This window comes from Eublepharis macularius, chromosome 1, assembly GCF_028583425.1.
Source record: "Eublepharis macularius isolate TG4126 chromosome 1, MPM_Emac_v1.0, whole genome shotgun sequence".
In the NCBI taxonomy this organism is placed as follows: domain Eukaryota; kingdom Metazoa; phylum Chordata; class Lepidosauria; order Squamata; family Eublepharidae; genus Eublepharis; species Eublepharis macularius.
Window position 1 is genome coordinate 78,427,953 of NC_072790.1, and position 72,089 is coordinate 78,500,041.

Consider the following 72,089-nt stretch of genomic DNA (forward strand, 5'->3'; position numbering starts at 1 on the left):
CCTCACAATGCTATGATGGTCAGAGAGTTGGCTGAGCTATGCTGAAGTTCTGATGTGCCGTATGTGCCTTCTCCGGTGCAGAGGCCATAAAGCACTGCATTGAAAGCACACAATTGCAGTGCTCCATCCCTGACAATGGTCCCCAGGATGGTGAACACAATGTGTCTGTGAACTATAACTGTACTTCCCAGAGGTCCTTTTAATATAAAGAACATAATTCTACATAGATTTCAGTACAGTAATGCACATTTTGCTATTATATTGAACAAAGAACAGTCTAAATAGTTCTATTTTCCCACCCTTCTAGCTTTCTTTCACAAAAAGATGATTAGAAAAGTATTTTTCCTGGAAACAGGAAAAAAAACAGGAAAAGGGAAAATCCGTTGTGTTGTTTCATCAGTTCACTTCCTTTTGAGACATCTGGGCCTGGTGCAAACAAAAATACACATAAACTTTGCTTAGAAAATAGAAGTATGTTGACAGAGCTCCCTTGTAACTGTGAATCTATATCCCTGCCTTGACAGCTACAACCCCACCACCACCACCACAGTTTTAACTTAATAAATAACACATGGAATGTATATACAACTTTTGATGATTGTTTGAAAGTCTTGATAGGTGTTTGTCATATAAGCCAAGTCCACTGTGTCCTTCTTAACCAACACCTCGACACATAATAAGGCCAGAGTTGGGATAGGAATTCCAAACAGGCCAAGGATATTCAGTCTTGAATAGTTTGGTTTATCACAAAGGCAGGTGTCAACTAGCAATTCTGGACTGAAATAAAATCTTCATTCTGTTCATACTCTGATTTTTTTTAATGTAAATTTAAAGAAAGGAAAATAACTTTTCTGTTGAAAGCAAACCATGTATATAGACTGTCAGCTTCGTTTAACAAGAGTTCTCAAGCGAAGTCTACCCCTTTCCTAACAAATTATGAACTGCTGCAGTAATGAGATAAATGTCAAGTTTGGATTAATAATTTAGGACATTGTTTGTGTGGGAGAGAGTAAAAAGATGCCATACAAATTTGGCTGACCCACTTTCTGAGTTTGGTGGGTTATTCATCTTGAGGAGCATCCATACATTATAACACAAGCACTCCTTCCTTCATTAAAGTTGTTTAATCAGAGAATGACAACGTCTTTTATGATCCCTCTGTTGTACACACATTTTCCCTTTCCCTACAAATAGTGGCATTACATTTTGATAATCTTTTGGCAACCATATAATGGCCTAATTGAGGATGATTTAATGTGACCCCATGAAGAAATGAAGAAACCGTAGCAACTCCCCACCTACAGCAAGCTGGCAGGTCAGCTTAGCTTACAGTTTTTCCCTAGAATGCCAACTTTCTATGAACTATCAAAAAAAATTGTTTTCTTTTAGTATGGATAGACTTTCACTTGTCATATGAAGTGGTACATTCTGGAGAGTATTGAACTATGATATTTTTGCAGGTTTGAATCAACTCTGTTATTCTTGGTGATATCTAAATGCTGGTCTGGAAGGGTTGCCAGTTCTGAGTTGGGAAATTCCTGGAGATATGGAGGTGTACCCTAGAGAGGGCAGGGTTTGGGGACGGGAGGGAACACAGAAGGATATAATGCCATAAAGTTCACCTTCCAAAGCAACCATTTTCTCCAGGGCAACTTATCTCTGCAACCCTCTAATCTGGAGATTACTTTTACTCCTGGGAGATCTCCAGCCCCACCCTGTAGTATGCCATGGTGATTAGACTGACAGACTAGGACTTGGGACAACCAGGTTCAAATCCCTACTATGCCCTACTATGCCATAGAGGCTCACCAGGTGACCTTGGAACCATCACACAGTCTCTCAAACTAGCCTACTTCATAGTAGGGTTCTTAGGAGCCTGCTGGTGACAGGCAAACTCCCGGGGATTTGTCACTTTCCTGCCGACCCGCCAGTGGTTGGCAGGACGTGGCAAACTGCCGGAAGTTGCTCACCACTGGCAGGCACTTCAGGAATGTGTGCCACACGGACTCTCAACACCCACTTCCTGAAGTGGCATTATCTTGACGGCCACGGGAGCATTCCTACACTTCATTTGGGGCTGATTTGGGCTCAAAATGGGCCAAATCAGCCCCACATGGAGCGCTCCCATGGCCAGCATGATGATGTCACTTCTGGAAGTGACATCATCATGCAGGCACCAGAGCATGCACAAAGTAGATCTTGCCACCAGCACGAGGTAAGTGCTAGCCTCCCCCCTCCTGGCAGGAAGGTATAGGGACTGGGCAACCTACTTCATAATAGGACTGCCAGATTCCTCAGTGGGGGCAGAGGATCCCCTGCTCCCACCCTCCATCCCTCGCTGCCATTCACTTGGCCAGCAGGGGGGAAAGTGGGAGAACAGGCTTCCCAGGTGCACTCCCGGGGCAGCACAACGACGTCACTCCCAGGAGTGACTTCATTGTGCCACCCCAGCAGCTCTCTCATGCTTTGCACCAAGCTGATTTTGGCCCCAAACAGGCTGAATTGGGTCCGTTTGGGGCCTAAATTGGCACGTTGCAAAGCGCGGGAGCACTCCCAGGCCCTGTGCAATGACACTTCCCAAAAGTGATGCCATCATGCTGCTGCAGTAGCACACATGCGCAAGGAGTAGAAAAAAGGTAAGAGCCGGGTCCCCCCTCCTGCTTGGAGGGTAAGGGGACCTGGCAACCCTACTTCATAGAATTGTTGAAAAGAAAAAGTAAAGGATTAGAGAACAGTGAGATAAGCTGGTTTGGGTCCCAATGAGCCAGAAAAGTGAGATATAAGTTTTTTTAAAAAGCTTTGTATTTGTTATTAATCAGAAAGATCTCCAATAGGCCTGTGTCCAGTACTTTCTGAATAAGGGTCACTTCAAACATTATATTTTCTCTGAACAGGAAGCAGAGTTTAAAGTGTTGGAAACATGTAATCTTTGAGGTGGCCTAAATCTGAAAATATTCAAATATTTCCATTTTAATCAGTACTGATGGATATCTCAGAAATGGAGATATGCTATTCTTGTGTATTTTTTAAGAGACACAGCATGATACCAGATCTTATCCTGTGGCCAGTTTTGTCAGTTAGGAAGACAGTAAAGAGACTTGGTATTTTATATCTGAAAAGCCCTGTCACTCTTCTCTCAGGCCTAGTTTTTAGTTCCCAGTATTCTACATCAGCTTGAAGGGTTCCAAGGCCTTTACCATGTCAAAACCACATGAATAATAGCAGCTAATTGGGCTTGAAAGTGTATGTCAGCAAAGAGATAAGAGTGAGGTCAGCAGAGCGCTGCCATATAAACAAAACTGTGTGTTTTTGCACTGACTCTTTACCTAGTGTACCATCTAAACATAATCTCCAATATTGTTAACATAGGGAGTACTTTGCTTTTCCTATGTTCTCAGCCATTTAAGGGAGCTGTGTGTTCCATTGGATCAATTATTAGGTTTTTTATGTCTGCAAAAGGTCTAGAGATGTAATTACGCCAACTCTACTCTGTCCCCACTATATCTCAACACAGCAGGTCTGGCCACCTGGATCCATGCCATGGTAACATCAGGACTTGACGGCTATAATGCACTAACCCTCTAAGTTAAGTTGCACCCTAACCCTCTAAGTTAACTCAGAGTCTCCATTTGGTGCAGAACACTGCAGCTCAGTTATTAAGATCTAAGAGGAGCATGAATATCAATCACATTTTTCAGTCACTCCATTGGTTACCTATCAGCTATTGGCTCTTCATGGCCTTTGTCCATCTTATCTTAACTACAGGACCACCTCTCTCCCTATGTTCCACCACGACAGCTTCGCTCATCTGAACAGGGCCTTCTTCAGGAGCCACTTTGTACATGGGCAAAATCAACAGCTGCCAGTACACATGCATTTTCTGTGGTAGCCCCCACCTTATGGAATGGCCTGCCTTAAGAGGTCAGGAAAGCTCCCACTCCTGGCTTTCCACAAACTATGCAAAACTGAATTATTAAAGAGGTTTTTTACTCACAAAGGAGGGCTGTACTGTAATGAAATGGTCTCAAAGAGATGCATTAATAAAGGGATAGAGACTATAGACTTTACTACTATGTGCTGTCTGTTGCTGTAACTATAATCCTACTGGATAGTTTCTATGTTGTTTGATATGTCAGTCTTCAAATTGTTTATGCTCTATTTTAGCATTTCTTCTACACTGTATGGATTCTTGCTAGTTTAAATCTTTGCAGATTACATTGATATATCCTATTACATTTTTTATTGAAATGTCTTCAAAATTGACTGTATAGATTCACAAAAGGACTTGGTTTCTCTTGTATCAGTTAAGATGATCTGTTCCCATAGCCCGATGGATCCAACCGGTTTTCAAATAGCACAGGGGATTTTCCTGTTGATATGGTTGGCGCTCCAGTCAATATCCTTGTTAGACTTCTGGAATGAGGAAACGACCTGGACAATTGATATGATTGCTCCTAGGCACCCTAGGCAGCCCTTTGGCATACTTAGAAGATACAATGAAAAGATAAGGGAGATGTCTAGTGTGACAGGGGACAAATGCTCTGGATGACTCAATAAGGCATAGGCCATAGCTCATTTTAACACCTACTCTATGGCAGTGATGGCAACAAAGAAGGGAGCTCTGACTCTTGAAAGATTACACTCGGAAAATCGTTTTGGTCTCTAAGGTGCCACTGGACTCAAATATTTCTCTTCTACTGCAGATATACACGGCTACATATCTAAAACTCCTCTCAAGTATCCTTAAAAATATAACCTTTACATTCACATTTAGCAGCCAAAAAAAGCTTCAATTTGAATCCAGCTCATCTGATGGAATCGTAACACTTTTGTGACTTCCTAATATCTGTCACCCTTGATCTTTCTTTGACATGGGATCAGGCTTCTGTTCTGATAGCTTTGCATGTATCAACAATAAAAACAAAATTTTATTATTATAAAAACAGTTTTGATTAGATACTCAACTTTGTCCAGCATACAATTTAAGTTAGATATTGGTTTATGATTTGACCAAACAAAATCCACAAACTAAATGGGATGTTATGGGTTGGATCCTATGACACCCTTCTACTAAGCCAATCCCTATGCCTTTTTCTGCTAACACAGCCATCCTAAGAACACTTTCCTAGCTGTAAGTCCCATTGAATAGACCCAAGTAGAAATCTGAATAGACCTGCTTAGGATTGCTCTGTATGTCTCTCTTCAGGTGAGAAAGATCTCCTTCAACAACTTGTTCTGATGGCGAAAGGCTTCCTCTGATGGAGAAAAATCTTTCTTTGTTGTAGGCAATCTTTCTGTGTTGGACAAAGGTTTGTTGAGTGCATCTCCCCCCATCCCATTGCTGCCTCAGAAATAGTATTGTCTCCCTGCCTATTGGGTCTTCTCAAGGGGAGACCCCGACCCTCTCCAACTATTAGCTTTGAAAACATTTGAAAGAAGAAAAGGGAAGACTTCAATCATAGACTGAATTTGAAAGACACTTCAAATAGTAAGCACTATTTAATAAAATGGGACTTACATCTGAGTAGACCTGCTGGGGTGCAGCTTGGTTTGTTTTGCAGCACTATCCAGGCACTGGTCTGTCTCCTCCACCTCCATCAGCACTTGGACAGTCGCTGTGAGGAAAAGTGCCATGGAGGGGTCTATTCAATCAATCAAACTTGATAAAGCCCTAGAAGACTTCAATCAGGCTGCAATTCTAAAGGCACTCTCCTAGGACTAAGCACAAGGAAACAAAAGGCACCAAATTTTATTGAAAATTTTATTGAAAAGTGAACACAAAGCAGGAATGTTTTTGATGCCACCACCACCCCACTTTCCCTTAGCCAACCAGTTTCTCACAAAAGTGCGCACTAGCCAACATTCACTTTCTTTAGAGTCTGGTGTGTGTGTGTATGTGTGTGTGTGTAGTGTAACTGAGTGGGTTGATGGTTGAGAGGGCAGACTCTGTTCAGGGCAAGTTTGGTACTATTGAATGCAAAAACAGCTGCCCCAAAGAGCCTGGAAGCCCTCTTTGAAATGAATGGGACTGAAATACATGTTAACAAAATAAACCCCCAAACAGATTAGATCCAATCCAGCAATGCTCCAGCTTGGCGGGGCGGGGGGAGTAACAGTGCATAGTTGGTTGAGGACCCCCAGATCTGTAATGGAAATGGAAATTTTTTAATGCACACCTCTAGGAATAAATGCTCTCAGTCTTTAAAGTGCTGAAGAATTTTTGTTTTATTTTGTTAAAATACACTAGCATAACTACCCATGTACAATTATTATGGAAGCATTATTTGGTTCTACTTGGTCATTCTGTTAGCAGTCAGTCCCCCTTTTCACGCTGAGAGGGCAGTTTATTAATGGAATATCATAAACCACTTCCTCCTATGCCATAAGTCCAAGGCACTGCCTGGCTCAAGGCAAAGTGCATGCCAACTGGGCAGGAACCTGGAAAACTACCAGAACATGAGTCAGAGGTGGTTGACTGACTTATTGCCCCTCTACACTGGGGAGAGACACAGACAAAACAAGGATTCCTGAGAAAACCCCTTTAATCCCATCAACACCCTGCTATCCTAACCAAAGCTTTTCAGCAAACCTGTTAGCTTTCCCATCTGGTACTTCCCAGGTCATCAAGCAATATTTTCACTTATAGTCTAGGCCAGATAGGAACATCAAACTTCGCCTCACTTACTGTACTATTGCCAGGCAAACTATTAGGCCATTGTTTTTGAGAGCAAGAGATAAAGCTTGCCCCAGGGATCGTTTTAGGCTCCCCAGCTATGTGCTCTCTCTGTGTGTGTTGGGAGCTGCCATACACCCCCAAATTCATTTGAACTTCTCCGTGAAATGCTGGTTGTTTTGCTGCTGACTTTATGGACCTCTGTCTTCAAGACTGATAATTATCACCCTCCATGAAACTGCTTTCTCCCGTTTTCCTCCCTGATTTTCTTAGTTAGCCTTGTATGTGTGGTTTTCTGTGTGTTCGCTCTTTTATTTTCTCTAATAAAAAACATTTCCACTTGAACATCTGCCTGGTTTATTTGAGAATTCTCTTAGGGAATAATCCCTGTAAACATTGGGGGAGATTCCTAATTACCCCCTCTCACTTGCCTCCTTAATGCTAATCTCTCAACTAATTAAGGAGACCTCCTACTTGGGTCACAATTTAGAGGGCTCTGCCCCACTTTGCCATTCTGTGGAGGTATGAGTACAACAGAATGATGAGTTTCCTCTGCAAAAAGGAGACATACATATAACTAAGGTAAACAGCACAGATTATTCAATCAATAAGTAGGAGCTTAAGTTTTTATATCTAGATATAGGCTTCCATCAACCAGCTGAGGAAGGAGGAATATTTCAGGTCATTGCTGGACTTCTAAACTGCACGCAAGCCAAACTCTGTAATATTTCTTGGATACTGTTGTTTATTATGTTCCATAACTGTATGTCTCACACACACTGTTAAATCCCCATAGTGGGCTGCAATTGCAGTTACAAATTGATTGGCTCTTGAGATATTAAAGTAGACTTGGATGTGATTTTTTTTTGCCATTGGTTTTGTGAAAAAGTGATAACATCCCACAGTTGTCATATATTTAATGGCAACACATATCAGTAAAAATTCTTTTTGGTTAGAATTCCAGAAAAGCAAAATATAATTTGTCATAGAAATATAGTAAGAGACTTTGCCTATTGAAATCATAGTGGTCAATGAATTCTTACAGCTTTTTAGCTCCAAACCCATAAAAATTCCCATGGTAAATATATAAATGAATCCCAAATATATTATAAAATTTTCAGTACCAATAAAAGAGAGCAGGAATAGTTGAATTTATGACTAAAACTACAACCCGGAGCAGCCAATTTTTAAAAAATCCAATTTTAAAGATAATATCCAAAGTCTAAACCCAAGGATATAATCTTACTCTCTAAATAACAAGTGTGTTTAATTAACAAAAGGAAAATGCTCCAACAGTATTTGGACACTGGAAATAAGAGCCTGATAGATTTTATATCCTATAAACTTTTGGGTGTCAAGAATGGTGGGATGTATCTCTCCGTGCTACCTGGGTTTTTGGCTATGCTTACCTCAGTTCACTTCCAATTTTCCTGTCTTTTATACTCCATTTATTTTAATAGCCATTGGAACTTTCCAGAATCCTCCTTTTCACTTCTCATAACAAGTTGGATAAAGAAAATCCAGTTGTCTTCTTACTTGCTGGACTTGAATTCAGAACACCATTACAGGCCATGGCTCCTGGAAACCTGATTGAGCAAAAGTGTGATGGTAGGGAATAAATCTCAAGCAAATAATTAATTCCATCCCATTTTGTCTGTTCACCTTCTTTGTTTAAAAATGACCAATATTGAACATCTCTAACCAAATTCCACAGCCACATGAGAATTTTTTAGGATTGCCTGTTCCCCTGGGTCTAAACTGGTTCAGAGGGTGGTAGGGCTGGGAGCAGTAGTGTACTTTACCCTGGCTTGTGCAAGATATGATTTATTAAAAATTACCCTCAAACTCTAAGGTTGGGGCAATGAATTGCATTCCCTGACACAGCCTGTAGCTTCCCAGAATATAATGTCCCAGAATATAATGTCATTATCTGATGCCACAGGGAATACACACATGCTCCATGCACATTCTTCCCCCCAGGTGCCTTCTCCTTCCTGCCTTCTTCCATAGTGCCACTAAGTTTGTGGGCAATTTTTAATGAGTTTCCCCTCAGCTCAACCCATAGCTTTCCTGCTGTGCCAGAAAATAATGTCAATTTCTAGTGCCATGGGGAGTGTGCATATGCTCTGTGCGAGAGCCTTGCCCAAGGTGCCCCCCCACCAGCAGGTGAGTGGAGTAGAGGTGGGGGGGCAGGGGCTGGGGAGAGATGATCCCCTGCCCCCAGCAGGGGATGGCACCCCTAGAAATGTGTTCATCAAATTGTACCATTTCATTGGGATTTACAATTTTCCTTGGTTCCCAAATGCAACAAAGCAGTGACAATATTTTTTTCAGTTCATAAGTTTAGACCAAAAAGTCATCACTTACTCACTGGTTGGTCTGTCCCTGTGTGTGTAATGAAAGCAGCAAGGCTAGACTATCGACATATGAAGTAAGATCTAAAAAATTAACCAAAAGCTACCTTGAACTCTTACAATGAAGTGTAGAATAAAATGTAATTGATAGATTTGATTTGGTTTTATTTGATTTATTTGAGTAAGGGGGGCTTCATAAATCTAGGCAGAAGATATGATTAACTGCATATTTTTATGCAGGCCTGTACAATTTTGGGCCCACTGAGTCCCAGACCGTGTACAGAAACACCAGGTACTTGTTAGGTGAGTACCCATATTTGTCTGCAGTTGAACAGGATTGGAGTCCAGTCAGGGGCGGCGGGCCTATTGAGGCCAGGTAGGTGGTGGCTGCAGGTGCGGGGTGCCGGAGGGAGCGCCGGAGGAGGTGCGGCGCACGGGAGTGCACGCCACAAAGCACCAGCCTCCTATCCCTCCCACCCCGTGCCGTTGCCGCCGCCAGCACAAGCCCCCGGCCAGGCGCAGCCACCACGGGCAGGCATCTGCGGCGGTGCAGGCAACCGAGCGGGAGAGCTCGGAGGCCGCCTGCCGCAGTAATCGGGCCGGCGGCGGCGCGTGCGCTCCCGTGATGACGTCACGTGTGATGTCATCGTGCAGGCTGGTGCGCGCGCGCGAGCGCGCGTGCACACGCAGGGGCGCCTGGCCAGCCGGCCGGCCGGCCGCGAGCGTGGTAAACCCTTGCGCCGCCCCTGAGTCCAGTGGCACCTTAGAGACCAACAAGATTTTCAGAGCGCAAGTTTTTGAGAGTCAGAGCTCCTTTCTTCAGGCACCAGGTATTTGATAAACTTTTTTGTTGCCTGCCTCAGATTAAAAAACGCGGGGGGTGGAGGGGTTGTGAAGCAGCTGGCAGGCTGATAACCCACATTCAGTTTGGTGGGTTGTGTATTTTGGGGTCCACAGATAAAGACTACCATAATGACAAATGGCTCCAAAATAAAATGGCTCTTAATATGAAGAGCAATGAAAACGTGTATATCTCTAAGCCTTATTCTAGAATGAAGGTCATGTGATCTTAGGACAAGTCCACAGACTACCAGTTTCCTAACACTGCTAACTATAAGAGAATTATAAAATCTATCACTACTGCGTAGGTTGTATTTTCTTGGTTTTATTTGCAAGATTAGGTACTTCAGATAGGAGGCAGTATCTCAGCAGTCCAGTGAGGGGCTTCCTGCTTTCCTCTTCCACTGCAGGCCACTGAGCCCCCAATATTTTGTTCCTGGGAGTCAGCAAACTCTCAAGAACAGCGGAGGAAACAGTGAGGGGGTCTCATGTCCTCTTCCAAAGACTAAGAGCCCTTAAGTCTTTGGAACTGCATGGCTGAATATATAAAATCATATTCCTCTGTCATATTTTCAAAGGCGAGAAGTTCTGCTTTTTAATATATATATATATATATATATATATATTGATTGAATCCACATATTATTGGATACTCTGCTACCTGAATAATTCAGGTCCTGGATTTTCTTTGTCCATTCAGGAATTGAATTATCTCATATCTACATCCAGCCTAGAGGTATCTAAATTGCTTCAACCTCCGTTGTATACCGTGTAGAAGATTGGGACCAATAGGAATCATATGAGATGAAGGGGTAACCAATTTGGAAATCCACCCCCCCACACACACACACACCACAAAATCTCCCCTTATAGGATTCTCTAAGCTATTGGAAGCTTGAGTAAGCTGAAGTCTTACCTGTAATGTTTTGCATGTAATTGATTTTATTTCTGCTTGATAATGTGCATTTTTAAAAATTGTTACTATGAATATACCTTTAAGAAGATATAACTATTTTTGAAATCTTCAAGCTTAAGAACTATACAGAAACCAATACTCTTATCAAAACTCTGCAACCATCATACTTACGTACTTATAAATAAATTCTACTTTTGTTTAAGAAAGATCCCCCTTTTAGCTCATCACCACCCCCATGTGCTGACTATTCTGGCACACTAACATCTATAACATCTATAGTACCAGTTAAGCAGAAGAGATCTAAGAAGAAAGCCTTGATGTCAGTGAAAACTTTTTGAGGAAGCCAGGGAGGCAGCAATATAAAGGTCACACAAACAAAAAGAGGAAGGTGATCTTGAGGTAACAGCTTAGGTAAAGTAGAGAACACCTAAGAACTGTGTAAGTAGAAGCTATGTTTAAGAATAGAGATGGGCATGAACCTAAATACGACCCCAAAAAACCCACGAACCAGGCCAGTTTGGGTTTCTCGAACCAGGGTTCATGGAAGCTCCTTTTCACAGAACTTCCACAAACTGCATACTGGTTCATTGGGTCATATTTACAGGGGAAGTTTAAATGGCCATTTTCCCAGGGAAATGGCCATTTAAACTGCCCCTTTAAGGGACTTGCAAGGGCAGGTCCCTTTAAACTATCAGCTGACAGGCGGCAGGGGGGATCCCCCTACTGCCTGCCAGCTGATGGTTTAAAGGGACCTGCCATGGCAGGTTCCTTTAAACTGCCCAAACCCCAGCCCCCCCTACCCCCACCACCCAGCCCCAGCCCCACACTTACCTTCCCCTGCAGCACGGCGTCCTTCCTCTCCTCCCGGGAGGGGCGAGAAGGCCGTTTTCAGCTGCAGCAGCCACTTGAAGGACAGGGAGGCCATTTTTGGCCTCTTCAGCCACCCTATGGGCCCCCAGGGTGGTGGAAGAGGCCAAAAATGGCCTTCCCACCTCTCCCAGGAGTAGAGGAAGGATGCCGCACCATAGGGGAAGGTAAGTGTGGGGCTAGTGCTGGGGCAGATGTTTGGGGGTGGGGGTAGGGGGGCTGGGGTTTGGGCAGTTTAAAGGGCCCTGCCACCAGCAAGTCCTTTTAAACTATCAGCTGGCAGGCGGTGAGGGGGGATCCCCCCCGCCACCTGCCAGCTGATAGTTTAAAGGGACCTGCCACTTGCAAGGCAGGAAAGGGCCCTTTAAACTGTTAAAGGCCCCTTTCCCTGCCGCTGTTAAAGCCAGAAAGGGGCATTTAAACCTCACGAACCATGAACCACAAACTGGTTTGTAACTGGTCCAGTTCCGTGATTCGTGGTTCATGAAACCCACAAACCATGAACCTCCTGTTGTTTGTTCCATGCCCATCTCTATTTAAGACCAGAGCCCTTCTGAGGTATAAGATAAAGCAAGGGAGAGCTGGACTAAAGGTCCATAGGCAAAGGTTTAAAAAGGTAAACAAACAAACCGCAAAACATTACATTACCCGTGCCCCATCTTACCCTTTAACAATGGACTTACAAGGGTGCAACTCATAGGAGTGCTCTGTTTGTTATTCTCATTTAGTCATTTTTAAATTTTCCTGAGTTTTGGTTTCTGTCTCTTTTTTAACCTGCATTGATATCCCTGCCTTGTCTGTGAATGTCCCTGTTCTACTATCGCAGAGGACTGTCAGTTTGCTAATAGAAATAGATATGGTGGATATTGACTGCATTTTGACTGTACTGTGTTTCATCCATGATTCTGTCCACTTTGTTTCTCTGTCTCCTGTATTTGTATCCTGCCATTCCTCCAAAGTCCTCTGGGCAGGGTACATGAGGTCCAGTCGTCTATTTTATCCTCATAAAGGAAGATACTGACTGGCCTAAGATCTCCAAGAGAACTTCATGGTAGTATGACATCTGAACTCAGTTCCCCCAGGTCTTCATCAAACACCCTGTTACCCTACAGTGGCAGTGTTTCCTATAGTTTGGGTAAGCCATCTGGGGGCAGGGAAAACTTTAGTGCCCAAAGTGGCATATAAACATTTTAATAATAAATTAATTAACTGTATATTTCTCAGAATTCCTACCCCTGCTACACAGATGGTTCCTACCCAGGCTGCAAAGATTACAGTCAAAGCTCTAAGCCAGGAGGCCAGTCTGTGGTTTCTCCCCACATTAGCACCATGCCTCCAGTGGAAACTGGTAATATTCTGGTGTGGGAAGGAATGTAGGATCAAGGCCCAGAGTTTCTGCCGTTATCTTTGTGGTAAAGAAAGAGGACATGTGACTGCAGCTTTCACAGTGAATATTTAACATCAGTAGGAGTCTCTTAGTTGAACTTTCTTGCACTGGCATGATACTTCAGCAATGTTGACGTGTGGCTCTCTGTGTTCATATAGCTTTTATAATGTACAAAACCTAGTTGTTAATTCACTGCTATGCTTGGAGTTGGGCTGTAACCTAGAGTTTTCAGAATATGCCTCTCTGTCCTGTGCAACGAACGTACGTTGCCTTTTCAAGAATAAGTGAATAACCTGACAGTACACCCCAGCCACTTTCAAATTCATCTGGAAAAGATAGCATGTATTTTGTGTGTGTGTGTGTGAAAGAGAGAGAGAGAGAGAGAGAATACACATGTTTATACACACACACACATATGGCCATTGGGCTATAGGACACCCAAATCCTCTGGAGTCCCATCAAAGCTGAACTCATCAGGGCTGAGAGCTTATGGCAGCTGTTTTCATATTTTATTGGGTATGAAAGGTTCTAAAACCCTGAGCAAAAGATGTTTCAGTTTGAATATTGCATGTTCTGTTGGTCTTTCTTGGAATACTGCAATTCAATGACCTCTAGAAGCCAAAATTATTACCTAAATTCAATGAAATGTTCTTTAAATGAATTAAACAAATGACTTCTACAAAGCTAAAGAAAAAAAGATGTGGTTCAGTGTTCTCCTGTCCTGAATTTGATCCAAGCCATTATGTATTTGATTTAAGTGGTTAGATTTTATTTTTTTCAAACTGATTTCTTAATCCCCATATCCCCTAAATAGTCAAATCTTGAAATTGCTATGGTTGTTCACAAAGTGCATAGCTCTTGAAAAAACCAAAAGACAAGAAGAAAAAACAACCACTGTGATTTATAGCTACTATATATATTGTAATCAATAAAATTCCAGATCTTACATAAATGTCAGAAAATTACAACAATAAATGTGATCCTATGTCACAAATTTGAAAAACTCTCATCCTTGTGATATTGTGGAACAGCTTCTATGATAAGTTGTAGTAATCACAAGACGAGTATCTAAATGTAAGTTTGTTTCATAGTAGACCTTCAGAAGTTATTCTTAGTATATCTTCCTCAGGAGTTATCTCCCTCTTATTTACAACTCAACATTTACATAAGAAGCAAGCCAGTCCAATAGCCTTTCCTTAATCAGGTGCAAAGCTTACTGCTCTAATACTAGCCAGCAAAACACTCTCTCTTCTAAAACCCTAAGCAAAAGATGTTTCAGTTTGAATGTTGCATGCTCTGTTGGTCTTTCTTGGAGTAGTGCAATTCAGCAACGTATAGCAGCCAAAATTATTACCTAAATTCAATGAAATGTTGTTTAAATGAATTAAACAAATGACTTCTAAAAAGCTAAAGAAAAAAACAAGAGGTTCAATGTTTTTCTGAATTCAATCCAAGCCATTAAGTGTTTGTTTGTTGTAAATGGTTAGATCGTATTTTTTTTCAAACTTATTTCTTAATCCCCATGCCCCCTAAGTAGTCAAATCTTGAAGTCGTTGTGGTTGTTCACAGAGTGCATAGCTCTTAAAAAGACATTAACTCTTTGCAAAGTAGGTTTTTAAGGATAAAGGATTAGTCATGAGTGATTGCCCTGGAATAAAGGATAAGTTAGTTCAATGTTGGCACATTACTATATACCCAGGCAGTAATTTGAGTAATAAAACAAGGAAAAACCAGCACTATGACAAATCCCAGGGTAATAAATCTAGATCCTACAACAACTTTGCATATTTATTTAGGTATTCAACTGCTAGCCTATCCCATTCCAAAGGCGTGGTAGGTAATACAACACTGTATATATAAATAATTCAACTAAAACAACTTTTAAAACTGCAGAAATTGAACCTTTACTATTGTTACAGTGGGAAGGAAAACCTCTTATAGATAGTGTTGGCCATACATATTGCATGGGAGTGCATTGTAAGCATTACATGCTGTGTCTGTGAGAAAATCAGTGCACAATGTGCATTCCTGACACTGTTTTCAATTAGTTGTGTCTCCTACTGCAACCACTGAGGGAAGGTTAACAAAACTGCAGTCCTAAATATACTTTCTTGAGGATATCTCCCATTGAGGTCAATGGTATTCACTTCTGGGACTGCAAAAATAGGATTGTTCAGGTATGGTGACTGATGAGTAGAGACGGGCACAAACAGAAAAAAAACTAACATGATGTTCGATGTTCATTGCCATCCACGAACAGGGACTCACGAACAACCACGAACATGGCCCTGTTCACAAACATGTTCATGGTTGGCTGTTCATGGGGGCTAGTAGGCTCTCCTCCAGCCATCATCCAAGTCAAGATCCCTACTGCACCACTCCCAGAAACCTGACCTGAGCAGGCACCAGGAAAGGTACCAATAAGGAGAGGGACAAGATTACAATTTGGTAGGGTAATCAAGAGGTAAGAAAACATTCTCCAGCGCTGGGTGAGAACAGGAAGTGATGTTATAAAATCCTTTAGGAACTTCAAAATCTCTATAGTAAAACCGTAGAGATTTTGAAAGTCCTAAATTTTGTGCATTTCCACTTAAAGTGATGTTAGTGCACCAGCACAATGCCAGCATGCACCTTCATCCCCACCCCACCTCATTTTCTCCCACTAGGGTTAACAACTTATAAGTGGGGCTTAGAGTCCTCCCTTAATTACACTGATCTCCAGATGATCAGTTCTCCTGGAGAAAATGGCTCCTTTGGAGGATTGACTCTATGGTATCACACCTCTGCTGACCTCCCTCCTCTCCTTAAACTCTGCCTTCTCCAGGCTGTATTCCTAAATCTCTAGGAATTTCCCAATCCAGAGATGGAACCCCTACTTCCAACTGGTGCTTCAGGCACCAACAAGAAACAAGCCAGGTAAAGCCTTTTTTGTTGTGTTTGGCATTCCTTCATTAACTCTCTCCCCCTCTTTGATGTCATGTGGTGAGGGGGTTTGGATGTCATGTGGTGAGAGGGTTTGAGCAAGTTTAGACTTAATACCATCTAAACAATCCTGCCAGGAGTTTAAACTCAGTTAGGAGATTAAACTCGGTCAAGAATCTAAACTCCTAGCAGAGTTGCGCATAGTAGAATGATCAAAGCTGAGACACCAGACTAAAATGCATTCACTCCCTTCAGGAATCAAGAGTCACATCAACAGAAGAGAATTGATGGTTTCAGTAATGATGGAGGTGGAGGAAACCTTGAGGAGTAGCTACTGGGCAGCTGCAGTAGCGGAAGGTGACACTGGCGGGGAATCTTTTGCACACAATGGCCGTGACACTTCCACTAACCCTGGTTAGTACTGCATAGAACAAGACAATGCTAAACCACTTCTGATAATCTCTTACCTTGAAAACCTTGTGATGAGACAACTCAGAATGAAAGAAGATATAGTATAGAAGACAGAACCCCCCACATTAGAAGGCATTCAGTTGGCTACAGAGGAACATCAGAGGACAAGTATGAATAGTGCTGTTCTTAATGACAGAGTTGGGTTAAAACCAAAAAGTTGTTGATGATAAAAATGCAAAAGAAGTCCAAAGCTGTACAACACATATAATAGGAACATGGAACGTGAGAAAACAGGTAAGCTCAAAATTGTGAAACAAGAATTTAAATATTATAATACTGAGTGTGAGTGAACTAAAGTGGACAGGGTTAGAAACTAGTGTTGCTTTAATAGAGAGGCAAGATGTAGCACAAGCAATCAGAAGCTATAATGCAAAGTCTGACCAAATAGTATCCATCAGAATTCATGGAAGGCTTACCAACATAACCATCATTCAAATTTACACCCCAGCTACAGATGCTGAAGAGGAAGAAATTGAAAGCTTTTTTTCTTCAAAAGTTGTCACTGCTGCAAGGTGATTGCTGTTGCTGGCAATATCATTGCTGCAAGATCCATCTTGAGACACAAAACATAGCAATTGCTCCCCCAAAAGAGGAAGACCTAAAATGAAATGGCTTAACTCAATAAAGGAAACCAAGTCTTCCAGTTTGCAAGATCTGAGAAAGGCTGTGTGTTGATTATAGGACTTTGGGGAGGTTGTTAATTCATAGGGGTTCCATAAGTCAGAAGGGACTCAACAGCACATAATACACACACACACATTAACTCTCATTGGCCCTCCTCCCTGTTTGTGTGTCTGTTTATGTATTTATATGCTTCATTTAATTTTTAAAAATATTTTATATATTTTTCTGCATTTTAAACATTATTTTGATTGTTTGCCACCTTGGCAACCCTAAGGTAGGTAGAAAGGCAGCATACAAATGCTTTAAATGAAATAAATAAAATAGTACCTTTAGAAGCTGTCCCAAGAGAAAATAATCTGTTTCTTTTCAGTGATGACACACACATACAAACACACACATATATGGAAGCAATAGAGCTACTGGAACTTTGTGCTTATGAGGGCACTTGCACAATAATGAAAAAAGTGCTTGGGAATCTTATGCCCTCTTCAGTTCAAACTATAAAATGTACCAAGAAAACGATTGTCTACTCCTGTTTAACTGCAATGAAAAGAAAGAACAAAGACTATATATTTTCAGGAGCATTATTTTTGGCTCCATCCCTGCAGCAATAAATCTTTGTTGTCACTTTGTGGAAGATGTGATCCAGAAAAGAAAATACCATCTACCCCTTTCTGGGTCTGCCAAGACAGACTCACAGGATGTCAGTAATGAACAACGGACTCATCTTCTGAATGAGGCTTCCTTGATCAGTGAAAATTCTACTCCAGTCTTTTTCCATGTCATAAATGACAAAATAACATTCCCAAGGCCATCATCTTGTTTTGGAGTTTTCAAACATTTGTTCATTGCTTAGATTTCCTATTTTGAATGTTCACAAAACAAAGAGACTAGCTAGACCTAAGCATTTCTTCTGTGCAGATGTTCTGATTAGAGATGGGCATGAACAGAAAAAAACCTGAACATGATGTTCATTGTTCGTTGCCATCCACAAACAGGGACATATGAGCATGACCTGTTCATGAACATGTTCGTGGTTGGATGTTCGTGGGGGCCAGCAGGCTCTCCTCCAACCATCATCCAAGTTTGGTCAAGATCCCTACTGCACCACTCCCAGAAAACCGACCTAAGCAGGCACCAGGAAAGGTACCAATCATAAATAATAGCTTGGCCCCAGAGCTTGGCAGCAGCCCTGGAACTTGAAGGGGTAGGTCCCTACTGTACCACTCCCAAAAACCTTACCTGAGCAGGCAGCAGGAAAGGTATCAATAATAAATAATAGCTTGGCCCAAAGCCTGGCAGCAGCCCTGGAACCTGAAGGGGTAGATCCCTATCCCACCACATACAAAGAAAATTCAAGCTCCAATGCACTGTCCCTGTCTCTCTCTCAAAATGCCAACAGCAGCTGTCTCTCCCTCTCCACTGTCTGCAAAGCCAGAGCTGGGAGCCCCCCTCCCCCTTGTTCTTTGCTTCCTTGTAACAAATTTGGAGCTCCACACTTGAAAGGAAGACCTGACTATCAAGATAAATTGAGCTTAGATTGGGGTTCCAGGGCAACAGCAGGAGTTCAGACAGAGTTCAGACAATCCCTGCTTAAATTGCCAAGGGAATTGATTGCAGGTGCCAGACTGTCTGGCTTGATGAACAGCAAGGAACAGCAACAAACGAGGCTTGCAATGACCACCTGTTAGTTTAGAATGGAGCCTTATGAACAGCTTGCTCTCGAACAGCAGATTGGGCTGTTCGTGGCTTTTTTTTGTTCATATTGCTGTTTGTGCCTATCTCTAGTTCTGATCCTTTCCTAGATCTACTGAGGCTTCCAGCCTCAAATTCAGTCCTTGTCTGTGGGTTATTTATGGCCATTTGAGTTTTATGCCCACCAATCCTCTCCTGCTCATTTTTCTGCTGGAGTCCAGGACTGTGTACTGCTTGCCTTGTGACTAGCCAAGATTCCTTTGGATTACCCCAAATTACCCCAGATAAAAGAGATTAATGAGGCACTTTCCAAGTTTCTGGAATGTTCCTCAGCCTCTGTGTACAGTAGACTCTTGGAGTGTGGCAAGAGAATCTGATTGACATGTGGGAGGGAGTATCTAACTAAGTGTGTGGTAGAGGAGAGTAGGATGGATGCCTAAGGAAAAGGCCAAGAGCTTCAATTAAGTATTGCCAATTGTTATAGCTTGCTCCTAATGTACCCACTAACCCCATTGTAAACCACTCTGCATGTGGTATTAAGTTATACTGAAGGGCAGTATATATCGAACGTTGTTGTTGTTGTTATCCCTAAATGGAAACTGCAGTGTGAGGATGTGGATTCTGCAGCTGATAAGGCATACATTTTTAAAATCCACAACTGTGCATTCCTATTTCACTCCCCTTCCTTCCACGATCTCCCTTTTAACTCCCCCTTTCACATTGCTCCTATCCTATTTTCTATCTCTTAACCCTGCAAACCCTGTTTGACTAGACGAAATAGCAAGCATAAGGAAAGAATGTTCATATCATGAGTTAGAGGATGTTCATATCATGTGTTATGAGTTATATCACAGCTTCATGCTATGGTATTAGCAATTCTAGACACTGCACCATCATAGGTAAGTCAGTGAACCAAAAGAGCATAATGATCAGTGGAAAGTGAAATTGCTGTGCATTGAAATATCTATAAGGATGATCCTCTTTGTCAACAAAATCTTAACTTTTCTAATTGGATGATGCCCTTATCATGTGTATATGCCAGTGGGAGGTAATATGCCATGAATTATATGTGGATGCAAATTTGATCAGAGCAGTAATTGGACAGAGTGCATATACTTGGTCCTCCAGAAGAAAAAATCTCTCCACTTAAGTGTCAAAGAAAATTCTCACCCAGGCTTTTCCCTGACACGCATTTGTGTGGCAGTCAAGCCTTCTGTCATCTAACCCTCACCTACCATTCAAAGTAGTACAGTCCAAACCAAAGTTTACCAACAGAGAGAACTAGCCCTAGCTGTTCTTTTTGGCAGAACAGAAACTATGGCAACAATTTGACTGTAATTCCTAATAAATCCCTTCCTTGACACTGGAAAATGGAGATTAAGCCACAGAATTAGAGAAACTATGGGGGAGTTATCATTATCATTGTCATCATTTTTTATTTCATATCTTTCTCACACCTTTGGTCTAATAGGTTATAGAATTACTTCAAAACCCTGCAAACACTGTTTGACTAGAGGTAATAGCAAGCATAAGAAATGAGTGTTCATATCATGAGTTAAATGGTTCCATCATTCTCAAGTTTCTTAAAAACTCCAGCCTAATATTCATTCATTTTCAGACTTTGAATGTGTATCTATTGAAAGATGTCAGTACTTTTTCCACCAGAAGATAAGCAGTTTTTAATATGGAATGTTTCTATTTGCATCATTCCTGGAATCACACACATGGATGCCATTCATAGTTTTATTTGTTAATTTCAACAATTTTCAATATTTATAGGGTTTTTAAAAAAAATTAAAAATTACGATCCATATGTATAAATCAATTAGTTCATAGAAAACAAGACCAAGAAATAAATGCAGAAAGAATATAATCCAAAATCTTGCCAGATATATTTTGACATTGCTTTAAAAATTCTTTATTGTCAAGAAACAGAATAACCAAGAAAATTTCTGGAAAGCCTAAAGCACAGAATAAGAGAAGAAAGATGCATTGTTGTTTGGAAAAAACATTACACATGACAATTCTTCATATTCATCAAATTCAGATGAAATCCCTAAAGAGATTACATAAGCTTCTAAACTAAAAACAGTATTCTACAAAACAGCAATATAATTCAAATATGAATACTGGGCACAGCAGTGGTGTGCCAACCTGCAATTCTAGCAGTAAGGGGGAAATTATGCTTACACAATACTGAAAAGCTTAAAATACACATTAAAATTATTTTGGCATAGTATATAATTCAATGGCAAAGAAGAAAGGAACTTTTGGTACTAGGGACATCCAGCCAAGGTTGAGCAGTTTTAGTCTTTAAATACATGAGTGTGGGGGAGATGACAGTCCCTTTACATGAATTATGGAACTACATTTGAATCCCAAAATATTAAGCACTTAAAAGTGGGAGGCTGTTCAATTGCGTCTAATCTAGGTGCTTCACAAACATTAGAAGAGGAATAGAAGGGCATATTTTTTGATCTACCTATTACATTTGTATTCTGTCTTTTCTCTAAGGAGATCAGGATAGCATGCCTAGTTCTCCCCACTTATTTTACCTTTCAGGTAGAGTACTGTAATGTAGTGGAACATGCATATTACAGTCACTCCATTGGCTACCTCTCAGTTACCAAGCTCAATTCAAGGTTTTGACCATCATATACAAAGCACTTTGTGGCCTTGGCCCCTCATATCTAAAGGACCAGCTCTCCCCCTATGTTCTGCCATAGCAGCTTTGCTCATCTGAACAGGGCCTTCTGCAGATTCCACCTTATACATAGGCAAAATCAACAGCTGCCCATTTATGCACATTCTTTGTGGTGGCCCCCATCTTATGGAATGGCTTGCCTGAAGAGGTCAGGAAAGCTCCCAATGCCTCTTACTCTCCTGGCTTTCCACAAACCATACAAAACTGAATTATTCAGTAGGGCTTTTTACACAAGTAATAGGACTGTATTGTAAGGAAATGGTTCAGAGAGATGCACTGGTAAAGGGATAAGGGCTGTTGAATATACTACTCTGTACTTTTGGGGGTTATTTTGCTGTAATTGTGATCCTACTGGATAGTTCCTCTGCATCCTTTAATAGGTCATGTCAATTTAAATATGTTTTGTTTCAGCTCTATATTGGATTTCTGCTCATCTCAAATTCCTGTTGTATTGTTTAATTAATGTATAGTTTATTGAATGTCCCAGCCATTGATAATTTTGATTTATACTGTGTAATCCACCTTGAGTCTCAGTGAGAAAGGCAGACTATAAATAATCCTTTCCTTCCTTTCCTTTCTTTCAAGCTCCTTGGAGCCAATGATCTTGAGCAGTAGGTGAGGAGTCTTTATTTCTTTAAGGAAAATATGGTGAAGAGATACTTGGCCAAAGCCAATAGGATCCTTGGGTCTCTAGCCAGCAGCAAATAAGGAACTATATTGTCTTTTGATACAGTAGGAGGTAGTTTAGTTAAAATAGGAGCAATCCACAGTTCACGACAAGAATTGTAGTGAGGGTATTCCACTATCATGTGGAACAAACAGTCAACTTTTTCCAAGTCACATTGACAAAGTCTGTCCAAGCACTGTATATTATGGTATCTCCCATATAAAACTGCTGAAGGACAGCATTCAGATAATGCGAACATAAATGTGCTGCAATAGCTAGGAATTGTTAAGAATCTAATGTAGGCTGGGATTGTTGGAGATGGAAAGATGCCAAAGAACTGGGTGGAGCATACTCTCCAAGCTCATATAATCTAGAGTAATCTAGATCTTTTATACATTTCTTGATAATTAATACAGATTCACTTTTCCCAAGTCTCGATATATCATCCTTTGCTAAACCAAGTTTCTTATCTATTTCTTGCATCCAACAGGAATAGCATTGGTCTTGATTTAGCTTGTAAAGCAGACCTTTCTTTATGGAGAAGAAGGCCTTTAGCCTATGTCTGAGTGCATGTAGCCATGTTTTGGCTTCAATAGAGCCCTGACCCAGTTCTAAACTTAAAGCTATCTCAGCTATACATTTTGAGTTTCTTGTGATAGGTCGCAGAAAATGACAACGTTGATAATCTAAGTACTCATTTACTTGGAGAATCCATACTGACATTCCATAAAGGAGTTGTGGAATCATTTTCTTATTAAATACACGCAGACCTCCTGGGATATGTTTGCCTCCCTTGGAAAAAATGAAGTGTTCAATTGCTGGTACTGAAGGTTTAATTTTATTTGTTACAAATTTAAAATGATATTGCCAGTTAAGGTGGGAGTCAAAGACCACCCTCAGGTATGGAAACTTGGAAACTTGTTTTAATTGAACACCATCAATTCTCCAGACTTAGGGGGTAATTTTCTTGGCTCCAAAGAAGACTATAACCTTCAATTTTGAATAGTTGATCTTGCATTCTTCATCTTTACAGTATTTTGAAAATAGATTTATAAGTCTTCTCAGTTCAGCCTGAGTGTGGGACTTAAGAACGGCATCATCTACATAGAGGTGTAAAGCTAATGCCTTTGAGGATAAATACAGAGGATGGAATTCTACTGAGGAAAGGGCAATTGCAAGGCCATTCAAATACAAATTAAAAAGTAAAGGTGCTAAGAGACAACCCTGCTTCACTCCTCTATCAAGGTGAGTACACTCCATAAGTTCTCCCTTTTCTCCACAGCAAATTTGGGCCACACAAGAGGAGTGGAGATTTTTTTTTTGCCAAAGTAATCTTTTATCAATTGAAGTGCATTTCAGTTTTCCCCACAATCTGCTCCTATAAATAATGTAAATAAATAAATACATACATTCATAAATTTATGCTGAGTATGTGTTCCCAAACCAAGGTCACCCAGAAAACAGAGTGAGGATTTAACCCAGGCCTTATTATTTCAGAGTGAGAATTTAACCCAGGCTTCCCAAATCCTAGTGCAATAAGCTAAACCACTACAACAGACTAAGATCCAAAGTGCCAAGGTATTATGAATGCAAATTTCAGTTAAGCAATGGTTTCCAGTGAAAGAACAGAGTACTTACCTGTTCCAGTTGGACCGTATAAGATAGTCCCCTCATTTTGGAACATTTACTTAAACAGTCAAGTTCAAAATATAAGAATAAATGACTGATCACTTTAGAAGCTGTCATCCTTCAGGCTTGCAATTCCCCTGCTAGGGGTGGGGGATCCCCTGCTCCCACCTCCTTGCTCCTGCCCCCACTTACCTGGCCAGTGGGGGCGTGCCCCTCAGGGCCCCCCCCCTCTGGCAGCACGGTGCTCTCATGCCCTGCAACGGGCTCATTTTGGCCCAAATTGGGCCCACAGGGGGGAGTGCTCCAAGGCTGCTCTTTGACCCACATGATGACATCACTTCCCAGAAATGACGTTATCACGTACGCTGGGAGCGCGCGCATGCTGCACACACGTGCAAGGAAAACCACAGCAGCCTGCAAGGGGTAAATGCCAGGCTCCCAGCCTCCCCACCAGGGGACTCAAGGGACCTGGCAACCCTATCATCCCTACATTTTGAGAACCATCCCTCTACAGTTAATGAACAAATAATATTATCCCTTATACATCTTTTAAGCGTTCCTAGCCCCAGTGAGAGTTGATACCTACTGGAAGCTGGTATGAAAGAGTCTCAGAGAAAGAGCTGTGATTGAGCGTGAGATGTTCCTTCAAATAATTTAGAAAAAACAGGGTCTGAAAGAGTTTTACCTCACAAGTTGTGATAAATTCCTCTTTATTTCTAACTTCATCCTTATCCCAGTGGAAGACTGCATCATAGTCTTTTGTTTATGTTCCATTAGAATAACTTCTAGAACTCATATGGTTTTTTAAAGCAGTTCACACAATGCTCTAGAGATGGAAAATGAGATGAAGATCCTGACTTACCATAAGAGTCAATAACCAAAGGTCACATTTTACTATTCAGCCTGACCCATAGCCCAGTTAAGCTCAAGCACTTGGACTGTGATTCTGTGCAACTATACTGATGGCCTGGAAGGAAAAAATAATGCAGTTTTTATTATGGCCTTCTTCCAGCACCAAATATTCTTTTACAAACAGGCATAAAGATGCAAATCTTTGCTATCCTAAAAAGAATAACCTGACTCCCCTCCCAAATTTACTAAAGTACTGAAGCACTGTAATCATCTTTTGAATCTTTCTGTTCTAATCAGACATATTATCTCCCTTTTAAGGAAATCTGTCAGCATGTTCTTCTTGTTATGAATGCATAATATGTACTTCACACAGGTCGGACATTGCAGCTATATTCACTAAGAAATACTGCCTTTAAAGAGCATTTTTATAAGATGCAGGTAGGTAAGTCCTAGATTTTTTATTACTTAAAAAATGTGTACATGCATTTCATGTTTTTTATTTATATTTTTATCTTTCTTCTGTCAAGAAGAAAATGTCACTGCTTCCAAAAATAGATGTAACAGTTGATCCTATTCAATAAAAGTCCATAATAGTAACAAATCATAATTTTGCAGGGTTCAGGGATGTACCTAAACCTTCGCTATTATTAGAGTCACATAATCTAAAAAGTTCACATAAGACTAAAAGGTTATGAATTGTAACTAGGAAGAACAGAAGTTAGAAGTGGGGGATGCACAAGGACTTGGGCATCCCTCCATATCCTCTTTCCCTTCCTGAAAGCCCATATAGCCTCTCCTCTTTTCCTATTTCCTTCTCTCCTTCCCACCTATCAGCCAACATATCTGCCCCCCTCCCATCTTTTGCTTTCCTTCTCCTAACAACCTTTACCTGGGAAAACTATGGCCAAGTTGCACAGCGCCAGCCACCAGGCCTGGCCCAGTTGCATGGTGGCGCTCTCATAAGGACTTGCAGGGGTGCCTCATTTTCCCATTTATCCCCTACCACACTATTCCCGCCTTCCTTCCTTGTGTATAGCAACTTCCATATCATCACCTGTCTTTGCTTCTTTTTCTCCTTCCTACCTAGCAACTAACCTACCTTTTATCCAATCAACCTACCATCTTCAGCTATATTATTATTAATGTATCTCACATATCCCACTTTTGTCTATAATGATTATCCAAGCAGCTTGCATTAGTCTCCTCTTCTCCATTTTATCCTCACAACAACCCTATGAGGGAGATTAGATGAGAATGTGTAACTGACCCAAAGTCACCCAGTGAGATTCCATAGCTGATGATTCAAACATGGACCTCCCAGGTCCTAGTCTGAAACTCTAACCACTACACCAATTTGGCTTTCACTAGGTGGCTGCCATTCCTGAGTGAGTCATGCAAGTTGCATGGTATCAAGTTATTCATTTGTAGCTGCTGGCCTTGGCCTTGATGGGTCCTTCCTCAAAGATCAAAACAGCCCTGGAAAGGGCCCTGCATTTCCCCCTATATTTTACTGACAGAAACCAAGGTTTGAAGGCTGGCAATACTGTTGGTGTCGCCTAGCAATGATGACTGAGGGCATTCATTTTTTAAAGCTACAGGTGCTGCTTTTATTGTTTAACTCACCCTCAATGTTTTTTTTTAAAGATTTCAGATTTTTCCACAAATCTGAGGTTTTTCTTTTATCTTTTATCTCTCTGGTTTCAACCACCAGATTTAAGTATCCACAGATAGAGCCACGTAGAGAGTTAGATATATTGATAATATCTACATAAATTTTGTCACCATCATTTTCAAAAAGAAATAGGAGAAAATTCTCTAAAATGAATGTCAGTTTTCTTCTAGAATAGTCCATTGTTAAGGACACCATTTTCATGCCCTCTCCCTTTTTGGCAAAACTCCTAGGCCGAATCCACACTACCTATTTGTTTCCGTGGCTTTTTCGCAATTGGCACGCTATTCATGCAGATACTCACACGCTTTCCCATTCCGCGTGTTCCCCGCCATCACCACGCCACTATTGTGCCTTCCCTCCAAACCATGTGATATTTGCGGAAATCCGTTTTCTTCCCTTTTTTTTTAAACAGTGCATAATGGTCGGTATACCGGTAAACCAACCGTAGTGAGCAGCGGTTTGCGCAGGAAAAGAAACGATCACCGGAGCCAATCAAAGATAAGGGGGAGGGTACATTGCCACTTCTCAAAATTCAAGATATTGGTATACCGGATAATTTACCCCCTTTTTTTAAAAAAAGGGGAAGTGATGTGTGCCGTCAATTCTGACGGCAGAGGATGGAACCGCCCATGGTAACGCTTTACTCGGTGGCATGTGGAGAACTGATTGCGACATGAACACGCACCAGAAGGGTGGATGTGAGGATGCACAGCCTGGTAGCGGAATAAAGGTGATTGCCACGACAGTGCAAGATAAGCAGAAGATGAGTGAGTGTGAATTTGCCCCTAGTTTTGTTAGTTTTGCAATTTAGGCTGTTTTTATGCCATTCTATATGCAATCAACACTAAATCAGGTATCAGTTTTAATGGCCATAATTGTATAAAGGCTATTAAAAGGATCCCCATGGATTGTCCCAAGTGTGGAAAAAGAAACAATAAAACAAATGAACATAAAGAATTAAACCCCTGGTGTGAAATTTTGAAAATGTTCTTCATGAACCTTGGTCATTTAATTAACTGTTGTTCTGCTCAAATATTATAGTGGGATGTTGAGTACGGCAAAGACGTCTCTTTCAGTGTCATTGGACTTATATCTCAGAGAGTCACTGTTGCATAGTGATTAGAATGTCAGACTATTACTTGGAAAATGTGATTTCAAATACCCATTCCGCAATGAAATTCGCTGGCTGACTTTGGGTCAAGGTTACTATAAAGATAAAATAGAGGATGTGAGAACTGTTTACACCATGCTGAGCTCCTTGTAGGAAAGGCTGTTATAATCCTTTGAAAGCACGATGAGGGTTGTGATGCTCAGTGGGTCTTTGAGGTCCTTAAAAAATTATTTCTAATGCCCTTTAACAACTTTCTTTACACCGAGTAAGCTCACTTTGCTGGTAATTGTTGTTGTTGTTGATTATGATGATAAACTTGTATATAACACTTTAGGGAGTTTGTGTTTCATACACATTATCATGTTGTAATCCTTATGATAACTGTGTGAGGTAACTCATTATTGTTACTCCTTTATTGCAGATGAAGGCTGAAGTTGAGACAGAGACAGAGACAGGCTTGCCTAAGTAGGACACTGTCTGAGTTCATTCCAACCAAGAGTTAAATTCAGTACAGCATAAAATATGGTTGTGTGTTAGGAGGAACATAGGAAATGAAGAATTGTTTCTGATTTCCAGACAAAGATATTCAGCAAACTTATCTCACAAAGGAGATCTCCATTCATCTCTGTTTCTCATTTTCATATAGGTGTCTGTCTGTACTAAATACAAAAGAGTATTGCCAGAGAACTTAATCCTCAGGATGAAGGTCTCTGATACACATCTGTAAGGATTAAATCTAAATGACCTTTTCTAATTGAATTTCTGTAGCTGCAGTAAATTCCAAGTACTGGTAATTGTATTGCTTAGCAACTGTTAGATCCAATGGGGAGTGGGGGGTGGTGTAAAAAAGGACCTTCTGCTTTTGCAAATCAGGATTGTTTTTATATTTGCAACAGTTTTGACTGATAGTGGTGAACTGAAATGAATGAGAATGCTATCTGACCTCCTATGGTCCTGAGATGCCTGAAGAGTGTGTGGTGGATGGATGGAGGAAATTTGAGGTTACCCATTTCTTTCACAGTTCCAAAAATGGATCAAAAGAATAAGTGTGCCATGCAGAACAATGATGAGGAACTTGGCAAATCCTGCAATGTGAACAGGATGTAGTTCAAAGAATGGCACACAAATATATTCCAAGGTTGCGGCCAGATATATAGATGGTATATAGAAGGCCAGGTATATAGAAGTGAGATACCACTCCAACCATAGGCTTAATCTTATTTAATGTGAACTCACACTGGAGGAGCCAAGACAAGTTTGGGGAGAAAACAATACCCAAATATCAAAACCTCTTAACTTGCTCAGTATCAAAATTTGCTACAGTCCATTTGGAGAGATCTAGTTTGCTATCTTTGTAGAAAACCAAGATTTTAGATTTATTGTAATGTATTTGTAAGTCCGCATCTAGGCAATAATTTGAAAAACATCTCAATAGTCTCTTCAGGCCAATCTTTGGTCAGGATATAAGGACTGAATCATCAGCATAGAGCAACTATAATAATTCCTTCGATGTCAGTTTGGGGACATGAAATTCTGGAGCTAAAAGGTGCAGTAGCAGATCCCTTAGATATAGGTTGAAAAGGAATGGGGCAAGCAAACAACCTTGCCTAACCCATCTGTCAAAGCTAAAGCTTTCTGAAAGTTGCCTTTCTCCACCATAGCAGACCTGAACAGTGGTATTAGTATATAATATCTTGATTAACCAGAGTAGTCTTTTATCAATGGTTGAGCCCTCCAGTTTCTCACATGGCTTCATACTACTGACTCAAAATGCACCCTTGAGGTCCATAAAAGCCACATAAAAGCCCAAGGGAGACCGTATGCTTTTCTGTGAAATGAGGAAGAATTAAACAGTGATCAGTGGTGGAAAATCTTCTCCTAAAGCCATTTTTTCCCACTCTAAAATCTTGTTGGTCTTGATCCATTCCTCTATTTTTTTATGCAAAAGAAAAAGGATATAATTGGGATTAGGGTTGCCAGGGACCTGGAGTCCCTCAACAGGGTATCCCCAGGTTCCTGTAGTCTCCCGGCGGGGGATTGAGAGCCAGTACTTACCTCGGCTTCTTTTATTTGTGTGCGCGTGCTCCCGGCTCACATGATGACATCACTTCCACGATTGATGTCATCATGTGGGGTCAAAGGGAGGCCCTTGTTGCTGCCACCATTGGCTATCACTGCGGACACAGCTGCTCGCTCTCACTGCTGCTGCTGCCACTCACTCTCACCACAATCTGCTCTCATTTGGCGTGGCAGTGAGATACGGTGGCAGTGAGAGCTGGCGGCAGCAGTAACAGTGAGAGTGGCCTGCTCTTGCCGCTGCCGCCGCCAGGTAAGTGGGTGTGGGGGGGGGAAGGGTGGAATCTGGGGATCCCCCGCGGGAATGGCAACCCTAATTGGGATAGCCAATTAAAGCAGATGGCAACCTTTGCATACTAGAAAATTACAGCTATTAGCCCAAACCATCTGCAATCCAACTAGCCTTTAATATGTCACCCCAGTCCTGTTAAAGTCAATCAGTATAAACCATACTGTCTCATCTTGTGGACTGTCTACATCTTCATTCTTCTTGGACACAGCCACTGGACAGTCCTAAATCCCCATTATTTTTTTAATCCATCGTCATCTCCTGTTCACAGAATTCCAAACTGCTGGCACAAATGGTTGACTCCGGCTATTATGTATACATCAGTCACAATTCATCCTTTATAAGTTCTTTGTTCTTTGTTATGCTCTCTGGTAAGGCACTTGTTAAGATGCATTCTATTCAAACTTTACTTTGCCATCACAAATATTCCAGTTTCCATCACAGCTTCAACCATAAGATTCAGTGATCCCCTCAAACATTTTTTTTAAATTAACAGCAACCCCTAATGGCTGATCTAACTGCCTCTTGTTTTTATTTTCTTCTTGGACTTGAATGATCCTTGGCTGTGCTAGATAAATGAGTTTACTCATTTCATTGAAGGACCAGGTTATCATCCCAAACCTTTTATTGCGAGCAGTAAAATGTGTCCACTAGATTCAATTTAAAAGCCATCTGAGCAACTTATGTTAAAGACACTTAAGAACTCTGCCTGGAGATGGTTTGGAGTTTTCTCCTTCTTTAATAAGACATTGGCTATTTCTTCTTATCTTTTTCATATTTTTAGTCTATTAATCTGAGTTCTCAACATATTGGGTGTTTTCCATTTTTGGATCTGTTCAATATATTTAGAGAAACAAAGATTTGTTTGGAGGGCACCCCCTTCACCTATTTTTTTTTTCAAACTGATCTCATACTAAGTAATTTTTGTCAACTGACTTTCCTTTATCTCATTTCTAGTATTCTAGTTTTAATGATTCATCATTTCCAGCCTATAAAACCCATCAAAAGGGCCAGGCTTTCAGGGAAAGAGTGTAAATTCCCAGTATTCTTGGTATAGCTACACTCCATGTTAACATAAAACATTAAGAAAATACATTGTTACTGCAAATCAATATGGGCATGATCTTACCCAAGCTAAATGTCACTGATTTCAACTGGAAAGATGTAAGGAGAACCAGTGTGGCATAGTGGTTATGGTATCAGGTCAGGATCTGGGAGAGTCAGGTTCAAATCCCCACTCTGCCTTGGAAGCTTGCTGGGTCACTTTGGACCAGTCACATACTCTAAGCCTAACCTACCTCACAGGATAGTTGTGAGGATAAAATGGAGGAAATGAGAACAATGTAAGCTGCTTTAGGTCCCCACTAGGGGTGTGCAAAATGAAGTAAACAAGCCCAAAATTCTGGGGGCCCTTCTGCCTATTGGCTTTGGAAACCTTTCTTTAATTTAACTTTGTTGGAGGGAAGGTACGTCTTGTTTGGACAGAGGGGATTATGCTGCCTGTCTGCCCGCCTACCTGCCTGCCCACCTGCCCTTGATTGATGGAGGAGATTGGTGGCAATGAAGGCAAGAACAGCCCAGTTTCCACTGACTGAGCGCAAAAGGAAGGATTTGCCACTGGCCACTCCTCATCATGAGAATGAAACTGCAAGGCACAAGGAAACATGGCAGCAACACACCACAGAAAGAAGCTATGTAAGAATAATTTACTGGCACCACCATCACTTGGAAAAGGGAACATAAAACCAGGATTTGTATTTAATGCCAGTGCTGCTCTGCACTGGTTGGAGCATTCTCCTGCTTGGGCACTGCCCTGCCACTGGTGCAGCACCACTCACTATTGGTTTGGCAACCAGTCTCCTGCCATAGTGTGTGCCTGCTAACACTTGCCTTCTTGGGACCCCATTATTGTGTGAGTAGTTTACATGAGGAAAAAATGGTGGGTTGATGGTTTAGAGGGAAGACTGCATTCTGTGCAATTTTGGTGCAGTTAAGCACAAAAACAGCTGCCCTAGAGCCTCATTTCCTCAAATCCCCTTAAAAAGAACAGTATGCATCTGTGCATGTGCAGAGTCACACTCACCTTGCATGTGCACTGGGGTCAAAAACATACGATAACAAAAACCCCAAATGGATTATATCCAAACTGGCAACAGCCCACCCAGAAAAATAAAATGGATCAGCGTTGGTTCAGAAACCCTGGATTCAAAAGTTTAATGAAAATTTTCCCAGTGCATACCTCTAGTCTCCACTGGGGATAAAAATGGGGTATAAATGAAATAAATAAATAAATAAATAAAATTAATAAAAATATGTACCCAACATTTCCACTCAAACCAATAGAAATATCAAGTATTTAACCATACAGGCTTGTTCCTGTTGTGGTTGCATCTTTATTCTAATGAAATTAAACCAAATGCATTGTCTAAAGATTTCCAACTGGGGGCAATATTCAGGGGCATCTGTGATGTTTCTCCCTCCCCAGACTCTTCCCCTCAAAAGATCCTGGGTTGCAACCGCAGGGCTGGCAATCATATTCAGAAGGTAGTCCTCTATTAAGACAGAGCTACGTATGTGTAGTTTTGTATTTATTTTTCCTGACTTTTATTCGTAGAATGCTGCTGGAAAGCCTGTAAGTTAAAGAGAAACACTGGCACTGGGGGAGAGGGGGTTTTTTTTGTTAAGTTTTCCCTCAAGTCCTTTTCCTGTCAAATATCTCTGCTCCCCAATTTGTTTTTATTCCTGCGGAGAAAAAATAATATGGGTACCCACCCATAAATGTCCCTAGTGAGAGTATAAGCAGCTGGTGGGGGGTAATGATTTTTCATGGGAAGATGGGGAATTAAACAGCCTCTCCCCCTTTAAATTACAGCCATGGTGTTGATATTTTGTTTTTAAAAGTCTCAAAACATAATGACAAAACAATACACACATTGTATTTCTGCCCTTATTTTTATCACAATGAATACAAAGGGCTAAGGAGGGATAAAGCTGGGTACCTTACCTAAACTTTTGGCTCATGGTGTTTTCCACTATGCTATTCTTACCTGAATGCTGGATTCTGAGTGTAATATTTACAACATGGGATTTTTACCTAAATCAAGAATTTGTAAACATAATTCCTTAGCTTATGAAGGACTATTCACTTCTAATTGAAAGAGGCTCATGTCTAATTTATGGCCATAGGTTAGAGTTGCCAGGTCCCCTTACCCTCCTGGCAGGAGGGCATGTACCTGACAGTCACCTTTTCTGCTCCTGTACTTGGGCGCTGACGTCACTTTTGGTAATGTCACTTTCGGGTGGCATCATTGCACAGGTGCAGGAGCACGCGCGCCTCGCAGCAGACCAATTTGGGCCCCAAACAGGGCCAATTCAGCCTGTTTGGGGTCCAAATTCGCCAGCTCTTAATGTGCAGGAGCACTCTTGGGGTGGCACAATGGTGTCACTCCCAGGAAGTGATGTTGTTGCACCGCCTTAGGAGCATGCCCCAAAGGCCTGTTCCCATGCCTTCTCCCCGTTGCTGGCCAAGTGAGTGGGGGCAGGGGGTGGAAGGTGGGAACGGGGGATCGCCACTCCCTATAGGAGTCTGGTAACCCTACCGTAGGCTGTCACAAATCACTCTCATTTCCCTGTTTTTTATCACATCAGAAAGCCCCATCTTGACTCAAGTATTAAATGCATAAAACATATCGTCACTTAACCTAAAGATCTTTTAGTGAATTTGGTCTTTTACACAAAGAATTTTTTTTTAAATGACAAACATTTTTCATTCACTTTTAGCTTTCCAGTTTGTCTTGATCACACTTTTAAATACTTTTTAAATTATTTATTTTAATTTTTCCTTTCTAATTTCTGTATGAAGAAAGATTTGCCATTGTGAAAGCTCTGTATTTCAGTCCAGAAATTATTAGAAGTGTTTATTTTCCTTGGCATAAACTTGGAAGAAAAATGGAAGGTAACTCACGTAGCTGCTTCTGGCATAGATTATATAAATATTGAGAGATTTTAGTTCCTGAAGTCTAATCCAGGTTTTTGCCCTGCTTGAATGTACTACCTTTTTTTTATTCATAGTATTTGGAGGCACACCTGCCAGTCTGGTGTTAATTTTGCAATGTAGATGGGATACTGCTGGTAAGAAAAATACTCCTGTCATGTGTAAATTAGTATATATGGAAGAGGCCTACCTCTAGTCCTAGATTTCTACAGGCAGAGAGATTTGTTAGCAAAGGAAACATTCAAACATGCAATTTCCTTTTCTGAAGTAAGGTCACAGGAAGTTTGTTCTAAGCTGTGTTCCTAGATATGTAAATCAGTCCTGAGTTACTGCTAAAATATTTTAATACTAAAATGACAGTTTTCTCCAGTGCTGGAACATTGCACATGTACTCTCCCACTGGCATTCACAAGTGGCGCCTACTAGATGGGCAGTACTATGGCTGCTGTCTCTCATCTGACCATTCAAGCCATTTGTCTTCTTTCAAGATGTCATGCTTACACAAGCGTGCTAGTGAGAACCACCTTTTCTCCTATTTTATTTTTAAATGCTCCTAGTTTGCATCAAGCTAGACACACGGCAATGTGGTTAGAGTGCTGGACTCAATTCTAAGAGACCCAAGTTAAAATCCCTGCTCTGTCATGGAAGCTTATTTGGTGACCTAGGGCCAGTCACACTCTCTTAGCCTAACCTCCCTCAAAGGGTTGTTGTGAGGATAAAACAAGGAGGGGAGGATGATATAAACTACGTTGGGTTCCCATTAGGGAGACAGGGGGGTATAAATGAAGTACATAAATTTGAATAAGTCACATCCAACCCACATGACAGTATAAAAATAATAAAAAATAACAGTTTCACTCCTTTTCCTAGGCAGAATTTCTCAGAGGGCCTCAAACACAGGGTCTGCAGTAATCAGGTGCTGGAGACAGGGGCTATGACACCATGGTAAAACTGGAGGAGGCATGATCTGAATGAAGAGTGGAAGTGGTACATGGTTCTCCAAGCCACATCACTTCTGTTTGCACATCTATCATGTATGTCTGCTTCTAGGAATAAAAACAAAGTCAAGAGTAACTATATGCAAAGACTGTTCCCTGCTCTTTTACTGATTTCCATTTCTAGTTTAACAAACATGAATCAGAGCTCAGTGAACTAAATGTATCTGTGCTATTATAAAGAAGCATGTGAGGGTGTTACGGACTTTTAATATAACAGTAATATAATATTTAATTTTACGTTTAATATTAACAGTCTGTAGAGAAAACAACAAAGGAGCATAGCTTTATGAGGCAATGTCTGACAACAGAATAGACATAATTCCATTAGCTAACATCTGATTACTTTTTTACACATATTCCCTGAAGGGTCTTCCATTCCTGTGCCTCCCACTTGCATTGCCATCCATCATCTCAGGTTCCGGACCATTTTGTCACTTATTCTGGATATTCATGTAGTGTTCTATTGACATTATCTGGTATTATTCCCAACAACATAGTCTGGGGTACTTTGTTTCAGTTGTGCAATGGAAGTTTTATGCCTCCTGGATGTATGCTGGCTCTTTTCTGCTCATGATGACCACAGAGTGTGAGGAGAAGCAGCTAAGGTAGGGTTCCCAAGGGTCCCAGGGGATCAAGAGGGGTGGGGGTGGGGGACTGCAGGGGATTTACTTCCTGTGTGTGTAATATGCATGCACATGCTCCCACACTCCCTCTCCACAGAGTTTTGACCTTGGAACCAAATTCTATGAGCTCCTGAGCAAGCTGCCCCACCAAACCTCCATTGTTCCCAATTGGTTGGGAAATCCAAGCTGGCTTTCAGGCAAAAAAACCTAACCAAACACACAGGGGTAACTGCTGGCCAAAGGCCCAGTCCCAATGCAAGGTGAATCAAGGAAGTCTTAGAGGGAAAATACACAAGACGCCCCTGCATGCCAGGCTCTGCCATGTTCCCTGGGTAGTGTAGTCTTACAAAGAACAGCCGCTCAATGTGATTCTCTGCTGGGAGAAGAACAATGGGAGGGATTTTCTCTCTGTCTCTTGCAAAAAACCTCCACTCAGGTTTTCCCCCAGGAGCTTTTTGCCCACTTCACTAACTGCTTCTTGATGGTGGCAGCAGTGTTGTCTACTGTGTGTACCTTGTTAAGAATCTCAGTACGGAGCAAAGCCTGGCAGTAGCCAACCTGGCAGTCCCCCCCCCCATCTCACTCTGCCTGATGCTGGTTGTCCCACCCCCACCCAGAAGTTCATCAGGTTGCCACTAGTGCACAGTCAGTGAGAGGTATGCATTCTGGGACTGTGGGCATGGCCAGATGTGTGATGTGAAGTGCACACTTTTCCAAGCAGTGTGGGCCAACTGAGCCTTCACATAGTCCTTGGCAGCCCTGTAATGGAAGAGCACTATGGTCCTACTCACCGTGGTGTGAGCAGGGGGCATGTACCAAGAATAGGCATCTTGGAGCAGCCTGTGGAAGAGGTCAACCTTGATTCAAGAAAAGGAATGTTTGTCCAGAGCAATAATCTCACTGATGAGGCAAGTGATCCTCTTCCTTGCCCTCTGAATCCCCCCTTTTGGCCCACTAGAGCCACTCCCACCAAACATCTCTCTACAGAAGACCAGGGAAGGGGAGTGCCAGAGATAGTTGTGGGACATGTTCCTCCTGGCTCACTGGCTGCTGTACAACACCAGCCTCTCTTTCCTCCTGAAGAAGCACCACCTTGTGGCACTTCTTCAAGTGGTTCCTGAGTATGGTAGTCAAGAGATGAGCCAGGTTTTTCCCTCAACTGATCCAAACCCTACTCACTTGGCACTGCAGAGGTGTAAGGGGACCCAGGCTGCCCAGAAGCTGCATCCAGTGAGGCACTCAGGGAAGACACAATGTGTCAGGGTTGGGGGAGAGATGGCCAAGGATGAAGGAGTTGAGATACCAACACCCTGGGAACTTCCTCTATCTCTTCCTCTTCTGCCACCTCCATCATCTCCTCCTGCCCTTCCCTCAAACACCTGCTGCTGGTTTCAGAAAAAAGTGGGGAAGACTCACCAATGGTAGCAAGCCTCTCTTCCAGTTCTTCTAGCATCCTCTGGATCTCTGGGGTGAGCTTGAGGACTGGAAAACTCATATCTCCCAAGTCCACCCCAAAGGATACCTCATTCTGCTGCTTCTCTCACAACTGGGTCACTACAGCTGGAAGAATGGGAGTCTTTGCAGCAAACCCCTGCTCAATACCAGTTCTTACCTCAGTTACCTGTGGGAGCAGCACAGTTACTACTGTGGGAGCAGCAAAGTGGACCTTGAGAGGCCTCTTGCTGTCATCAGCAAAGCTAGAGGCAAGGCTGGTGGAAGGCAGATGTGGGACAGGCCTCAGCACAGGTCTCCACACAGCCAACCCCCCTACTAGGGTTGCCAGGCCCCCTCGATCTCCCAGCGGGAGACTGGGGCCTGGCTCTTACCTTGGAGGATTTTGTGTGTGCGCGCACACTCCTGCAAGCGTGATGACATCACTTCTGGGAGTGATGTCATCATGCAGCCCCCGTTTGGGCACTGATCAGGCCCGTTGTGGGCCCCTGCGGAGCGCAGGAACGCTCCCATGCCCCACAGGGGCCCACAGCGGGCCCAATCCGCGCCAAAATGGGCCCAATCCGCACCCATTTTGGCATGGATCGGGTCCGTTTTGACGCGGATTGGGCCCATTTTGGACCTCTGTGGAGCATGGTAGCGTTCCTGCGCTCCACAGGGGCCCACAACGGGCCCAATCTGCACCAAAATGGACCCAATCCGTGCCAAAACAGGTGCGGATTGGGCCCGTTGTGGGCCCCTGCGGAGCGCAGGAACGCTCCTGCGCTCCACGGGCCCCGATCCAGGCCAAAACAGGCCTGATCCTGGGGCTGCTGTGCGCGGGGCGGGATGCTGCACCGCAGGAGAGCACACATGGAAGGTGCGCACACCCCCGCTGGCCAGGTAAGTGGGGGTGAGGGTGGGAGGGTGGGGGCGGGGGATCCCCCGCCCCCACCCTCCCACTTGGGGTCTGGCAGCCCTACCCCTCCCCTCCACGCTGCTACTCTTCTGCTTCACCTTTCCTTTAGGGCCCTGCTGGACTCCTCTCCTATTGGTCATTCTGTCCCCACTAGTACTACTGGTACTTTCAGAGTAGGCCTAGTTGAACTCCACTACATTCACTAACACAGCACTAATTCACAAATTTCCCCATTTTTTATTTTTAACACCAAGCCAAACAACAGAAGTTTTTTAAAAAAGCATTGACTACTCTAAAAGCTGGCTAATTGCAGTGGGTCTAACCTGGAGATGGAAATATGTACTCTTATTAAAAAGCCTTATTTAGGTTATGCTATTATTCTAGCAAGAAACATAATTCCTCTTTGAGAATCAAGCAACTCCCTTCTTGAAACCCAGTGATTTGTACGGGTCAGCCTCATGGCTACTAACATTACTTTTCTAAACCACCTGGCCTGGCTGCACTGAAGCCAAGAGACCAAGATGAGCATTTATTTATTTATTTGCTTATTTGCTTACTTGTTTACCATGTGGCCTAATCTATTTGACAGCAACACCTGAACCTTTCTTAATGCCTACCCAAGCGTCTTTAGGTGAAAACTCAGTTGGTTCCTAAGCTGAAAATTAATTTGTGTTTTTTAACCAGCCCCATACTTCACCTATATTAAAAATCTTATGAAAATTTACAATTCAGAATGGCCCAACAAGATAACACCCCAAAAATCCACTAGAGACAAAACAATAAATAATTGAAGGGCAGAACAATTCCTAACACCTGTTACAGATAAAAAGCAATCTCCCCTCCCCAAAGAACAGCAAACAACTCTTAATAATATAGTAACAAAGAACAGCAAACAACTTTTTAAACCAACAAGAAAAAAGCAATCTTGCCCACTCCACAAAACATGCACTCTTAATACTATATTAACAAAGAACAGCAAACACTTCTTTAAAACCAACAAGAAAAAAGCAATCCACCTCACAAAAACAGCAACTCTTAACAGCAAGCACCTTTTTTAAACCAACAAGCAAAAAACAATCTCCACTGCATAAGAAAAACAACTCTTAATAATAGCAACAGCAAGCAAAAGCCATTTCCCCCCACAACAGCAAGCAACATGAACCACCAGAACACAAAAAAAATCACTGAAAAGAAAGTTAAGAAAACTTGCCCTTTTCTCCATCTTTACCCTCCCCCTCCCCAACCCAACACCAGGCCATCATCCCTGCCCCCCAGAACAGGGAAAAACCTATGGCTCTCAAAGCAGGCAGAAGTTCCTCAGGTGGTCCTCTAGCCAAGCAGGCTGCAACTCCTCAGGTTGTATTGGCCTCTAGGCAAACATCAGCCAGTAATCTAAAATGTAAAGGCAATAAATCTCAAAGGCAGACAGACTTCCAGAGCAGCCAGAGGCTAAAGAGTCTGCCCTGAGATAGGCCTGCTTTTATGTCTTTGCAAGAATTTGAAATAAGCTGTCCCATCAAAGAATCCCAGTGATTAGCCAGAGCTTCTCCCCCCCCCCCGTTGGTCACCCCTCCCTCCTATCTCACTCCCCCACTCCCCCCTCTCCCTATTGCATGGGGGGGGAGCCTGGGGGAAAAACAAGGAAGAAGGCAGTCAGCCAGCTTTAAAATGGCCAAGTGATCGTAGATGAGACCTGAGCACCAATTTATGGGGACATGCCACCCTATTGGACTGATAAGAACAGATAACTTGGTAGAGAATGTTTAGCCTCAAAGCCAAGAATAATTTCACTGGGTGTCCTCAGAATTCTAGTATTATGAGAGGAAGAAAAAGCTCCTTATATCCACTTTCTCTACCTCATGCACAATTTTTGAAACTTCTATGATGTCCCCCTTAGCCATCTTATTGCTAGACTGAAAATTCTCAGATTCTTCTCACATGAAAAATATTCCAGTACTTTAATACTAATAATTACATTCGATTTATATACCGCCCTTCAGGATGACTTAACACCCACTCAGAGTGGTTTACAGAGTATGTTATTATCCCCACAACAAAACACCCTGTGAGGTGGATGGGGCTGAGAGAGCTCCTAGAAGCTGAAACTGACCCAAGGTCACCCAGCTGGCTTCAAGAGGAGTGAGAAATCAAACCTGTTTCTCCAGATTAGAGTCCCGCGCTCTTAACCACTACACCAAACTGGCTTAAAAAATTGGTTGCCCTCTTCTGTACTTTTTCCAGTTCTGCAATGTCCTTTTTGAGATATGGCAATCAGAACAGAACACTGTATTACAAATGAGACTGCATTATTTATATTTTTATTTTATTTATTTATATTTCAATTTATAAACCACCCATCCTCAGGGGCTCTGGGCGGTGAACAAGTTAAAATCAATAAAAACAAGAAAACAACATATATGTATAGCTGCATACAAGGGCATTACAATGTTTGCTATTTTATTTTCACTCCCTTTCCTTAACAATAGAGGTACGCACTGAAAAAAATTCCTTTGCAGCAGCTGGGGATGCAGATGTTAAGGGATTAGTTAGTCTGTGGAGTAAAGGACGAGAAAATCCAGAGACAACTACTCTCTGAATCCACCTTGACCTTTGATTCACCATTGATGTTGATCCTGGCTATGGAATCTGTGAGTAAAAATATACATGACTTGCAGACACCACTTTATGACAGGAGGAGAAGGATCCCATGTTGCAGATGCCTGAATGTGTTTTGAAAGTTACCAAAGAACCAGAAAAGAGAAAGAAAGTTTGAGACAGCTGTTACCATTGTGCTAGGTTCCACGCTGCCACAACCTGTAGATTTAAAAATGCAAAATGTTACACTTGTAACATACATTCATTGGCCACATAGGAACAGTCTGTAGAGTATGACACAAAATGATGTGAAACATAAAACCTTAACTCATAGGATGTATGCAGCTAAAGATGAAAGTCCTGTAAGTATGGCTGAGGATGTAGCTTATACCATTTACAATCTAACTGGAACAAAAATTCCTAAGGTAGACCCTGTTTGCATTATGTTGGATGGAAACAACAAGAAGGTATTCCTTGAATTCAACACAGGTTGCAGTGTGACTCTTGTGAGTTAAACCTCATTTGAGGCATCATGGCAGGAGGGGAAGGAACCCTTATTTCAGCATAGTACAATTAAATTGAGAACATATACAAGTGAAATACTTCTGTCATTAGGTGATATTGAGGTCACTGTATTCTACAAAGGTAAAGTAAAGCTGTTATCACTGGTAGTGGTTTCAGGCAGTGGCCCCAACTTACTAAGGAGGGGATGATTAGCTGATTTGGGTTTAAAGTTTGATGAACTGTTTCAGGTTTTCAACCTGGAGAAGGGATTTTTCTTGGAAGATGTTTTATCTATGCACAAAGAGTTTTTCCAGGAAGAATCAAGTGCTGTGAAAGGTATGGTGGCAAGAATATATATAAAACCAAACAGTACTTCTTGTTATTTTAAACCTAGATCTGTTCCTTTTGCAATGAGACAAAATGTAGAAATTGAATTGGAAAGATTATTAAAAAGTGGGTATATAGCCTGCAAAGTTTTCAGAATGGGCAGCTCCAATTGTACTCATGTTAAAACTGGATGGCTCATTGCATATATGTGGAAATTACAAATTGACCGTTAGCAGAGTAGCACAGCTGGAACAATGCTCTATTCCCAAAATGGAAGACCTCTATATAGCATTACCAGGAAGTCCATTGTTTATAAAATTAGACATGAGCAATGTCTCTCAACAACTTGTTCTAAATGAAGACTTGAAGAAATGTTACACATAAAGGTCTTTGCAAGTATCATCACCTACCTTTTGGAGTCTCTTCTGCACCGGCGATCTTTCAAAATGACCATAGAAAGATTACTTCAAGGGATTCCTCATGTAGTGTGAGAGCACTGAAAGTGGCAGAGGCAAGAGGAGGCAAAAGTGAGGAGGTGAGGAAATATAAGAGGTGACAGTGGCTGGAGGGTTGGCGAGGAATAAAAACATAGTGGTCATGTAGGGAGGAAGCAGAGGCCAGTAGGGGGAAAGGTGGCAGCAAACTGCTGCTACTAATAGAAAAAGGAAATTTGAGAGGAGGAAAGAGAATGAGGGAGTAATACAAGGGAGAGAGGGGTGGAGACAATAGCGGTGGTTAAGAACAATGGCAGTGGGAGGGTGAGGAGCAGAAAGATGGCATGGGAGGAAGGGAGGAGGAGGCAAGAGGGAAAGAACAAGAAGAAATGGGAAGATAAGGAGCCACTGGTGGCAGGAGAATGGGGGAGAAATGCGTTGAAGATGAGGACAGGCAGGTAAGACAGCAAGAACTGGGAAGAGGAAGTGGGAACCAGTATGGAAATTTTTTGCCATGAGTTTCTTGGCAGTCCCTATTTGTACAAACATAATTTATGTTCAGTGAATGCCCTAGTTGTTGATTATATTGTATTTCACTTGCACTGTTTAATCTGCCTTTGGTCTCAGTGAGAAAGGTGAACCAACAACAACAACACATGCATTGATATCTCTTTCATAGGGAAGGTGTTACTGCTTTAGTGCTCCTGTCTCCCTAGGTTTTATTTGTTTCCCACAGTCCCGGCATTAATCGTTGCACGTTTTGCACAAAGTCCCATAATCTTCTTTTAACTCTTCCAAAAGCTCCTGTGACAGGTAGAACAGTGAAAATTAACTCTGCAATACAGGAACAATCAATAACAACATAATGCTGGGAAACAGAGAATGAGTTAAGAACTGCCAATTGGTTTTGACAGTTTTATTATTCATTTATTTCATTTACTATTGGGATTTAGGTTTTGACAGTGGACAGTTGGAAAGTATCAGTGAGAGAGGACAGTTTTGTAAAAGGTTAGTTTTAACTAGAAAACAGGTTAAAGGAAAGATTTATAATTCAATTCCTAGCACATTTGTAGCCAAAACTGAGTAGTCTTCTTGCTTCAGTCATAATAGTAGAGCCATCTTCAGCTACTAACTCTGTCCCGGCATGGCTTGATGTCATTTTGACACCTGAAACTGTTAAATTAGGTAATTTTATTTGGTTTCCCACTGCACCCAAGAAATCAGAAGAAGACTGAGACTTAGAAGAGCAGCTGTGAAGGAACTAAAAAAGATCCTTAAAGATAAGGATGCCTCTCTGGGTTACCTCTGCTGATACTCCAACACACAAACTTCAGGATCAGGCATAGCATCATAACCTAAGTAGTCCCTCTCTCTCTTGTACCCCCTTCCCACCACTCCCTTGTCTGTGCTATATCCACTTCACCAGTCTGGATATTCTCTTACAGCTGGCTACAGGTTCCATCCCACTATCTCCCAGCCATCTCTCTCTTCCACTTGCACCATCCCCAGCTTATGGCATGCCTGCATCACAGACCTCTCTATCAATCACAGCCTCCTCTCAGCTTAAAAACCCTGTAGCTCACTCATTCTCATAGTTCCACAACCATAGTTCCACATCTTGGCATACTACCATATTTCTCCATCTACTCTTCTTTCCATCCTCCACAATCTCAGCAAGCATCCTGCCCCAGTGTCTCTCACTCGCCAGTTGGCAACTTGTTCCCTTCAGTGCATGCCACAATATGCTTCACAACCATACTTCTTTCCCCTCAGCTGGGTCTCTCAAAGGAAGTAGATGCATGTGGAACAATTTTCTAAAAAATCAGAAAATAAAAATGTTAAGATTGGATTTATAATTGATTGCTTTTATTGACTGAACATTATTGATGGCCACTAAATCACAAATGGCTAATTCATATGATTCTACTTTCCTACTTCTCTCTACCACTTGTTAGTCAATAATTTTTTCCTTGGTTTATTAGACATGTCCTTCTTTCCTTTTTCCTTTGGGAGCGGTATGGCAAACAAGCAGTGTATGTACATACCATGCAATCCCTAATACTTGGACAGCACATATGTGGGGACACCTACATGTGTTTATCCCTGGCTCCTGGTACCAATCCCTTCCTTCAACTAATGAAGTCTCTGGAGACAAACAAATTAGTATAGTTCAACTTGCCACTTCTCACAACAATTTCTCAAGATTCCCAATCATGCCCTTTAGTCTCTGAAGCCTGTAGGCAACCTAAACCCCAGGTCTCATGCCTATGATTGAGGCCCAGTTTTCTTTAGTCATTCACAAACTCCACTTCTCCTCTCAAGCAATCATCCCAGAAGCCCTTTCTGACCCCACCCCACCCCCACAAAGTAGGGATCTTTTTTTCCTGTGTATGTGCCACCATATGATAGGACAATCTATTTAGGAAGAGAAGTCTGACCCACCTGTCTGCCTCTTTGTATGGATTTCCAGTAAAACATACACATTTCTATCTGTAGATCCAAGTACAGGATTAGAGCTTCTAAGAAATAATTCACTGCTTAAATAGAGTGTGTATATTCTGTTTTTCAGATGTTATTCTGAGTCTCTATGGATATATATATCATGAGAAATGGAGCATGGAAGGTACAATGGGCCTTTTAAAGAGGCATCACTCCATGTTTTTGTCTCATGTTCCATCACTAACAACAAACCAGCTCTGGACTTTTCATTGCAGGAAATAATTCATGAAGCAGAAAAAATACAGGGAGAATTTTAAAAGCAGTTGCTTTGATACATTAACTCCAAGGCCCAAAATAACATAAAACAAAGCTATTTTGAATTCTAAACTGAAAAACAGCTACAAGAATGGTGTGTGTATCTGTGCGTATATCCATTAACAACTTCCCCTAATGAAAAAGGGATATTTGAAAGAGAAACTTTACTGAATTGTAATTTAATTACAGCACACCCCATTTCCTGAAATGTACAAGACAATGTTTTCTCATTGACTAGCAAGGTTACCGTTAGGTATTTGTGGAGTGTACTCAGTACTCAGTACTCAGTACTCAATGAGTACTCAGAAATACTTAATTGTTGGTTTCTCCTACTACAAATTGCCCTGTAAACAAGCTCTTGAAGCTATGCAAGCACATGGCAACTAATTTATTTTTATATTAAGTTATTTGTATTCCATCTTTTTCCTCTTTGTCTGCCAGAAATATGTAAAATTGCCCCCTGCCAGGGTTAATATGGCCAATAAGAGAGCTATAAAAGATATAAGACATTGCCAATAAGATATACAGCTCCTCTCGGTGCTCCTTCATCTTACTTTTGCAGGACTTCTACAGTCATAGTTGGCAATTGGAAACATATCAAGCAAGGACATCAGCAGAAGGCCACTTAGTCCAGTGCCTCAGGCCATCACTGGGGCTCTTTGCATTTAAAAAAAAACCCTGTCATTTACCTTGTTTTCCAGAACATGATCTTTTGCTGTTTTGCAGGGAGGAGAGACCTCTCCCATGGCACACAGCCAGCTGCTCTCTTTTATGCTCATGTAGGTGCACAGAAAGAGTCTGACTCCTTTCTGTGTGTAAAAGCAGACCAAAATCAGCTTCTTACTGAGGAGGGGTCTGCATATTGGGGCTGTGTTTAGTGGAGGGGTGACAGTTGAGAATAGGTTTTTTTTTTCTTCAGTAGCACTGCTGCTTTCCAGCTGAATGTGAAACAAAGTGTCTCTTCTCTTTTTCTTTATTTAGATCTACTTTTTCTACACTGTAAGCAGGAGAAGGTGCAGATCAGTGCCTTCTTCCAAGACATTAACCATGAGTGAAAGCTGAATATTTGGTTTTGCTTATGTCAGGTGATCTGATCTCATAGGTGAAGTGAATGAGTTGCATGCCTTGAGACCTCTCTATGAAGCTCACCATTCATATCCAACCAACCCCTAATGGATGGATTGAAATAGTTGTGGGCAATTCTTTCCTGTGCAGCAGCCTCTTCAGAGAAATACTTCTACTGTTATGGTTGGCACAGGCTGCCTGCCGCCTGTTGTCTTGCAAAGTCGGGATGAATGGAATCTCCCCATGAGTTTTCTTTCTTTCTGCCCTCTTGGGCTAATCTTTTCCAAGTCTTCCTTCCTACAATGCAAAGTGGCAGAAACAATGCTCCCTCCCCATATGTTAATCATACTGCAAAGCTACATGCAGATACAATCATTGTGTTGTCCAATAATGCATTCACCTATTCCACTGTGCAGTGTTCCTCTGACACAAAGTGAAAGAATGTGCAAAGATTTGGGGATCGGGTCCGCACAGCCACACCCTAATTAACTCTTTCCTCCTACAATGCAGTACAATGAGTTTGCACCTACAGTTGAAGGAGAGGATCACTGGCTGATGATCAACCCAACAGCATAAGAGTGAAGGTTCCTTGTTGGGAAAGTTGGCAGGCACATTCACTGCCATGACTGTGAGTGCATGTCTACTGGGGGGGGGTGCTTTCTTCCGGTAGTGTAGCTTCCTTCACTATGCCTATGCTTTGCTAAGAGACCTTGGCCGTTTCCAGATGGCTTACCTGCCTCCGGAACGTTGCGCCATCTTGTGGGGAAAACGCGAAATATCGCGTTTTCTCGTGCGAGTTTTGCGTGACGTCGCGCAAAACTCACGCAAGAAAACACGATATTTCGCGTTTTCCCTGCAAGATGGCGCGACGTTCCAGAGGCAGGTAAGCCATCTGGAAATGGCCCTTATCAGTGCAGCTGTGTGGGAACCAGGTGTGGGAACTTCGACTGGGCATCTCTTGCAGAACTTTCGCTGACTTCAACTGACTTGTTTGGACTGGGGGAGGGGAACGGGAGTATAAGCTCTCGGGGAAGACTGTACTGCAGCATTCTGGGCAATCTCTATGTAACAGAGCACTTCTATGGAGTTTTATCTGAATAAAGACCTTTAACTCATGCAACTGTGTTGGATGAAGTGGAGAGTCTGAGAGAATCCCCTAGCCAGGCCTGACACTGTGTGTGTTTGATTAAAAAACAGAGGGAGGCAGTAAGAAGGAGGATGAAGTAGTCAGATTTTTATAAGCTTTTTTTTTTTTTACCAAGGATTGTTGGGTAGCTAGTGAAAGCTAGCCTCCCTGATTCACTATGTTAACCCTGTGTGGAACCGCTGAAGAAGTCTGTGGTTTGCGCTGTTGTACAAGACCATGGTCAGCAGATCAGTTCTGCAGGTGGAACACCAATCTGCTTCATTGGTTTATTTGACTCCAATGAAAAACAAACAGCGACCAAGGAGCTGCTTCGCAGCAGCAGTCATCTCAAGATGACACCTCAGCAGTTCCTGTGGTTCCAATTAAGAGTAGAGATGGACACGAACAGCAATACGAACAAAAAAAAGCCACGAACAGCCCAATCTGCTGGTCGCGAACAAACTGTTCATGAGGCCCCATTCTAAACGAACAGGTGGTCGTTGCAAGCCTCGTTTGTTGCTGTTCGTCAAGCCAGACAGTCTGGCACCTGCAATCAATTCCCTTCACAATTTAGGCAGGGATTGTCTGAACTCTGTCTGAACTCCTGCTGTTGCCCTGGAAACCCCAATCTAAGCCCAATTTAGCTTGATAGATAGGTTTTCCTTTCAAGTGTGGAGCTCCAAATTTGTTACAACAAGGGAGCAAGGACCAGGGGGGAGGGGGGCTCCCAGCTCTGACTTTGCAGACAGTGGAGAGGGAGAGAGACAGTTGCTGTTGGCATTTTGATAGAGAGAGTGCATTGGAGCTTGAATTTTCTTTGTGTGTGGTGGGATAGGAATCTACCCCTATAGGTTCCAGGGCTGCTGCCAGGCTCTGGGCCAAGCTATTATTTATTATTGGTACCTTTCCTGCTGCCTGCTCAGGTAAGGCTTCTGGGAGTGGTGCGGTAGAGATCTACCCCTTCAAGTTCCAGAGCTGCTGCCAGGCTCTGGGGCCAAGCTATTATTTATTATTGGTACCTTTCCTGGTGCCTGTTCAGGTTTCTGGGAATGGTGCAGTAGGGATCTTGACTTGGATGATGGCTGGAGGAGAGCCTGCTGCCCCCCACAAACAGCCAACCATGAACAGGGTTCATGTTCGTGAACAGGGCCATGTTCATGGTTGTTTGTGAGTCCCTGTTCGTGGATGGCAATGAACAACGAACATCATGTTCATTTTTTTTGTTTGTGCCCATCTCTAATTAAGAGTACCTGAAGGGTGTGTTATGATGATTGGCTCATGGAGGCACATGCCCCTGGCTTCCCTGTCATCCCTTGATGTTTTCTTTCTTTGGTAAAACATCCTGTTTTCATTGCCCCACCAACCTTCACCCTCATCTGCATGTAGTCATGATCCTTTGTGTCAACAGCCCCATCCCACCACCAAGTCAAGACAGAGCTCAGGTGCATACACCCACCAACCACATTGCCCCCTGTTCTACTTCCCTGTGTCTTGCAGAAGGAATAAAATAAGGTTTCCTGAGGGGAAAATAGGGTGGGGGAGTGGGAGAGAAAACTGAGAAGAGCCTGCACACTGTTGTGAGGCTGCACAGTCGAAAGCACTCAGAATTTAAAAAATCATGAAATGTTCTGGGAGGAGTTCCTGTGACTATCAAGCAGCCTGGACCAACTTCTTCATTCTGGAGTGATGGAAGTAAAGCTCAAAAAGCATTTTTCCTATGATTTTTACGGCTCTGCATTTTGTTTATGCGCACCCCTAGTGTACTCTTGATTTTTCTTTAAGTGTGCATTGAGTGATTCTCATGTTACATTCAACATATATACAACTGAATGAGTTATTTTCAATCCAATATTTAAACAGGTATTGGTCACCATCAGCTTCATTTGTAAGGTAAACGTGCATTGGCTGTTTCTTGCATATAGAAGTGCGCATGTATAGGCAAGATGTATGTGTGTTCATGTGAACAGGGCTTTTGTTGCATGTTTTAAAATCAGTTTTTAAAAAAGAGGTTTCAGTCCTGATGGGGAGCACTACAGCTTGTTTCTCTGTTGTCCAAAAAGCGCTGGAAGGGAAAACCGAAAATAATTCTTTTCGAGCACCAAGTCTAAAAGTTGGAGTAGAAATTCTTTCGGAAGCTGACAGTCCTGATTAGCAGTCAAAGCTTCCTCCACGACCATACGTGCCGATTCATGTGGGATGATGGTGTACAACGAGCACACGTCCATGGTGAGAAACCCTGCTCTTTCTCATGAAGAGGACTTCTATTATCAACTTAGGGGAGTAGCGATGGGTAGTCCAGCGGCACCTAATATAGCTAATTTGTTTATGAGCAGGTGGGAGAGTCGATTCATCTTACACCCATCTAACCCATTTGGGATAAACATAGTTAAATACTTTCGATTCATAGATGACCTTTATTTTGTATATGAGGATATTGAATGTGTGGAAGATTTCTGTGGCTGGCTTAACAGCAGGGACCCTGATGTCAAATTTACCTGGCAGTATAGCAAACAGAAAATTAATTATTTGGATGTTATCACTTACAGAGGGAGGGATAATAAGGTTGGAATAAAGACTTATAGTAAGGAAACAGATAAGAACTCCTACTTGAATTTCCAATCCTTCCACCCGCGCCACTTAAGGGAAAATATCCCTTTTGGACAGCTACTTAGAATCAAACGTAATTCATCATGTACATCGGATTTTGAGAAGGATGGTAGGTGGTTATGTAAACAGTTCATTGGAAGGAACTACCCAGAAAGTGTGATACATAAAGCTTGGCACAGGGCAGGACTGGTGGATAGAAATTCCCTTTTTGAACCTAAGACGAAAGAACAGAACAATAGAATAGTGTGGGCAATAGACTTCACACCAAGAGCAAATCAGATCAGAAAGATAGTTTCTCGACATTGGAATCTGGTGGAAGGTATAACGGGGTGCGAAATGAAACCTAGGGTTGGTTTTCGCAAGACTAAAAGCCTGAAAGATATATTAGTTAGAGCTGATGTAAGTAGGGGAACCCTTACACAGCGATTACCAAAAGGGAACTTTAAATGTGGGCAATGTCAAATTTGCGCGATGCTATATGAAGGCAGGGAGATCTCTATTAAGGGATATAGACATATCATTGGCCATTTTGCAAACTGTCTAACGAAGGGGGTTGTGTATGCCCTTAAGTGCCCATGCGACTTGATTTATATCGGCTGTACTTTGAGACCCATTAAAGTGAGGGTGCTGGAGCATATCTCACGAATTCGTAATAACGTGATGGAGGCACCACTCACCCAACATTTTAAGGAACAAAATCACCGGGAGAACAACTTTAAGGTGATAATCTTGGAAGTAGCCAACAGGGGGGAGCGAGAGGGTGTCCAGTCTTGGCTCCTTCGGCGGGAGGCTTACTGGATCTTCAAGCTCGACTCTGTTAAACCAAAGGGTCTGAACAATGAATTACTACTTAACTGTTATTTGTAAATAGGGTTGCCGTGGTGTGGATTCATTTAGTGGGGGTCTGTAGCTTTAACGAGGAAGAGAGTCAATCAGCCAGTCATGATAAGAGTGTAATTGACATGAATAGTGGGTGCGCCAGAGAATGCACGGCCGCCTTTCTTCGGGTCAACTGCTCACCAATTTGTGTTATGAAAATGTACCTCTGATGTGATGTGTAAGTATAAATAGGGGAATTTTGTACAGCTAAGGGACTAATGATTATGGAACCGGGGAGTTGATGTACTTCTATCCTTATTAGGAAACACGCTCCTGATGAAGTGGGCACGAAATCTGACGTTTGTAGCCGGCCCCAGATTGAGCGTGAGGAAGGGCTTGGTCCTTACCTGCACATCTATTTTCATCTGAAGGAAGAGGATGATATATTGAAGATTTGCTATCTGAGGAATTGGAGTTACATACCTTTATGAGATTGGAGAAATATATTCAAAAGAACTGTTGCGTCTTCATGGTTTTCGGTTGTACCTGACACTATTTGTCGTTGTAGTACCTATTGTGATTGTAGAGTTTAATGCATTGCATTGTATATTAAGTGATAGTTTATATTCGGATGAGAATGAATTGTAAAGTATTGATTGAATGGTTATAGTAACACTTGCACTTGCACTTTAAAGATTTTTTCACTTGACTTAATAATTGGCGTGAACCGTAAGTTTTGTTAGTTACCCGTGGGGTTTTCCCTTCCAGCGCTTTTTGGATAGTTATTACGGGTACAGCCATTATTGCTAGTATCTGTTTCTCTGTTGTAGCCTTACCCATTTTGTCTGGCTGACCCAGAGTTTCTATTGAATTTGGACTGCAAATATTTTGTGAATTCATGATTCAATGTATATTGGGGCTGGATTGCAAATGATGATCCTGGATGTAACAAAGTGCAGAGGAAATGGCTACTATGGGGACAGGGTCAGGGAAAATGGCTGCCATGTGGGCTAGAAAATTCAAAATCCACCCTGCCCCCAAAAGCTTAACTTTGCTCTTTCCCAAAACTTCAGAATAAAGCTGATTTGAGAAATATTGGAGAAAAGCTGGTGGAATCCCAGAGGTACATGATTGTACCATGATGCTGTGGGGAAAAGGGAAAAACACTTCTAAAAAGCACTGAACTCACGGCAGATAACCCACGTGGAAGATACCATAATCTGAAAAGGCCAATATACTCTGAGCACACAATGGTGGTGACTACCTGTCCAGCCAGCATACTGAATATCACCATTGCACAGAAGCAAAACACTCAAAATGCTCTTTGTTTTGAGCTAATTAACAAGCCAATCATATGAGTTGTTCAATCTGATCGGGGAAAGTAAATACGCTAAATTCAAGTGTCAATCACGTTTTTTTTTGCAAAAAAACATTTGAATTTGAGCCTGTCTGTTAACATGCTTTGTTGCTATCTGGCAGCCTTTCTAGCCATCAGTTTCCTCCTCCCCCTTCAAGCAAATCAAACTTCTTAAGCTGGGGCGTGTGGGTAGCAGCAGAGTGTGCTCAGTGGAAACAGGAAAGTCTTCAACATACACTCTCTAATGATCCAGATGCTCATAAACATGCTCAGATTATCATCCTTGCCAGTGTGCATAGGATGTGTAGTATCTTATCAGACCAGTTCAAGCATTCAGGAAGCGCAGTGAATGACAAGCTTAAGTTACCCCTGCAAGAAATGATGCTGTTCAGCATACATCCAGTCTCTAGTGCTCCCTCCCCACTTTGCAAGGATTTCTTGGAAAGAGGAGAATAGCAGGAAAGGCTGGGGAAACGTCTTCCGTGTTTGGTTTTTTATGACCCTGTGGGAAAAAGCAAACCAATTTTATTAATTTTTAAAGAAATTTCAGAAAAACCAAATACTTTCCAAAGCAGGGTGGAAGAAGCTTGCTGATCAGTGCTGTATTTGCCTGAACAGTTATTGTGGGAAGTGCCTTGTTTAAAGTTTGTTCACATATCTACGGAATAATTATTCCAGTTTCAGCAGTGATTAGGTTCAGCAAAGTAACTGATTCGGAAAGTAATTGTTACAATTTCAGCACCAGATGCTATACTACCACAATATTCAAAGCAAAAAGTGTATAAAGGTTCATTTTGTAGCTGTATACTAAATCAAAGACACAAAAAATGAAAATTGTTGAAATAGGAACAAAAGCACGACTCATGCATCAGGAGAGAAAAAGAAAACCCCAGGAAATCTTGTCATCTAGGAAATGTAGAACTGGAAAGTGTTTGAGGGTTTAAAAAGCCATAAAACTGACAGCAATTTGAAAAAAGAAAACATTTAAGGCACTGGCAGAGAATGTTGTCAACATGTCGTTTACTGGAAATGGATTTTTTCCCCTCAAAAAGGCATTCCACCACCCATAGCCCAGAAGTTAATATTAAGGGGGGAAATGGTGCCAGATATAGCCTGAGATCTGAAGCATTTATACAGATTAAGAATGTGCATATGCATGTTTCTACCCTCTCTCTCTCTCTCTCTCTCTCTCTCTCTCTCTCGCTCGCTCGCTCGCTCGCTCGCTTTTAATGTGAAGGAAAGTGTTTGTTTTTTGTTTGTTTGTTTGTTTGTTTTGCCACCAAGCCAACTAACAGGTAAAATAAGCATTATGAAAACAAATCATAAAAACAATTGAAACCAGAAATAAATACATATATAGAAAAACAGAAATTAAATCATAGGACAGGAAGTACCAAATGTCATGACTTTAAGAAGCATAGGAGTGATGAACATTTTAAAAAATTGTTGTTCTTATGTAACTTTTGGCATTCTTGTACCATTGATAGTGTGCTGAAGAACAGTTGTGGATTAAGTATAAGATAAGGACATATGAGGACATAATAGCCATGCTGAATCAGACCAATGGGTCCAGCTAGTCCATTTGAGAGTGACCAATCAGATGGCACACAGAAAGCTCACAAGTAAGACCCTGTGGCAACAGCCTTTACCTACTGCTTGTCAATTAAAGCCATTCTGCCTCTGAAAAACCCACAGAGCCCTGACGGGCTCGTGGAATCCATTGCAGATTCTATATCTTACTCTGAAGTTCGGAACACTGGAAATAGTTTAATCTGGAATCTACCAAAACGTTCAAAGTAGAACCCATCTGTTATGTCCATCACTCTTATTAGGATCTTTAAGCTACCAAACTTTCACATTATATGGAACGGTTCCTTCAGAAGAGAACATTTTTCTTTCAGTGGGCACTTATGCAAAAATGTGGTAGTAAAGATGGGAAAAGAGGAGATCTTTAAAGAAAAATCTCAGTACTGAACTAAGAACTAAAAAAAAAATTACTAGTGACAGGAGGGATGAGAAAGATGAATGGAACATGGAATTGTACAAAGATGTCAGCACAGCCAGAGTTGTAAAAAACCTTTTGTTTGTTGAGACACCTTTGCTCAATATTAGTAACAGATGGTAATCGATTTAAAGGGATCTTTCAGACTTTTCCTCTGGTGACATTCTGGAGATGAACTTAAAGATTTGCTCCCAGCAAAACACATGTAAAGCAAATTATGTTCTCATAATGCTTATAATGATATGCATTTATTTGCTCAAGAAAACACCCAGCTGCCTATTTCAGCAAGGCCATTCTTAAATACAAAAGTATACTTCAAATTCCTCATACCAGTATGTAACTCGAGTGTTTTATTTATCAGGACTATTGTATCTGATGATGAACAGACTCCAGATCTGCCCATGATAAATCACTTCAGGACATAAAGCACCTGAGGTAAACTTTCAATAGACTATTTCCAATTGCAAATAAAATACTACAGCTGGAAAAATGTACATATCGAAATTCACAACATTCCCATGAAAACAAGAGAGGAAGTCATCTTCTAACTAGAAAGTGAATGTGGAAAAGACATTAGATATTGTCACAATCTGAAATGAAGCCCGATATCTTTACCATGGGATTAATGTGGAAAAACACTGACCTCATGGGTAAAAAAATAACATCTATAAGAGCAGTTTGGCTTTTTATTAGTTCTTCAGAATTTGGAGCTTTAGGTACCCACATTAAGCACTGCAGTAGAAAATACACACTAGAAAGTCCACCATTAAAAGTTTCTGGTCAATGTTTATATAAAACTGGATTTCACAAATGGGAAAGTGTAACCTAATCTGAGAAAATAAAATAAAATCCAAATATTTTTCCAAAGCCTAATGTTGCTAAGGCTGTGAAGCTAACTAACATTTTGGCCCAGACATCTGCATACCTGATGTTAATTGGCTCACTACTAATCAACTGCATACTGTATATATAAAAATTTTGTTCTGCCTCTAGAGTGTGGATGCTATTTTTAGACAATTACCAAAATGAAATCCTAAGTAGAGTTACTCCAGTCTAAACCCACTGGGCTTAGACTGGAATAACGCCGCTTAGGATTTCACTGCATGTCCTGCATACTTGGATTCTGTGGAGGGTCACAAATTCTCAGAAATACCACACCAGAGTCAAAACTGACCCAAATTGGCTTTCACAGTTTTAAAAAAGAACTCATTTTACAGTCTGCTGAAATTTGCCAAATGTGGAATCCTTGGGTCTGAACACAGAAGGGAAAGCAAAGTGAGGAATCCTGACTAGAGGTGGGCACAGACCGGAAAATGGACCAAAAATTATCATCGACTGGGCTGGTTCGATGTTCGCAAACCAGCAGATAATGGGATGCCCGTTTTCCATGGACACCGCCAGCCAGCTGGATCAAAGGGGGTTAGAGCACCACTGACAAGCAGTGCTGGGAGTGTATTGTCGAAGGCTTTCACGGCCGGAGAACGATGGTTGTTGTGGGTTTTCCGGGCTGTATTGCCGTGGTCTTGGCATTGTAGTTCCTGACGTTTCGCCAGCAGCTGTGGCTGGCATCTTCAGAGGTGTAGCACCAAAAGATAGAGATCTCTCAGTGTCACAGCTGCTGGCAAAACGTCAGGAACTACAATGCCAAGACCATGGCAATACAGCCCGGAAAACCAACAACAACCATAGTGCTGGGAGTGCTTTAACATTTAAATCCCCTCCTGCTTCAGCTGGCTGGCGGGCCACCAATCAGCTGGAGCAGGGGGTTAGAGCACCTGGAGCCGCTGGCAAGAGACACTGGGAGCACTTTAACATTTAAATCCCTCCTGCTCCATCTGACTGGCAGCCCACAAGTCAGCTGGAGTAAGGAGAGGTTAGAGTGCTCCTGGCGCCAGCTGGACTGATGAACCAGTCAACTCGCGAACAGGTGCTGGACCATGAAAAGTTCGTGGTCCGTGATCCATGAAACACCATGGACCATGGCCCCATGGCCTGTAGGTTTTTCCTGGTCCGTGCCCACCTCTAATCCTGACTGATGGGAAGACAATTTGGAAAGCTCACTGTGAATCCCTCAGCTTGTGAAGCTTAATAGTAAAGAGTCCAGTAGCACCTTTAAGACTAAACAACTTTATTGCAGCATAAGCTTTCGACAGCCACAATTCTCTTTGTCAGATGCACTGTTGTTCTTGAAAGCTTATGCTACAATAAAGTTGGTTAGTCTTTAAGGTGCTACTGGACTCTTTACTATTTTGTGACTACAGACTAACACAGCTAACTCCTCTGGATCTTGTGAAGTGTGTAGATTTACCACTGCAATTTCAGATATGAAGAACTTTCACCTCCCCTTTCTGGTTGTTCTGGTGGTACTGGTACTTAAGAAAAATGCAGTACATCTACTTTTAGAGCTGCCATTTGCCAGCTCCAGGTTGGTAAATTCCTGGAGATTTGGGAGTGGAGAGGCTGGGGTTTGGAAGGGGGGACCTCAACAGGGTATAATGCCATAGAGTCCACCCTAGGGTTGCCAGGTCCCTTTACCCTCCTGGAGGGGGGACCCAGCACTTACCTGGAGTTTCTTCAAAGTGTGGCATGATAAATAATATCACTTCTGGGAGTGACATCATTTTGCAGGCCCCAGGATTGATCCCAGTCATTGTGCCAAGCCAATTTGGCTCCCAATAGGTTTGCCAGGTCTCCTTACCCTCTGGGCAGGAGGTGGGGAACCTGGCACTTACCTCAGTGCAGCCCATGCACAATGATGCAGCCTGCACAATGATGTCACTTCCGGGAAGTGATGTCACTGCACAGGCCATGTGCTGCCCCAGGGACAGCTCCTGTGCTGCACAGGGAGCTGATTTGGGCTGCTGTGGAACACAGAAGCACTGCTGGGGCCAAGTGATGGGCCTTGGAGTGCTCCTGCATGTCACAGCAGCCTGATTTGGGCTGAATCGAGCCACGATGGAGCAAAGGAGTGCTCCTGGGGTGGCATGACAGGCCCTGGAGTGTTCCTGCACTCTGCAGCAGCCTGATTTGGGCCGAAATCTGCCTACTGCAGCGTGGAGGAGTGCCCTGCATCACCTGGGAGCATGCCCCAGGAGGCATTAACCTCTTTTCTCCTGCTGGCCAGGTAAGCAGGGGCGGGTGGAGAGTGGGAGGCAGGAAGCCCCTGCTCCCTGTGAGGGACTGGCAACCCTAGCCCCCAAACAAACTGAATCAGCTCAGCACGAAGCCCAGGAGCGCTCCTGTGCGATGACATCACTCCTGGGAATGACTTCACCGCACCAGCAGCATTCCCTGGGAGGCCTGTTCCCATGCTTTCCCCCCCTGCTGGCCAGGTGAATGGGGGAGGAGGCTAGGAGAGGGTGATCCCCCAACCCCACTGGGGGGCCGGCAATCCTACTGCACCCTAGTGCTCTGTGTAGTCTAGAAATCATTTGTAATTCTGGGAGATCTCCAGCCACCATGCCATCTACGTGAGAGAAATTTGCCTCAAGCAGCTTGTTAGGGCACCCTCTGTTCAGTATGGAGAAGTCAGAAGGAAAGGAAACTGTGATGTAATTGTAGAGATTTAACATGCTATTTGTCTTACATACCAATTGCCAAGTCATCGCAAGTTAGGCCCACATGACACCTACTCTGACTAGATCATTTATTCTTTAACTGGATCATATTTTCATCTGTGCTCTGGAAAGTAAACTAACACCTCTATGTCTTGATGCCAACTACACGTACTAGTAAAGTGCTCTGACTGGAACCAGTGTGGTACAGTGATTAGAGTGCTAGACTAAGATCTGGGGGAACAAGATATGAATTCCCCATTCTGCACTGAAACTTAATGGGTGAGCTTGGGCCAATCACTCTCAGCCAAGCCTATCTTACAAGGCTTTTCTGAGGATAACATTGAGGAGAGGGAAATGATTTTCTCCCATTGGTGAGAAAAGCATGGTGTAAATATATAAATAAAATAAACGGAAACACAAGCTGTACAGGTTGGATCTAATATTCATTGTAAGCTGGTGGAAAGGCACTTCTACTGTCAGAGAAAAAGGGTGAGATTTTTTGCCAATTTTCCCTTCCCACTGTAGATCCCCTCAAAATGTTCACCATTGTTCCTGGTGGGGGTCTCCTAAAGCCACAGTAAGCTGCAGTGGAAGGGGAAGGTAGTATGAAGGGGGGGCATTTTTAGTTGGGGAAAATGGCATGAGGAATAGTTTGCCCAATCCAGATCAGCTCCCCTCATTCAGGGTGTTTTACAGCCAAATACATCTGGAATTCTAGTTACAGGGTTGCAGTATCTCATGTACTTTGGCCATTGGATTTCTGTGCTTTTCCATCTAATTTTGTAATATCAGTCATCCCCCTCCCTGCTTTGTACCCATGGGCATACATATTTCTATCCCTTGCTTTTGATGGGCTCTGACTCATAGAAGCTTTTAAAATTTTTAAATCTTTAAAATTTTTAAATCTTGAAGGTACAATGTTTGTTGCTGTGTCGATTGTAACTAGACATGGGCATGAACAGCAATATGAACTTGCTGGTCACGAACAAGCTGTTTGTGAGGCCACATTCTAAATGAACAGGTGGTCGTTGCAAGCCTCGTTCGTTGCTGTTCATTAAGCCAGACAATCTGGCACCTGCAACCAATTCCCATGGCAACTCAGGCAGGGATTGTCTGAACTGTGTCTGAACTCCTGCTGTTGCCCTGGAAACACCAATCTAAGCCCAATTTAGCTTGATAGGCAGGTCTTCCTTCCAAGTGTGGACTGGAGCTCCAAATTTGTTACAAGAGGAAAAGACTGGGGGGAGGGGGGCTCCCAGCTCTGGCTTTCAGGGAGAGACAGCTGCTGTTAGAGAGACAGGGTGAGTGCATTGGAGCTTGAATTTTCTTTGTGTGTGGTGGGATAGGGATCTACCCCTTCAGGTTCCAGGGCTGCTGCCAGGCTCTGGGGCCAAGCTATTATTTATTATTGGTACCTTTCCTGCTGCCTGCTCAGGTAGGGTTTCTGAGAGTGGTGCAGTAGGGATCTAGCCCTTCAAGTTCCAGAGCTGCTGCCAGGCTCTGGGGCCAAGCTATTATTTATTATTGGTACATTTCCTGTTGCCTTCTCAGGTAGGGTTTCTGGGAGTAGTGCAGTAGGGATCTTGATGGCTGGAGGAGAGCCTGCTGGCCCCCACGAGCAACGAACATGTTAGTGACAGGATCATGTTCGTCAGTGTTCGTTGTTTGTTGTTCGTGGATGGCAATGAACAATGACCACCATGTTCATTTTTTTTCTGTCTGTGCCCATATCTAATTGTAACAGACCTTTGGAATTTTTATTTGGAGAATTTGTGAGAGGTAGGTGTGTAAAATTCATCAAAGAGACCCTCATTTTAAATTATTTAGCAAGGCTATCCTATGCAGAATAACTCCAGTTAAACCTGGGCTTAGACAAAGAGTACCTTTGCATAGGAAGGTACTATAGGGAAGGAGAAGATGAATTGAATTCAGAAGTTTTCTTTGAGCATTGAATGATGAATCGGTAAATCCTATTTACTCAGAGTTAATTTGCTGTATTTCCTCTGGGAAATTAATCCAGTTACTCATTTTTTTTTTGGAGTGGCTGAAAGCAAGGCACCTGTAACTTCTCCAGAAGCCTTTCCTTCATCTCAGATCATTAGAGGAGTCACCCCCCCACCCAACACTTCCTTTCCTGGAATGTCCTCATGCCAGAGTATTCAGACAGGAACCAAAAAAATGGGACTGATCTGTACCAGGTGGTCCAGCAAAATTGTATCTATCTGCCAATAATTATAGATCAATGTCTTCTAATTTCCTAAGAACACAATACAGTTTCACTGTTCGGTGTTTGCACAATTAGCAGACCTGATCTTGTCACCATGTTTGGATTAAGGGCTAAGAAATTATTTTAAAATGGAGATTCTCAAGGAAATTTTTCTCACAGGGAGGCAGAAACATAAGATTCCTTTCATGGACAATTTTCAAAACATGTCTAATCCTGCATTGTTTCCATATAGTTTCATATTCATAACGCTATAAACCTTTGGATGTAAATCACACACAAAGAGAAATCTTTTGCATCTGTCATTTTTTTCCCTTGTTCGATTTGTATGTGACAAGACCTCTTGCCAAAGGCAGCTCCAGCCCTACTGTCTTCTTTAAATCACTTGCTGTTGCTGAGTTTTAGGGCTCTGGATTTCAAATCACCCTCTCCTCGTGTTCTTGGCAAAAATTGAGCCCGAGCTCTGTGACTATCCACACGTGCAGGGCCTTCTGCCAGAAAACTCAACTCACAGCAAATTTTTTACTTGGATCAGTGGATTAAGCCACAACTTTTCTTTAAAGATGAAAAACTGTTTACCAAGATTCACAAAACATGTTAACAGCAGAAAGCAAACACTCATAAGCCAGTCATATGCAATTATATTATTCCCTCTACTGTATCTCCTCTTTGTGCCAGTCACATTAAGGATTTATTGTAAAAAGACCAAAGCCCCACTAAAAATATCCCTGTTCTATACCAGAACATGCTTTAAACTGCCTCTCTTAAACCACACAAGGTTTGACTGAGAGTTATATACTGGGTTACCCAAACCAGTTGTAAATACAGACACCCAGAAAAAGGGTACACCTTTTATTAATTTCAAACAACTGCCTAATGCAGGAGAACTTGAAGGATATATAAGAAAAGTCCTTCCTTAGCCTGCAAGTATGGTTACCTTAAAACAGCTGTGTTCTCTGTTGATGTTTGTTTCTCCAGACCCCCATTTTGTGGTTTCATCAGGGAGAATCATGGCAGATAGTTTCCATATGTCTTCAGATGAAATTGTTTGCTTACTGATCAACTGGGTAAAACTTTCTACATTCTTTTAAAGATACTATTTCCCACTTCTTTCCCTTGTTCTGATAATGGCTGCTCTTTTCCCTATGCCAGTTCCTGGGGGGTTATTTCAGAACAATTTGAAATAGCACATTAACTATCTTTCTGTCAATATAATAGGGGAGTCCAAACTAGAACCACGGAACTCAATATTTCATGCTTGTTTGGATTTTTCTCAAAGGTCAAAGGATTTGAAGGCAGAGTCCATATGAATTAATGTTAACCCACTCAGAGAAGAGTTATTGTCAAAGGATACATAGAATGTGGGTTTGGATCACATTTAGTTGTAAACTTCCCTTTTTCAAGAATTTGTAAATGAAAAGCTGGTCACGTTTAAATTTCAGATTATAAAAAAATAAAAACTGCCCATGTCCTTGGAAGAATTAAGCACCTTCAACATCCACACTGCTGTGAGAATGATGAGTGCCCATCATCTTCTAGCTAAGGTTCATGTGATGTAACTGGAATAATTGTCAGACAGCTGTTTTTAATCAGACATATCAAAAGAGTAAACCACTTCTGAGGAGATTTCTATGGTTAATACACTCCAAATTGCTCCAAGAGAGTTAGTAACAGTACATTGGCTCACATATAAATGGGCAGTCAGCCTCATGCTGGAGGTAAGTATTCTCAACCATCTCTGCCCACTTGTCATTTCTTAGAAAGAAGAAGACAAATCCCTGAGAACAAGAATTTAAGTGAGTTTGTACTATCTAAGAAGATATGTTTTTCTCTGTGAAGTGTTCCTATTGACTGAGCAGGGAGAGGGAGTTTTATGGCAAATGCAGTAGTACAGTGTTGCTAGCATGAGAGAGTTTGACGATAAACAGTGATTTCATAATCCTTGCCAGAAGCCTGATGCCTTAGAGGCAACAGAAGAAAGCTGTTCAGGAACAGAAATCCTCCTTTTTTAGAGTTGGCAATAGGGAAGCTGAAGAAATATGCATGCATTTCATTTCAATGCAACTTATGTTTAAGCTGCTGTTTCACTGGATTAGTTTTTATTGTATGTCATTGACTATTTTTATTGTTTTATTCTATACACTGGCTCTATCTGTTAGAGAGGTGGGGGGGGGAGACACGGACGGATGGACTCTTTGCAAAATAATCCAGAGTTTCCCATGAGTTTGAACTGAATTGAAGTTGCATCCCTAGATGCTGGATCTATCCCCAGGGATGTTTTGGTAAATTAGTCAGACAACAGCAAGAGCAGGTTTCATCTGCTTGTGCTTTGCTCAAGGTATCCTGAAACCAATACCACCTATTCCAGCATTTGGACCTTTATCAGATTTATCAGGTACAAGTTTATATATTATACAAAACTTTGTTCATATATAGAAAGCAAAACTTCTTAGGCATCACAAAATATGAAGCAGAATCCCACCCACACCAGAGTGTGTTCCATAACAATAGCTTCTAATAGGAACAGAAGCAAAACTAGACTGGGCCCAATTATTTCCATCCTCTCTTATTTTTGCCTTTTCTTCTCCGAGTCACTGGGCATGAAAAGAAAGAATCTAGCTGCTAGACTACCTAGCAGATGTGAGAGAATGATGTTTTTTATCAACCTTTGACTGGATGATAGATCTTCCCTCCTGAGATGAAGAGTATATCCCCCATCACTTGAGGGAAGGTCTCTGAAACATTGGGCCTTGCAAACATTTTCTCTTGACAGGAATGAATCTGATGCAGTAAAGGGTTAATAATAATATTGACCTCTTTGGAATGGGTTGAAGTAATTCAATTCCCACTCTTGCCTCTAATATTTTGGCAGAAAAGAGGGACGTTGTTCTTCTCCTTCCCCAGACTCCATGTAGCAAAGCCAGGTAGTTATGCCCAAATTTAGGCATAATAATCCGCAATTTGCAAGCTAGAAGGAAAGTAGTTATATGCATTGAAATTATATTTATTTGGCACATTTACCTATTAGTAAACACCCAAGAAATTCATAGGTAATCGTCACATACACACCTGGAAAGAGATGGTAAGGAAACACAGGTTGAAGCTTTATCCTAGTCAATCGGTTCATCAGCTGGGAAATCTAGTCCTACACAAAAACTGCACCATCTCATCTTGGTGTCACTTCTCCTGTGTCTAGCCCTTCTTCTCCTGGTTTTAACTCCTTTCCACAGGTTGCAGACAAAATCTACCCCACCTAGCTGCAAAGAAAGGAGCTGCAAGCACCACTGTTGCTTTACCTTCAAGCTTTCCAGGAAGCCACATTCTAATTGGGCTAATGCTAATCCACAGTAAAATCATGTCATTGGATTCTTTGGGACTGAACTACTTTAGATTATAGTGGGGAAAACTACATTTAAAACATATTAAAACATATTCACATATGTGAAAACTACGGCTGCTTCCATATGTTCCAGTTTGGAGGGGGGGGGTTCCCTGTCCCAAAGCTGCATCTTCCCGATCCACTTCGTGAACTCACCTTTCATATGTATCGTCCTCATGTGTGTTTTGTGGGTGTTTATCAATAAAAAAGTTCCCAAAACAAAAAACATGTTTTTTATCTGCTCCTTGTCACAAATGACATTTGCGAATCCCCACCCAACTTTCCTTTTTTTTTTTTTGAGTGCATATGGGATTGCATTATACCATTGTCCTGTCTTTCAGCTTCTGTAGAAACTGGGCATGCATAGTACTTTGTTCTTTACTGATGATTTCCCGGTCAAAGTTTTAAATGCAAAGGTGTTTAATAATTATGCGAACAGTAGAGAAGTGTGATTACGCGATTCTATATTTAAAATAAAATTAGAAATGGCATTCCATTCTCAGTGTTGTTCCTAGATTGATAGTCCAATTGCTGAGTGATCCAATGTAGCAAGCACTGCAGTATGATTCCCTTTGTACGCGTAGATATCGTAATAGCGTGAGGACCGTTTAAAAACGTTTTTAAAAAGAAGGGGAATTATATGATTGTGTATGCGAGCCTGATGCATGTGTGATGTTTAAAGGAGGAGTAATGGTAAAGGGGGGGTAATGAAAAATAAGCATGGACCAAAACAGGTCTCACAAAAATGCTTAAAAACTAGGATCATCATTCATGACCCACTCGCACATGGGAAATGGTGACATGCATAATGAGTGAGATAACCCACCAGAGTTCCATTGGAAGGCCATTCCATTAAGGACGTGTGGAAGTGGTCTAGCACTTCCAGGAGAAGGTTGGCTGAAACGTTATCCGTGATGTACCTAGTTGAAGGAGTGGAAGAGATGCCATCCAGAAAACCCTCCAGCAAATGGTTTTGTTACTCTCTCTGACAGTTTAAAGACCCAAGTGCCACACATGAACAAATAAAACTCAGGTTCCATTAAGGTTGGCCTTTACAGTCTTACTCTCGGCTTCCCATGGCTGTTGAAGCCATTCACAGAAGCCATTGCTTCTGTTCTATAAATGTATGCAAATCTGAGCTTAGGATGTTTTTCACCCTTTGCTGGTATTATCGGGCCTAATTTTATTTTTTGGCAGGTCTCTGGACCTCCTTAAGAAACTCTGAATCAAGTGCTTTCACCACAAGGAAATACTTCATCTATTATCATATCAGTTACTGGCAGGTTGTAAACAGGATATAGATTTAGGTCAGTTTAAAAACAACCTAAATGTAACTTAATACTCCATAAGTAACATTATTTGGACCACTTTAAAAGCTTGTTTTGAAATCTTTGGAGAATTACATTTTAAAATGTGCGTGCAGACTGAATGAGGCTGATGAGAGAGAGAGAGAGTTGGCTACCACCCAGTATAGCCCAATCACATTTGGAGAGGAACCTAATATAGGTTGATGATTGTGCTGCTATTACTCAGAACAATTTATTTTTTTATGTAGCTTCACAATCTACTTAGCAAATTGTTTCTGTTGCATTTCACAACCACATTTAGAGAATAATTAAGTACTACTCTACAAATCCTTACGTTTCTCATTTCATTTATATTTTTAAAAATGAAACTGCAGAGGGCTAGACCACATTTCTGCAAATGCAGAACCTAATATTCTCAAGAGACACAATTCTATTTTATGAAAGGTTTCATCTCCTATAAAGTGGAAGATCTCACACACACTGTTGAGGTTCAGTGTGTTCTGAGAAATGTTAGCTCAAGTAGCTAACTGTAAAGAAGAATTGTAAATCCTGATTGTGACTGCAACTATACTGTCTTTTGCGGGTGAGAAGAAGTTGAACCACAGAAAGGCTCACCAAGTATCAATCCTGATGGAATTCTTAGACCCAAACAATAAAATTCTAAAATAAGGGGTTTATAATGGAAGGAGCCACTCCTTAGCCAGAAAAGGCAGCTTTTGTGGGACAACAATCTCAATCTTTTAACTTGAGTTTTAAATTATTTTATTAAATTACCAATAGGGTTATTATTAGATCACCACTAGACTCACTGCTTGCAGTGCAATCCTCTGAGTAACCCCAGTTCCTAAAACATTTTCCTATAAACTACTAATCCTGTTGAAACTTTCAAAACACTGCAATTTGATATATTATATTAAAGAGATAATGCTCATGGAATAAATCTGTGTCCCAACATAATGGTTTCCTGCTGCCAGTTTAATGCTGAGAGGTGGATTTTGCAATACTAGTTTCATTTATTTAAAAACCAAGAACAGCTTGTAGCTAAATAGTTCAAGGAGGCAGTGTGGCTTTGCTAAGCATTTGCAATATTTCCCATTGCTATAACTCCTAATTTCAACACACATGGTAGAGTCCTAATTCTTTACCACCATCTCTACCACGCTTACTTAGTCTGTGACACCATCCCTATTTGAAAGGGTTCTTTTCTGGGAGGTTATATTGGTATGCAACAAAGTTGAGTTTAGAACTAGGGATGCTATGCCTTTGTTGCAAATACATACAACAGTTGAACTTACTGTGTTTGAAGGTGGCAATCAACTGTGAGCTGACCATTTGGTTTCTTTGGTTAATGCCAAGCAGCCATGAAAGCCTGCCAAGCCAGTTTGCATCAGGGTTCACAAACCTGCACATGTGCAAAGATGCTGCCAAATCAAATTGATTGGCAGTCATTGGTGTCCCTAAGGGCTGCTTAGACAAACATCAAAGGGTGGGATTTTATTGGAACTCAGCTTTTATTTTGACTGATTTACATGTGAATCATCTAATTGTCTATTAAAACAATTACCTGCTGATAGGGGATAGGAGATATAGAACTTAATTGGACTGTGTGAGAATGTGCATGTGTGAAAAGCCTATTGTATTGTTTTGCATGGTTAGGAAGGAGCATGGTGAATACAGCGAAGTAACTTTTTGAACACTGAGGAACAGATTGATGGACTATCCAACTGATCTTCAAAAAAGCAGGTCTCAGTTCAGGATTGGCAAACAGGATGTGAGCTGAACCAGGGGGTGCCCCCATTTAAAACAGAGGTTCCTTGTGGACGATTTCTTGAGGTCACATGGAATTGAGTGCCATTTCTCCAGTTCCTCATTTTAGTACCCAGTCTGTTCTGGCTACTTAGTCTTCCAGAGAAAGTCCATACAGAAGATGGAGAGTAAGTAAAAGAATGGCTGCATCTGTCCAAACAGCAAAAATGGGTAAGGAAAGGACTGCATATTCTGTGCTTTTTACCTGCCACTACTGAGCAGTTTATTCTCGGGGGGGGGGGGAGATGCTCAGCAGTCTCACATCATGTGACTGTTGCCAGACTAAACCTTTTGAGAGTGCAGGTGGGGATTTAAAGTTTAACTGTTAGGAGACCTCTTAAAAATTGTCCCTGTACCAGGGTTGCTAAGTAGAATCCTCTTAATTCCTCTTTGTCAAAGTTCACCCTGAAATCCAGCAGTCCATTTATAGTCCTCTTTTTAGGAATTTGGGTAACTTTTGAATCAATTCCTCTTTCATGAAGAGAAAGATTCAGTTTAGATCTCTAGACAGTAGTGTATTTATTTATTTATATACTACAAGCATCATTAAAAAATTAAGAACAAAGTGAGTAATTAAAGAAACAAACACAAGCTAGGAGTTGTCTGAACATATCTTGCTGCATCAGACTGCTTTTTACCCTTTGTATCATATGTGGCACAACAACAGGCAGAAATCCACAGGTGAGGAAATTCATCCTATCACATAGTTTAAAAAACTTTAAAATAAATTAATGAGAAACCAAAGAGAATTCCTCTTTTGAAAGAGGTAAAGAAAATAAGAGGAACCACTTGCTGTATTGAAAAAAGCGGCCCTATCCTGTACATTCAAAGCTACCATGTCAGACAGAAAGCTAGGCTCAAAATTCAAAATAGTACAATGGGAGCTACTGGGATCCTAAGCTGCAGCCGCTCAACCAATGAGGAACGTCAAGCAAGACTTCTCGCTTCTCTAAAGCATTCCAGAAATCTGGCTTTTCATCTACCACCTTCTAAATATTTGCTTGTTCCAAACAGAGCTCTACAAAATATAATGGTATTGCAATAGCTTTGTATATATTGCATGATCTTTGTAGCTCATTTTGTCTTCTGTTTCAAGTTGTGTCTCGGACAAATGACCCTCGTGATATTATTCTTTCTTGCTCTACCTCAGATCTCACACTAAATTAAAATACTTATGGGTGCTATGCACTGCCATCCATGGAAATGCTGCCACTTTCTGAATTGGGGTTTTTAAAAATCAAATAATGGTGTCTACCACACAGCAGTCAAGATCAAATTAAAAACCTATTTTTGATGCTAGTGTTTAGTTCTGGAGCATATGAAATATTATTAAATCAAATAACCTCTTAGCAGGCATAACGTTTCCTTCTTTAACAAGCTATTAACTTCAACCAGCAAGTCATTTGTTAAAATAAGGAGAAAGGGCTTTGAGGCTGAGTTCCAGGCAGTATTCAGCAATGGTACCATTCACTTGAGAAATTAATCGCGGACTTCAACTAAAGCTAGTCCTGACTGCTGCTTTGAAAAGCAAGCAACAGCAACAAGAAAAAGATGTTGGGGGGGGATGAAAAGGGAGGGTGTGCTGCAAGGCGAAACAAAGTTGCAGAAGACTTTCACAAATGTGGATTTTATGACATTGTGTTATTGATGGTTGATGTAGATAATGAACAAACTAATCTCACTGCAAAGAAGATAAATTTTAAGGACAAAGAATTATTTTGGGACTCTGAACTCAGCCAACTGATCTTTTGTAACTAAGAAATCCAAATGCATAAAACATCTGCTTTTTTGACATTGTTCCTTGGCTAGATGTACATTACATGCCTTTTGTAAATAGAAGTTCACAGCAGGGAAAGACACTGAACCAAAAAAGATGGAGCAATGCACATTTTAGGAATGTGGCTACTTAGGAAATTAGCCTTAAACTACTTAGACCAAAGTTGCCACTTTGGGTTGAACTGCACGACCTGAAATGAAACTCTTTGAGGTTTGCTGACTGAATTTAATGCCCCTTCACATTCTTAAAATGGTCTCCAATACCCTGAAGATATGTAAACATGCAATAAAGTAGAATGGTCTACTCCAAATGTTTTATAAGTCCTTTGTGATTGGAGGTTAGTTTCAGGCGTACAATGTTAATATGGCTTATGGTACTCTTGCTGCCCATCTGAAGATTAACAAACCATAAGCAGCACAGCTTCTGAAATGCTTCTCAACATTTGTAAATGAAGCCTCTATCTGACTGTAGGTTTAACAGTGCTACTTCAAACAATCTCATGCAACAATCTTCCAAAGTGAATATGGCCAAATGTATTGAATTTTACTAAATAACAAACATTGCATTTTTTGGCAGTTTTATGATGCCATCAGCAGAACCACCAGACACTTTTGGCACCAAGGAAAGGAACATGATGTACTGGAAAGTCAGTCTATATCTTGCATAGGAGATTCTGGAGGGAACATTCCATTGCTTGGGTTTGAAAGGGCTTATTCAAAATGTATAACATCCTCGAATCACAGAGGCTGCACATCACCACATTTTTAGAAACAACTGCCCAGTTTAATCCTTCAGTGAGCCTTTAAAATAATGGTTCAAATAGGCAAAATTTTGTGAAGCTCTTCCTCTTCTTAAAACATCACACTAGTGTGATGATAAATGTGGGGGCTTCCTTCGGTCCTCAAACCAACATAACCAATTAGAACCTACATGCCACGTGTGTGTGAATTCACCGTAACATCTGAACTGAGTCAGACAATTGGTCTAGCAAAGTCCCATGTTTTTAATACTTACTCCCAGACAAGTGTCTTTAGAATTGTAGCCTATGATCGAAGTCTTCCAGGGCTTTTATTGTTTGACTGATTGAACAAACAACTTGCACTCCCTCCCCCTGCGACACTTTTCCTCACAGCAACTGACCGTCCAAGTGCCCTGACGAGGGTGGAGGAGACAGACCAGTGCCCGTGTAGTGCTACAAAACAAACCAAGATGTACATTCACCCCTAAACAGGTCTACTTAGATGTAAGTTCCATGTTATTCAGTAGTGCTTACTCGGAGAGAAGTTTCTTTAGAACTGTAGTTTATGATTGAATTCTGCATATTCCCCCTTCCAAACGTTTCCAAAGCCAATAGGTGGGGAGGGGTCTTCCCTTGCAAGAACCTCATTGGCAGGGAGACAATGCCATTGCCTGGATAGTGACGGTGGGGGGGGGGGGAGAGATGCACTCATAGTCACGCTCATTGTGCACATTCCCTTCCTGCCAACAGAATTAATTGATAACGTAAGAGCTCTTTCCCTTTGAGACCCAATTGGAGAATGCTATTAAGGAAAACAAGACGCTGCTGAGTTGCAAGGTAAGAACCAAAACAAAACACACACTTTTTGGTGGGAGGAGGTTGCTATAATTTGGTTTCCCAGATTTGGTTCACCATTCTAGAAGCTGCTTTAACAAAATGAAACAGCAAGTTCCAGGTGTATTTCAGGCTTGTTTGTTTCATTTTGCACATCCCTAGAAGGTATCACCACAGAGTTGAGTGTGCTTGACCTATTGATATAATTTGGCTTAAATCTTCATTGGATTGTGGCCTCAGAGAATTACAATGGTAGATGTGGACCAGTGTGAACCATCTTGAATGAAGAAATTCTAGCATTAATGCACGGAAAGCATGCAACCCGCTCTGCCACCTCGTCTTAAGATTTCTTTGTTTCCAGTGCACAACAGATTCCCTCACTAGTTGCTTGCCACGTGCAGAGAGCCCACGATCATATCTACACATTTTCTGTATAGGATGATAAAAAGAACTTTGTTTGTTTGTTCAAAATACTTCTAGATGACTTTTTAGTTTCCTTCTGAAGTGGCCTGTGTATCACTGGATGCAAGAGATTTGCTGAGTTTACAGAAGCGGCTTTCTGAACTCTACCATTGGCACCAAAAGGATGAAATATATCACATTTTACCTTGTGTTTTTCTTCTCCTTTCTTTTATACTTGAAAACAATGTTCATACATGCAGAAATATTTAATGACCACTTTTAGTTGTATAATTATTTATTAATCTCATGTATTTGATGAAAGACATTTCTTCCACAATGAAATTTTAATGACGATATCACCAAATATTTAAACTTAAGCTAGCCTTTCTTCTTCTCCAAATTCTTTTTAAAACAATTGAATTTAAAATATTTCCCACTTTGTTAATACAAAATAACTTATCCCCAATTATCTCTGATACATCTTAAAGGGCTTTTAACAGTCCCCTGACTGTTACTTCAATGCAGGCATCTAAAAACTTTAATTCACAATAAAACAAATTGCAATTGCAATATTACAGGAGACACATGAACTGTCTTATACTGATTCAGCCCATTGGTCAATCCATCCCACTTCAGTATTGTCTATTTTGATTAGAAGAGACATCAGGTCAGGAGATTTCACCAGTCTACTAAGATCCTTTAATAGAGATGCTAAGAATAAAAGCAAGGATCTTATACCTGTAAAGGAAGGGTTCTACCACTAAGCTAAGGCTGCTGTCCAGTTAGCTAATAATAGACATTAAAGCCTGAAGTTTCAAGCAACCAACAAATACAGTTCAGTTTGACTATGGATCCATACAGGTACACATTTTAAATAATCCTCGTTTCCCTCCTGTAATGATCCCCAATACTCCGGTAGAGACATTGAAATAAATTAGCATACAATCAGGATCTTCTAGAAATCTTGCTAGGCTCAATTAATGGAATCCTCACAAATGCAGCACCCACCTTTTTCTCCTTTTAAAAAACAAATCTGGAAATGCTCGAGTTAGAAGAAAATCAAAAGCAACAATATGGTACTGGGGAAAGCTAATCCAAGATTACCTTGTTAGAAAAAAACAAAAAACAAAACCGGAATTAAGTCACAGTCTTGGTCTGCCTTGTTCCTAACCTTTTGCACGGGGATAGAAATGTGCTACTGGTCAAGGGAGATACTTTTAGCACCCTCCACTCCAACCATTGACATATTTTTCTGTTCTCTAGTTCATCCTAATAATAGGAAAACAAAGCAAGTATATATAAGCAGATGCACAATTTCAGATCTGAGCACATTTCTCAAGAAAAAAAGACCCTCGCACCAGAAAAGTGACTCTAGCAGTGCATCTGAGGCACATACAAGGCATATCAACATGTCTAATTTGCACTAAGCTCATGGGGGCTAAGACTACAATTTAAGAAATGCCTTTCTCTGAACTATGCCAGATTCCTTGTAAAAATGAGGAGCAGTTGCCCTGTCTATGACAGCACTCCTAAGCAGGTATACTCAGATTCCAACAGGACTGTGCAGAATGGCTACTTACAGAGAACTATTCTTAGCAGTGCAGTGTATATTTGTCAGAGGGCAAATGCTATTAGACATCACAAAACCAACCTCCATTAATTACTCTTGCTATGATATTGTTGTGTGTGATAACTTGTGATTCTGAATGGGGACGTACATCCCTTTTGTTATCAAAAGGCATTATCCATCCATCTTTCTGAGGCCCAGTTGACTATCATCATGTAGGTGTGAAATAAATGTTCATTCAGATTTGCAGCTACATTTGTGTTGGCTGTGCGTATCGAATACAGTATACAGGTGTCAATCTCCCTTGTTGGGACCCAGCGCAGTGTCGTGGCTGGAGTGTTGGATTAGGATCTGAGAGAGCCAGGTCCCAGTCCCTGCCACGGAAGCTTCTGAGGTGACCTAGGGCCAGTCATACATTCTCAGCCTAACCCATTTCACAGGGCTGTTGTGGGAATAAAATAGAACTGCAGCAATTTCTCATACTATGAGAGAAAATGCCATATTATATCCTCCTTTCCATACCAGTGTGTTTTGAGGTGTCACTAGCAAAGGAAAGAACCAACCAAACGAACTCCTCCCACATACTTTGGAATTCTTAAATAAGCCTCACTGTGCACAGTAATGCAATGCAGTGAAAACTGTATCAGAAGGAATCTGAATAATCATTGTTCTTGACATCAAGCAGCTCTTCACACTCCCCAGTCCCAAAAGTCTAGGCTTCGAGATGTTTCAGAGGCCTTCAAAAGTTTTAAAGATGCTCTAAAATATTTTGTAAATACAGCTAACAAATGTCTAGACAGTTCTGTGAAGCAAAGTCTGTCTTACAGGACCCTAAAACGTTATGGAAAAGTCCCCAAACAGTTTTTACAAATTAAGTTGAATTTATGAAATATGTTATTGGATTGCTTTGTCTTTGTTTGATTCTATTAAATAGTGCGGCTCTTTCAACTGGTTGGCTGAGTCGGATGACTGCTTTCTCAATCATGCGATAAAATGCCAAGGAGGACTATCTTTGCAAGTAGATCCAAAACATCTAGCAGTTCCCAAGGTTTCCATTTTCCCAATGAACTATGCAGACATTCTTGGCATAGACTGCTCTCCTAGAGGAACTCATCAGAAGATAATTTTTTAAAAATAATTTTCTGTTTAAAAAATGGTGTAATTCAGTAATTGTGGGTGTTTCTTATTCTATC